Source organism: Cryptomeria japonica, chromosome 6 (genome assembly GCF_030272615.1).
Source record: "Cryptomeria japonica chromosome 6, Sugi_1.0, whole genome shotgun sequence".
Classification (NCBI taxonomy): domain Eukaryota; kingdom Viridiplantae; phylum Streptophyta; class Pinopsida; order Cupressales; family Cupressaceae; genus Cryptomeria; species Cryptomeria japonica.
This window is the reverse complement of record NC_081410.1, coordinates 524,215,730-524,287,818: the sequence shown is the minus strand read 5'-3', so window position 1 is coordinate 524,287,818 and position 72,089 is coordinate 524,215,730. Positions and strand designations below refer to the sequence as shown.

Below are 72,089 nucleotides of genomic sequence, written 5' to 3'. Positions count from 1 at the left end.
AACTGTACCCTTTCATGACAACATTCAATCTGTTAATTTTATGATCAGACTGATAACAGTAAGTTGAAAAACAATAAATGAAACACACATTACACAACAGTACCCTTGGAAAACTTCCCTCTTGGAGGTGAAAAACCCAGCAACAGATCCTTAATTGTATTCACTTAGAAATCAGTATTAGATTTACAATTAGCTTCACACATGAAGCAACAAACTGAACCGAACTTATAACAGACTTATCTGAAGAGTCTACTGTAGACTACATGCAAGATCTGAAGGTGATCTACAGGTTCACTGCGCTTGAGACTGAGTTTGTCAGACCTTAGGTGTAGTTTGCTGTCTTTGTAAGTGAATTCGCCAGCTGTAGATGAATTCGCAAGCTGTAGATGAATTCGCAGACCTTGAAGAGCCCTAGGTGAATTCGCTGTCACAGTAGACAAGTTTGCCAGCCTAAACAAGGTTCGCCAGCCTCATATGATGTTCACCAATCCTAAACAGGAGTTCGCTGATCTTGGAGGATTTTCCAAGTGAATTTGCTGACCCTGAGGCTTGAATATCTGGAGGGGATCGCTGATCAATATGCAGAAGTATTTCGCCGAATGTGAATGATCTTGAATGATTACAAATCAACTCATATATACATGTATCAATGCCTCCCAATAGGCCTCAAGTCGGCCTTATTGTTTTGGTGCCAAGAATAGGATCAGACCTATTAATTACAAGTTACATATAGGTCTCGCCCAATACAATTACAAGTTACATGTAGATAGGTCTTGTCCAATACATTTACAAGTTACATGAGACTCCCAATTAGGGCCAGACCCAAACAAGGGTTTGTATATAAAAAATGAATCAACAATATGGCTAAGGCCAACAGGCCATTTAGCCATCAAGTGTACTACGTCGGCCCTAGAAGGATCCGACCTAGCTACACATCAACACAATCAAAATAATTTAGGTTTGGCTCCTCTAGACTACTTGAATGACGTTCAATCAAAACTCAGAGATGGATTTCAAAACTGTGACAAACATTAAAATGATTCTGAGCCCAACATTCAAATTAATTGACTTTATATAGTTTCATTCCATGGATTTGGGCTTTAAACTCTATTTGCACACTAGCCTAAAGGAAAAATAAACAACTTACCATTCTGACGTGATCATGTTTGTCATTCTGCATTTGCATAGCAAAAGGGAACGCCTTAAATCATACACATTAAGCTTACATTTCTAAGCTTAAAAGTGTTAAACTATCAGAATTGATTAATGTTTTCTGGGCTTAATATGTTGCTTAAGACGTATGATCACACTAAAAATACCTTTCTAGATTTAGAAGTGTTGATCACTAAAAAATGATTAACATTCTCTAGACTTAATATGTTGCTTAATGTATAATTTAAGACTTGCCAAAAGACAAAAGTGGACATCAACGATAAGACCTAAACCTTATGTTATTGTTCCAAATGAGAAAGTACGCAAGAATAGTTATATTACAAAGAAAAAGTGTCACTCTGCCTATAAAGACAGTTGTCAAAGTTACACTCAAGCACCTGCTGCTACTTGTTAAGCTTAAGGCAAATGTAGTCTATATATCAACTCGTCAACATAGGTAAAACCGTAATAACCAACTGTCCAAACCTGTATAGATTTCTGCACCTTTTCACAGGAGCTTCTGACAGTCTGCAACATACCTGTTCTCATGATCTCAAACCTCAATAGTAGTGCCTTCTCGTTTTGTAACACATGCAGAACTTAAGTTGGTCTAGTGGTGGAGAATTTGTGCTCTTGAAAGAGAGGTCACAAGTTCAAATCCTACAAGGGGTAAGGTATGGACCCATACCCAATGGCTGGCATCATAGACTATAAAAGACCCTTCCCTTTTTAAAAATTTACAGATTCAAATCGAAGTTCAATCAGAAAGTGCCACAGTAAAAATATTCAATCAAGTTTCACCTAAAAATGTGCAACTTTAACTGAAACAGTTAACAAACAAAGAACCAATATTAAAAGAAAATTGAATTCCTTAGATTTCAATTGATTGTTTGAGCACAGATTAATCACTAATTAGTTGAGAAGCCTTCGATTTAGTTCCATGCCAGGAACTGATAACTACCCAAAATATTAGTGCATGGGAAGCTAGGTTAATGCATTAAATTATTCGATAGATGTCATATCATGGAGCAAAACGACTGCAAGATATACAATGAAATTTCTGAAATGCTTTCAGAAGCTTTTAATTGAACACAAGAGTAAAGCCAAGACAAAGCACATGAACTGTTTGAAAGACTGATTAACATGTTATGGAATGCAAGGATCACAGGATATGCATAAAATGGATTTATTGAAAAAATGGATTTATTGAACTTTCAAGCAAATGTAATTCACTGCTTAAAGCCACCATCCTCCCTATCAGTGCCAAAGTGAGAACCTTGAATCAACTTATGGACATCCATTTAGACATCCATGTGTAAAATATGGATGCACAAATAGGGTGTATACCATTGAAAAAATACTTCAAAGGGATTTCCTCTCATGGATTGCAATGACTGTAGGGATATACACTGAATGGATTTGTTGAAGAGGATTTAGAAACTTTTAAGCAAATGCAACTGACATGTTCAATGCTAAGTGGGAGCTTTGAAATATCGCATGGACATCCATCAAAGCATGGAGAATACTTGAATTTTTAAAGTAGTTTTAGTTGCAATCACTCAGGAAGACATGCATGCACAAATGTAAATACAGACAAGATGCAACCAAAGCAGGGAAGAAAAAGTTTCGCAGCTTGTGAATTCTCAAGGAGCCGCACGTATGATTGGAAGATATACACAAAATGGATTTGTCGAAAATGCTTGAAAAACTCTCAAGAAAAAGTGTTCGGTAGGCGTAAAAATACAAAATTCCACAACCTTTGCAGTCATCCTCTCTAATTGTATCAAAATTGGAGTCTCTTCTATAATCAATCATGGATGGGTTTGAAGAAATCATCAATACTCTTGATTTTGAAGGTGATTTTGTTCATTAGAGTACAAACTTTCGCAAAGGAAAGCAGATATACATAAATCACTTAGCCCTTTAAAAAAGTGAATGAAGAGTACTTGGATTTATCATTTCCATGGAATGAGAATGAAACCACAAGTGGAGATGTAATTTAAATGTTAGAAATTGTATTGCGAAACTTGACAATTCTTTGTCCCACTTGGAATGAAATAAAACCAATATATGTGCTGAAACATGGTTTTATTCTAAAGTAAGTATTTAAGAGACTATCCTTTATGATAACTTCAAGTGATGGTAGATTACAATCTTAAAGATTGATAGAGATCTTCAACAATCTTCATTTATTGAGTCATTACTACAATGACTTATGCGTATGTTAATTTATAGATTTGACTCAAGGTTTGTGGGAAGTCTTGTTAAGTGAAGTATTTTGTGGACATGTATGAATTGTATATTTTTTCTAGCAAGAAATATAAGTGTATTGATTACAATTATTTGTGAGTAGTGTTTGGAAAATATTGTTAGAGATGCAAATAGAGTAGGTATATTAGAGTAGGTATATTGTTCATACTTGCAGATGAGTGCTTCAAGCTGTTTCAAGCATGCAAGATCAATAAATAGATTCTTTCTTGAATCAGTAATAAAGATTTTGATGGCACAATCCAAGAACACTTAACTTCTCTTTTGCAAAACTGCGAAATTTGACAATCAAACAAAGAAGATTTAATAATAACATTCATTCTTTGACAACATTAAAAAATATTATTATTGCTCAAGTGAACTAGTAAGAGAAGAAAGAAAAGAGTTATAGAAACAATTTCTTTCTCAAAAACAATAAAATGTTAATAGATTCAAAGTAGAATTATAGAATATGGGATATACTTGTATTTATTTGGCATTTTGGTGATAATAAAAATTGTAATACTACCAGGTAGAGTTATTCTAAAATAAACCACGACCTCTTTCAAAGAATAAAACAGGGAGAAATGTCTACTTTGGATACTACTCTTGTTAGGTCTTTCTTTTTTCCTTTCTTTATTTTTTCACTTATAGATATTTAACAATGAAGCATTTTCTCTGGTTCTCCAGCCTTAATTATAATGCCGCAGATAGCTGCGTGCAACATACCCATTGGCTCCATCTAGGTAAAACCCACCAGGCTTCGATTCATTTCCTGTGCTATACAAAACCCTCAAGGTCTGCTGTGGAGTTCTGCTGTAAGACAAAGAATTCACATCTGCAGACAGAATGTTACCACTCACTCTTCCTTCTGCACCAAGTTCTGGAGGAACTATGATTCCTTCATCCACGATTCCTGTCTTTCCCATACAGTTTCTAAGCTTCGATATGAGGGCTGTAAACTCTGCAACAGTGAAGTGATAGGGACAAACCTTGTGCTCTGCTCTCTCATACAGCCAGTAACGTATCACTGCATCCTAGCCAGATTCCACTCCCAGTAGACCTGCTAACAGCTGCACTCACACCAATACAACAACCTAGGTCATGATTTTTTCTTTATTGTAATTTCAGATGAACCATCTAAAATATTGTTTAAGTGAAAATAAATTGGTATACTAAATCATAAGAAAAAGTGGCAAAACTTTATTTTTGTTTGGAGTTTGTAAGATTATAATAAGATTTTCAAGTATGAACCCTCAAGCTAGTTGAAGCTTAGAATGTGTTGTTTTTAAGTCAAAATGAATTGATACAAGAATTTTTTTTTCAAAACTTTACTTGCTTTCCAGCTTGTGAGGTTATATTAAGATTGGCGCCAACATAAGCTGTGAGTCCCATATATGGGACAACGTACATAGCAAGCACATAATTTCCTGAACTAATGTAAGGATTGAAGGGATGATTGAGTGTGAATCCCACAACTTCATTGAAGAACTTCGACCATGTTTCCACTCTCAAATCTAATAGAGGCCGCTGGATGGCTTTCTTAACAGTCTCTCTGATTATTCTGTTAAAATCAAAATCAGTACAACAATTTAGTTCAAGAAAATATAGCAAACAATCGTTTGACTTAAACAACACACTATAAGTTAGAAAATTTAGATTTAGATTCAATTGTCAAAGTTGTTTGCCTTAAACAACACACTCTAAGCTTTGACTTGTTTAGATAATTGATCTGAAATTGCACTAGCTTCTCCAGTAGAGTTCACCTATTAGTGAAATTTTAGATGAACCGCCTGAATAAATCAAAGCTTAGAGGGTGTTGTACGTTATGAAGATTTAAAAACAATTAACAAAATGTAAAGAACCTAATATGACTGATTTTTTGGAAGGCAAATTGCTCGACAATATCTCTAATTTGAGGGTCCAGATTGACTCTCTGAATGCCTAGCAGAGAAGGGTGACCTCTTGTAAAATTAGGTGCGAACTTGTCTAGCCCCACCCCAAATACAACCCCAAGAAAGAATTCACATTCTAAATACTCAATATTCATTGCAAAATTGTTTCTTGTGTTGGTTCAAACCATTATTTAAAAATTGAGAAAATGGCGGGTTCCTGGCGGGTTCATGACGGGTTTGAATCAAGGCTTGGTAGGGGGTCTGGGAGGCCATGGAGCTCATGACGTCTCTCTATTAGAGATCCTCCATCGGCGGTAAAGAAAATAGTGTGTTTTCAAACTCCGCATTCATACCATATGCCCTCGATCACACAAGGAAAGAAGAATCAGACCTTTCAAAGGCAATCTTGGCTGGGCTTTAATGCTGAGGCTGTAAACCCTCAAAATCATTTAAGCTTGGACTCCTGGGCTAAGAAAGTGGCGATGGGCCCTAATAATATCCCCATCTCAGCTAGGGTTCAGAAATGCTCTGCATTCAATGCATCTCTAGCCCGCAACCATGATGGTCACCAAACTAAGCAAACTTTCCCTACAGCTGCTCCTTTCATGCCTTTCAGGAGCATCAATAAATTGGGTCTCAAAAAACCTTCTTTCCAGTGTCCACCTCCTAACTTTGCTTGCCAGGATTAGAAATGGAGTCGGAAAACCATGGGTAGTAAACTTTTTGCCCTACCTTTTGACTCCATCAACCCTATGATTGCCCGATTCAAAGAAAATGCCTTTTTTGGACAATGGTGTGGTATAGGCGGGAATAGCAAAGACATAATCTCCTGGTGGATGTCCTCTTTTCCAGGTTTGATCACTATCAGACCGATGCAGAATGATTTCTTTCTTCTAAAGTGTGTTGACTCTTCCCTAAAGAAAGTAATCATAGAAGGTTGCCCGTTGTTCTTCCAAGGGTCATCTTTCAACTTTATAAACTAGAAACCAGGCTTTGATCCGACGAATCACAGATTCGAGAAATCCCCTATTTGTTTGTCTTTAGTGGGCCTTCCATCTGAGTTTTGGTGCCTGGAGGCTTTGCTGAAAATTGGTGATGCTCTAGGAACCCTAGTGGGTATCAAGGAGGATTTTCTGAAAGGTCTTAAAGGAAATGTAGCAAACATCTATGTGGAGATTAATCTAGGCTTCTACAACATCCTAGAAATCATTTCAGAAATGGGAAGATGGAAGCAAAAAGTGCAAAGGCTGGGTAAGCAAATCCCTGGCAAATGTATTATTCGAAACCAAATAATCAAAAACAACTCAATGGCAGCCTCAATGGGTGCTAATCACCTCACATACTAGCCTCAACAATGAGCTACCCCAGAACAAGAAGGTCAGAAGCTGGTTAGGGATCAAGATAATCTATTGGTTCCACCTGCAATGGAGGCAAACCAACTGGGCAGGATTGCCATTTGCCAGCCTCAAGACAGAGCTCATGTCTCCTCTCTGGTGCCTTTAGCTCCTCTAGAGCCACAAATGCTTCACACTCCTAGATCTAACCTTCGCCCTAAAGAATCTCACGGCCAATTGTTGCACTGTAGTACATGTATGGTCTCCCCATCTTCTCCTCTTTCTCCTCATAGTTGTCCCCCTCTCATTCTCTCCCTGATTCTTAAGTTGCAGTCTCATAAAGCGGTTAGAAGTCTCTTTGGTCAAAAGAAAACTCCTGCCCTCTCCAGAGGAGCTTTCAATATCTTCTGCCAGCCTCCTTCTAAGGTCCCAAAAAAGAAAACCAGTCTAAGGCGCAACAAGCAGAAAGGTTCCCTCCACCTAAAGAAACCTATCAATAAACCTTTGCATACTGCTAAACACCTGCAGGAAGAGGAGGTAATTGAAAATGATCTTATAGCTGATTTAGAAGAGAATCACGAGCCTCTTCTATCTGATGGTGAGATCCACTCTTCCTTGGATTTTCCCTCAGCAGATTAGTATCTTAATCTATCAATGGGTAGCCCAATCCCATCCTTGTTATCTCTGGCTTCGGCCCCTCAAGATCTAGGCTTCTCCTTAGATCAAAATGCTAAGTAACTTCTGCAGGATCTAATAGTCCAGGATGAAGACCCGGACTCAATTCTAGATACCCCCTTAGTAGTCATGTACTCTCAGGTCAAAGAAAAAAGAAAGCTAGGCCTACATCAGATTCAAGAGGGATTGGAAAAACCAGACTTTGGCTCTTCCCCTCCTAAGAAAGGCCGCAAATCTCTTATAGAAATCAGACCTTTAGATGGTGTTGCTGAGAACCAATCAAAACTTCAAGACCTCTGGAAAGTTGGGAAGGGGAATCCCCTTCCTGAACAACAATTAAAATGTTATCATGGAATGTTAGGGGCCTCAATGCCCCTAATAAACAAAGGGTGATCAAAAGGAGGATTCTTTTGGTCAGTGCAGAAATCATTTTTTACAAGAAACAAAGCTGGATAATATGCAAGCAGTTGCATTTGGTAGTGGAATTAGCCCCCGTTTTCTAAATTCCTCACAAGTGATAGTGGATTCAGATGGGGCTTCAGGAGGCCTAATGATAATCTGGAAGCCTTCCCAAGTTAAAGTCGATGACATTGCTTCAAACATAAATTGGATCTTGGCAAAAGTTTCTCATCTCTAGTCCAATTCATCTTTCTTTGTTATAAATACTTATGGCCCAGCCCCCCCCTTAAAAAATGTCTCTTATGGTCTTCCTTAGACGTAGTCCTATCTTCTTTAACTAAGGAACAACTCTTTATAGGAGGTGACTTCAATGCTATCAGAAGAGCTTCTGATAGGGGAGGATTAATCCGCTTAGGTGAAACTCAACAGGACTTCAACGATTGGATTGATAGGAATGGCCTGATGGAAATAGACTCAGGTGATTTGTTCACTTGGACAAATAGAAGGAAAGGATTTAACAATATTGCGGAAAAAATAGATAGATTCTTCTGGCGAGGAGATTTGAGGTGCTTTCCATTCTCCCCTTCCTACTCGGTTATTCCCTGTTCAGGATCAGATCATTATCCCATATTGCTCTCCTTGCTTGGCAACAAGATAAATTGCAAAGCCCCATTCAAGTTTGAGAACATGTGGATGAAGGACCAAAACTTTCTCACCGTGATAGAAAACTGGTGGCAGGAAGCATCGGTGGAAGGATCAAAACTCTTCTGCTTTACTACTAAGTTGAAAATTGTCAAACACAAACTGCTTCAATGGAACTCCCAACACTTCAGAAATTTCTTCTCAACAAAAGTTCAATAGAAGATAGAATGACATCTCTAAATGATAAGATCATCCTGGAAGGTATGGACCTGGAATCCTTCCAACAAGAAAAGATGCTCCTATTGGAATATGAGGTCATCTTATCTAAAGAAGAAATATTTTGGAAGCAGAAATCGAGGGAGTATTGGCTTAGTTTGGGAGATAAAAACACTAAGTTCTTCCACAATGTAACAAAGATTAGAAGGAGCAAGAACTAGATTTCAAAACTGGAGTCCAAGGACAACCAGATCATAGAGGATCCTGATGAAATCAAGAAGGAAATCACCTCTTTCTTCTTCAATCTTCTAAATAATCTTGAAGGTTCTCAACTGTCAGAGAAAAAAAAGATGTTGGAAGTGATCCCCAAGATCATAACAGATGAGCAGAACCAAAATCTTAATGAGAGAATAAAGATGGAAGAAGTACTTCAAGCCCCCAATCAACTACCCTCGGGTAAAGCTCCTGGCCCTGACGGCTTTCCAGTAGATTTCTTTAAGAAGTGTTGGCACATCTCAGGTCAGGATTTGGTGGAAGCTCTGGAATGCTCAAGAAGACCAGGAAGGATTCTTAAGGAAGTAAACAACACATTCATCGTCCTCATCCCAAAGAAGGAGAATGCATTAAAACTAGGAGATTTCAGACCTATCTCACTTTGCAATACAGATTATAAAATCCTTTCAAAAGTCACGATGAATAGAATGAAGCCCCTCATGGAATCAATTATATCAGAAGAACAAACAGGGTTTGTAGCAAGTCGTTCAATTCTTGATGGGGATATAATAGCACAAGAAGCAATCCATACTCTCCAAAGCACAAAAAGACCAGGTATGATGATTAAAGTAGATATATCAAAGGCTTATGATAGTGTAGACTGGCACTTCCTTTGCAAGGTTATGCAAGCCTTTGGTTTTGCAAAACAATGGATTAATTGGGTCTTTGAATGTATCTCCACTCCGAAATTCTCTATCTTGGTAAATGGGAAACCATAAGGATTTTTTTCCTCGACAAGGGGAATTAGACAAGGAGATCCTATCTCTCCTTTTCTCTTCATTATAATGGGGGAGGTGTTGGGTAGGACATAAAAAAGAAGCCATATGAACAATCTTTTAGAGGGAATAAAAGTAATCAGAATCTTTGCAGTCACACACCAGCAGTTTGCAAATGATAATCTCCTCTTGGGGCCAGCTAAAATCAAAGAAGCTTCCCATCTAAAACAAATTATAAACATCTTTGGGAAAGCTTCAGGCCAAATAAGGAACAAGGACAAGTCAAAGGTCTATTTCTTTTCTACCTCGAAACTCTTGCAATCCAAAATACTTTTAATTTTGGATTGTAGTGAAGGATCCCTCCTTTGTATCCATTTGGGTATCCCAATTGATCATGGCATGAGGAATGCTAAATCGTGGGATCCTCTTAAGCTAAAAGTGGACCAGACCTCAAACTCCTGGAAAGGGAAATGGTTGTCTTGGGCAGGTAGACTAGTGATGATTCAAGCAGTAATATCGGCCTTGCCCATTTATCTATTAGCCATTCTTTCTCTCTAAGCAGGTGCAAATGCCTTTATAATTAAAAAAATGAGGAACTTTTTTTGGCAAAATACAGAGGAGAAACATAGAATAGCTCTAATTGCATGGGATACAATAATCAAGCCCAAGGCCCTAGGGGGTTTAGGCATTAAGGACCTCAAATTGCAAAATAAAGCTTTAGGGGCCAAATTAGTATGGAAGTTCATTAAGAATCCCAATACCACATGGGCTAGAATGCTAGCTAGCAAAGATTTACCAGATCAAGAACCTATCAATCTTCTAAGAGCAAACTCTTTCCCCAAAGGATCAAGAACATGGAATTTTTTAATAAATTGCAGAAATCTGATCTCAGAACAGCTCACATGGGACAACCAGGATGGATTTTCAAGCCTTTTTGGGGAGGATTCCTTGGGTGGCTACCCACCTATTGCGAATTTACTTAACATTCCTATAACAGAGAATTGGCTTAAGCATCACTGGGGTGTCAGAGTGAGAGATTATCTAATTAATGATGGCTCATCTAGTTCTCAAAGTTGGAGATGGAAATCATTGGAAGGAGTTCCAACCTATAGGAATGATTTAGATCAACTCATAGAGCTCTTAAAAGCAAGAAATGTCAATCCGAGAAAAGGGAATGATTCTTTAATATGGGCACCTTCCAAAACAAGGCACTACAATCCTAAAGATGGTTACAAAGTACTAGTCAGAAACATTGTTCAGGATCAACTGGATATTCCTAAGAAGTTGTTTTGGAGCTCTAAAGTCATTCCTAAGGCAGGGATCTTTGCATGGCTAGCCTATCAGAGGAAGATCTTAACTGCAGAAAAGTTCACAAAAATGGGGTACGCAGGAGCCTCTAGGTGCATCATGTGCAAAGCTCAATCAGAGTCAGTGGACCATCTACTACTCACTTGTCCCTTTGCGTCCAAATGTTGGTGATGGCTCTGTGCTAAACTTGGGCTAATCACAGCTCTACCAAATGACATTAAATCCCTGTTCCAAAGTTGGCCTATCCCAACTAAGGAGTCCGCCCTGAGCTTAATTATGGAAGTATCCCCATCATGTCTAGTCTGGGAATTTTGGAAGGAGAGGAATCATAGGCTATTTGATAACAAATCCAAAAGATTAGAAACAATCTTGAACTCAATTGAGTCGGTTATAGTGGATTTAGTCAACTGTAAGATAGCCTTTTCTTTGGGACCGCCTAAAGCTTTCTCATCGTGGGATGAAAGCATTAGGAAAAACTGGCATGGAATCAAGATTCCTCCCTCCTTTGGGCAAGAAGACAATATGAGAAAGGCCGCTATCTGGTCTCCTCAAAATCTTGGCTGGTTAAAACTAAATTTTGATGGCGCTTCTAGAGGCAATCCGAGTCCTTCAGGCATAGGATATGTAATCAGAGATCACATAGGAGCAACTCTTGGGAAAATGGCAAAGTTGATCCCCCCAGACACAAACAACATAGCAGAATTCAAAGCATTGCAATTTGGACTGATATATTGCATAAAACATGGTTTGAATAACATCTTAGTGGAGGGCGATTCAGAGATAGCAATAAATGCGATCAAGAGGAAAACTACTCCAAATTGGAGATTGCAGGGAATCTTAGACAATATAATTGCAAGCCTGGATAGGATAGAAAACTATGAAGCAAAGCACATCTACAGAGAAGCAAACTCAGAGGCGGATGCTCTCTTGAAAATAGCTGCTCAAGGAACCTACCTCTACAATTGGGATCAGGGAAATCTGCCTGTTATTCAAGAAGACCATCGCACTTGTTAGGCAAGAGCCTCAGAGGACTTCAATTCAGATGCAAGAGTCTCTTCAGGAGTATGCGAATGCTAATTAAAGCTTCGTTAACAGGGCAAACATTAAATTTAACCTTGACGGCTAAGTGTAATAGTTACTTCAATTTCAAATTTCAAATCTTACCTATTCGGGAAGAGTGGGCCCATATTCAATCATGTCTTCCAAGCTGCAGTTATGACCTAAGCCTTCCCCGATCCACCTTATGAGATCTAGCTGCCAAACTGTCAAATCAACTTATGGTTTGCATGGCCTGAACGAGAGATTTGGCATTGTCAAGGAAAAACATCCCTTGCCACCTTAGCTAGCAAATTTAATGTAAATTCATCCCACATTATTTGGCGTTAAAGAGTGTGCTAGCCTATTTCTTTGCATTGTTTTTCTACAATTTGATTTCATAATGAGTGTTTATCCTAGGCCCATCTCCTGTTTTGGAGCAGATACTCCAATTTCCCTCTCGGCGTGGATGTGCCAAGTTTCATTCCAAAAAATAACATACCTGAGGCTCAAGTGCCTTCTCCTCTACTCGGATTTCCCTCATATTGGTAGTCAAGATGATCTTGGGTAGTGGACACCTGAACAGAGATGAGTATCCATGGGACAACACTAGCATCTCCTCAAGGTTTGTTGCCTCCTTGCTGGACCTAAAACTTGCCAAGCAGGCAGTTTGGACCCTCACGAAGAAGATTTTTCCAAAAGAGGTCACCCAAGAGCTCCAAGAAATCCTAAATAAGGCAATTCATGACTCTGGGGCTCCTCGGCCAAGTGGCAGAATCATATTCAATGCCCATGGAGAACTAATTAAATATCATCCTTTCCTGCTCGACCTGAAAGGAAAGGATTTGGATAGGCATCGGGTTTTCGCTGAAGTTGGCCTTGGCTACCTTAAATGGCGGTTCCTAGGAGAAAATTCAGAAGACCCGGGCATAGAGGATGACCTAATTCAATTTGCAAGACTCAATGGTATGTGTATATGGTGAAAATGGATAATAATAATAACAAGATTGAAAGGCTAAATGAATTCAACCACCAAACCCTAGCCTAACAACAAGAAAGATCCACCATAACATATGAAGATTACCTAAGACAATGCAAATCACATGAAATCACAAAGATTATACCATCAGATGTCCAATAGGGTTTTGATCTCCATTCTTCCTATCTCCATTGATCTTGCTTGATATATTTGCTCTCAGATTTTATGTGCACAAGAGCTCAACAAAGAACAGAATGTGGTTGCAAGTAGGATCGTAGTGTAGTCAAGTTCTCCAAATTGTCGATTAGGGTTTGATAATGAAGGAAGCATCTCCTTATATAGAAGACACTATATGAAATGGAGGGATAAGATTGAGAGGTGAAAAAGGAGGTTGGCTATGATTAGAGGGTAGGTAGAAGAAATAATAAAATAATGAAAGAGGTAGATAGTGTAGGAATTAAGAGATGAGTGACATGTGTCATGTGTAGAAAAGGATAATGAATTAATTAAATAAACATAGATTTATTTAATTAATAGAAGAAGTAGGATAATTAAATAAATAAGATATTTATTTAATTTAGGAAAATGATAATTTAAATAAATAAATGTATTTATTTAAATGAGAAATAAGGCTAGAAGAAGATAAATGAATTAATTAAATAAATAAAGATTTATTTAATTAATAGAAGAATTAGGCTTAGATAATTCAATAAATAAATAAAATATTTATTTAATTAGACATGACAATTTTGGGTGTCTACATTTTGCCCCTCTTTGAGACAATGCGGCTTGTCGCGTTGTTTCAAAGAAGATAATATGAACTGATACAGAGTTGCTCCAGGATGGGAATGATATGCCCCCTCGAGAGATTGGATGAAAATGTCTGAAAAGATTGCAGACAATCTCTCGATAAGAAAGACGGGATAGAATGGACTGACTGGATAAAGTGACAGAGTCATGGGATAATGAAGACTGACTCGGGAAACGAGGGCTAGGGCAGTCTATAAGATAGACCACAGGGGAAAATACATCCTCATTGTCATCTACACCTTCACAAGATCAAAGTGCAGAGCGAGAAAAGAGTAGGAGCAGTCAGCAGTGATGGCTTTTATGCATAGATTCGACCGTGTTCACCGATTTCAGAGGCCAACAGAGGCAGGAGAGCCGGTAAGTACCGCCAAACCTCCTCGTACTTTGACGCATTTAATTTTGTCATTAATGCATGTCGAATAGGGCAATAAATGCGCTTAGAAGTAGAGTTAAAAAATGTCAAAAACCATTGAAACACGTCTGTGTCGGTGCTAGGCGCGTCTGTGTAGGTGCCAGGCGCGTCTGCGTCTGGAACCGCATTTGCGTCGGATGCGGGTGCGTTTATGTCATTCAGGGGCGTTTGCGTCGCCAAGTCATGTTTATGCACGGTATAAGCACGTTTGTGTTATACAGGCGTGTCTGTGTTGTACGGGCGCGTCTGTGCAGTCTGTAGGCGCGTTTGTGTCAGTCAAGCGCGTTTGCGTTGAAAAATGCAAGTTTTGGTCTTCTAGGTCAAATCGACAGTTCTGTGATGAACATACGCTGTCGATTGGATAAGCTGCTGAGAGGATACACTCAAGTAGGTCCTCTAGGAAGACTAGGATAGATCAAGGCACTTTGTGATGCACAGTGAGTACCAAGATAGAGTACTTTGTGATGAACAGGGAGTACCCAAAGTATGAGCAACACTTTGTGATGAACAGGGAGTGCAAATGTGAGTAACACTTTGTGATGAACAGTGAGTGTCACCCACAGAGTACTTTGTGATGAACAGGGAGTACTACTAGGATAGATAGTAACACTTTGTGATGAATAGTGAGTGTCACTAGAATAAATAGCTATGTGCATTTAGATAACGAGTAGCATTTTGTGATAAACAGTGAATGCCACTATGACTGACATGATTGATTTGCTTGACTGCAGGAGTACTTGCTGATGCTGAGTCAAGGGAGAGATTCCCGTCGACGCAGAGGTTGCGACCTGAGTTGTCGTTTCAGGATAGAGCTACCATCGAGGAGATGGGTCTGAGACATATATTGTATGTGCCTGAGTTTCGGGCAAACATGGGTTTGCTGACTGCGCTTGCTGAGAGATGGCACTCTGAGACGTGCACATTCCATTTACCGATGGGTGAGATGACAGTCACCCTTGAGGATGTATATAGGATTCTGCGAGTGCCGATCGATGGAGATTTGATCCCCTACGATCGAGATGGAGACCGGGAGGCATTGAGACGGGTATTTCAGGACCCTGGATTAGAGATGAGGGCAGGACACGTGGCATGGGATACCATGACCGCTACGGGGTTAGCATTGCTAGCCATGATCGGAGGAGCGATAAGTGGATTTCTATGTCCAGACAGGGCGACACGGGGATTGGCTGTGGGCTGGGGGGGAGCACTGGAGACACTGGTGATATAGCACACCAGATATGCCTGGGGACCATGTGTGCTGGCCCATTTATATTACAAGCTTCACCAGTTTGTTTATCACGGGTCAGTGGGATTGGGCTGCGGGGTGACACTATTGCAGGTTTGGGCTTACGAGCATCTGTCAGTGACGAGGCCGATACACTTTAGAGGCAGGGGACATGGACGCAGTTTTGTGCATCTGTACGATATGATCACCTCGCAGTCATGGATTGGCAGGTTGGAGCATTGGCTGCGGGTGCTAGATGATATCGATGTGGTCATATGGAGACCATATCTAGGCTGCGAGGAGTGGGAGGATGACGCAGTGGAGCTGCCCTACACCTTCCGGAGCAGGTACCTGATTGGGCAGACGCCCTATGTGCTAGAGAGGTAGCTTGTGGACAGGGTTTGCAGGCAGTATGGCAGGATTCAGAGGATGCCACGGGGCTCGGGCATGTATGCCCGCACAGTCAGAGATCAGGCACAGTTTGGGCCGCTACTATCATATGATCAGGCGCTTACACAGCTGGCAGAGATGGTGCCCCTACCCTGGGACATGTGGCCTGAGATTGAGGACGCCGGGATGGATGCTGAGTATTCAGCATATTGGGCAAAGCATCCATTCCCACGATTGACAGATCCAGGGGAGCTATTGGATGGAGATGGAGGTGGGGATGATGATGATGATGGTGGAGGTGATGGGGGTAGAGGCCGACGGAGGCGGAGGGGAGTAGTTGGGGAGAGGCGAGTTGCACCTCGGAGGGAGGGTGGGGAGGAGAGACAGGCTCAGGTGGTGAGGGGTCACGGTGGATTTCCCTTACAGGTACCAGTAGCACAGGGTCCCAGGCAGGTACAGAGACAGGGACAGGTACAGGGACAGGTGCCGGGACAGGCATAGGAGTAGGGACAGAGACAGGTACAGGCACAGAGGCATGTACAGAGACAGGTACCCGTACAGGCACCAGTACAGGTATAGGTATAGGGGTGAGCACCCACAGAGGGGGAGCCACAGGTAGAGGCAGAGGGGGCTGACCCAGAGGAGGATGAGCTGATTGAGCTTAGGGAGATCTGCCAGGGCCAGACAGATGAGATACAATAGCTGGAGAGGGAGAGAGATCGGCTTAGGATGAGGCTCAGAGATACTGAGCGGGAGAGAGATCAGGCTATCCAGCGCTATATAGAGGGTGAGACAGCGCTGAGGGTAGGGAGACAGGCAACGGAGGACACAGGGGTAGGATATGCATATGTCCTGCAGGCCAGAGAGGAGATAGGGTACTGGAGGGACCTCTACTACGATGCAGTGCTAGCAGATCAGCAGGCGAGGAGCTTCCATAGACCGTCGCGTACAACGACAGCTACGGGAGGGAGTCGGAGGAGGCAGGCATCTAGTGGTGGGGTCATGGGTCTACCACCACCACCAGATAGAGGAGATAGGCAGGGTGATCCTGGGGCGGGTCCCTCAGGGGCTTAGATTCCATCGAGGCCAAGCGGCTCCGAGGGAGGGAGTTCATCATAGCCATAGAGGGCTCCCATTGTATCAGTGTTGTATCATTCTTTTGTATGATGATGTAGACACCTTCGGGTGATTGTAGCCATATGTATTTTTGACATCATTGTATCATGACACTTATGATTATATATATGAGATGATTCATTTTTGCGGCAGCTATATGCATGTGTACCTATGTGATGAGTTGTTTAATGATGTATGTTTTGTGTGATGCTTATAATATGGATGCAAATATGTATATGATGCAATGCAATATATTTTGTTCTTTTATGTTTTATATGCGTATGCATGATGCAAATGTGAATGTATGTAATGCAGATGAATATGATAATGCAAATGTAAATTGTGCTAACAGGTGTTGTGTGCAGGATGTGATGCAGTTGTGATATCTATATGTATGTATGAAATGCTTATATGTGGTAATGCAGGTGCAACTACATGAAATGCAAATGTTTTTGGTGTGTCATTATACTCAGTCATGTGATAGCAGGCTACACGGACTCAAGAAGGATGATGGAAGTCAATCAAGAAAGGGGGATGAAAGATAGAAGATATGAAAGTGAAAGAGCTTCTTGTGCGTTATCATCATTGAGCTTTATTATGGAAAAATAGGTTATGACAATCGAGGCATTTGTTCAACCCAGAAAGTCATTGTACCTATTTGCATGGAGATAAGACAGTCACAAACAAGGAATGCCCCAATTCATACTAGACTCACAGTCTCCTCATATCCTTGGACAAGTCATAGCATTACTAAGAGAAAATCTACAGACAGCAAATACAAATAGATGACGATACCCCATCCTCGCCTTTCTAGTCAAAGACATCCTGGAGATAGAATCTCTAGTCAGAGACATCCCGGAAAAGCTAAAAGACATGTCACCAAAAGATAAAATCAAAAGAAAACCAAGACTCGACACCAACGTCCACTGTAGTCCTCAAGTTTAGTGTCTCTTGTCACTTGTATAAGTCTTATTCGATTGTGGTCACAATGTTTACTTTCACAAAAAGGATAGATAGCACTGAACCATATGTTGTCTGAGTCTGTTGAAAGATTTGATTTGTTGAAGCTCATTGTTGCTGCTGTCTCATCTGAAACTGACTGAATCCATGAAGATGATACTTTATTGCGGAAAAGATGAAACTTTATTGCGGATCTGTGATGCAAATGCTGCTTTATTGCGGATTGTGCGTGGATAGACTGAAGGAAGCTGGAAGAAACTGTACTCCTCGAAACATGTGATGTTCTTAGTTCCACACCCATCACTAGACATAGGATTTGCCTTAGCCATAGATAGGATCTAATTTATTATGGATGAATTGGTCATGAGTGTGTGCAAAGTGAAAGGATGAAAGTGAATCCTGAAGGAGGGAGGAGCAATGTCTCTACGCATGGCGCTGGTGACCCAGTTTTCACCATGGTACTTGCCCAGGGTGCCACCAAAGTGGTTTTCACCGTTGGACGAAATTATTTCTCTTTACTTTTTTCGATTTTTCAATTTTTTTTGGTGTCACAAGGCGCCTGTTTGCCAGGTTTTCACCAAGTAACAATTTTTTTGTTTTATAATTTTTTTGTATTTTGGAATTAGGATATTCTGAAGAGCTATGTGTAGAACCTGCGAAGGTGCATGCTATTGATAGGATCCTCCAAAGGTTCACCTTCTGTAGTTGAGAGCTGATATGCACCAGATCCATATGCTGCTGTAATAATGTAAGGACCAAGCCAGTTTGGTTCGAACTTGCCCTTCTTCTCTCTGTCTTGCTGATTCTTGGGGTTTTCTCTGAGAACCAAGTCACCTACCTCAAATGTGCGAGGCTTGACCTTGTGATTGTAGCTGTGACTCATTCGTTGTTGGTAAGCCTTGAGATGATTAAAAGCAGTTTGTCTCCGTTCATCCAACAGTTCTAGTTCTTGTAAGCGAGAGACCCTGTAATCTTCATCAGTGATGATGTTTTGCAAAGAGACCCGTAAAGAGGGTAACTCGACCTCAATAGGCAAGATGGCTTCAGCGCCATAAACAAGTGAATAGGGTGTAGCTCCTGTAGGTGTGCGGACACTTGTGCGGTAGGCCCAAAGTGCAGGATTGAGTTGGATATGCCAATTACGGCCAGCGTCGTCGACTGTCTTCTTGACGCCTCAGCTTGACCATTACCTTGGGGGTAATACGGTGTGGAGAAATGATGGGAAATATGGAAGTGGTCACAGAGTTCACGAACATCCTGATTTTTGAAGGGACGCCCGTTATCAGTAATAATGGAAACAGGAATACCATATCGGCATATGATATAGTTAAGGATGAATGTAGCAATCTATTTTCCAGTGACTTGTGTGAGAGGAACGACTTCAATCCATTTTGTGAAATACTCTGTGGCTGTGATAATGAATTTATGACTATTAGAGGAAGGAGGGTGAATCTTGCCTATGAGATCGAGTCCCCACTAACAAAAGGGCCAAGGAGACGCAAGTGGCTGTAGTTCTTGTGCTGGCGCATGTATGAGGTCTCCATGAATTTGACATTTCTTACATTTCTTGACAAATTGATATGAGTCTTTTTCCATATTGGGCCAGTAATATCCAGTCCTGATAAGTTTCTTGGCCAAGGTAGGACCACTAGCATGTGGACCACATATCCCTTCATGCACTTCACGTAACGCAATCTGAGCTTCGTCGCTTTCTAAACATCTAAAAAGAGTGCCATCTAGACGTCACCGGTATAGGATATCAGCTAAAATAACATATCGAGAGGATTGGCGAATGAAGGTACGGTGTTGGTTATTTGATAGATCAGGAGGTAGGATATTGTCGTGAAGGTATGTGAAGATGGAACCATATAACTGGGATTCGGGACCAACAACGCATATCATTTCAGTAGGAGTGATCTCATATGAAGGAACCAACAGGTTGTCCACCAAGAACTCATAGCAGGTCTCATTTTGAGGTAGATCAATCAGTGAAGCAATTGTAGCCATGGCATCTGCAGCATGATTCTGCTCTCTTGGTATCTGCTCAAAATCTATCTTTGTGAAGTGTTGTTTCAAATCATCCACCATTTGCTTGTAAGGCAGTAATTTTCATCTTTTGTTTGGTAATCATCAGTTGCTTGACGGATGACAAGTTGGGAATCCCCAAAAACATGAAGTTCTTGGATCTTCCACTGAACTGCAATTTGTAATCCAGTTGTTAATGCCTCATATTCCGCTATATTGTTAGTGCAAGGAAATGATAAGCGGTATGATTTTGGTATAGAATCTCCTTGAGGAGTTATAAAGAGAATACCAGCTCCTACCCCATGCTGTGTGTATGAGCCGTCAAAATATAGTTGCCATGGCTTTGCATGTGATATTGTTAAAATGGATTCGTCTGGAAATTCTGAATTTAGAGGAACATCATCAATCATGGGGGCATCTGCTAATTGATCCGTGATGGCTTGTCCTTTTATTGCTTTTCTGTCCACATACTCGATGTTGAATTCACTAAGGATCATTACCCATTTGGCCAACCGCCCAGTAAGTGTTGCTTTATTGAGGAGGTATTTCAATGGATCTATCCTTTCAACTAACTTAGTCTTATGAGTAAGCATATAATGTCGTAATTTTTGTGAAGCAAAGACCACGGCAAGACATGCACGCTCGATTGGTGTGTAGTTTAGCTCATATCCCACCAATGTGCGACTGATATAGTATACGACTTTTTCTTTGCCCCCAGCAATTTGTTGTGCTAAGAGTGCCCCCAGTGCTATTGGAGTAGTTGATATGTATAGTAGCAAAGGCTGATTTGGAACTGGTGGCATCAAAACTGGCGGATTCAAAAGATAATCTTTGAGCTTCTGAAAAGCTTGTTGACAGTTATCATCCCATTTGAATTTGATATTTTTATGTAGCAGGTGTTGAAAAGGATTACACTTATCTACAAGTTGTGCTATGAATCTTCGTATAGACTGGAGTCTCCCTTGTAAGGATCGAAGTTGACTAATATTTCTGGGTGGCGGCATGTCCAAGATAGCCTTGACTTTTGCTGGATCGGCTTCGATTCCTCTTTTGGACATAATGAATCCTAGGAGCTTCCCGGAGGTTACTCCAAAGACACATTTCTTGGGGTTTAATCTTACTTTGTATTTTTCCAACCGATCAAAGACGACTGAAAGTATGTCCAAATGTGTATTTCTGTCTACTGATTTACCCAAGAGATCATCAACATAATCTTCCACAGTTATGTGCATGAGATCATGAAAGATAGTGGTCATTGCTCTTTGATATGTAGCACCTACATTTTTTAGCCCAAAGGGCATGACATTCCAACAGAAAGTTCCCCAAGGACAAGTGAATAATGTTTTGTGTTGATCTTTGGGTGTGATCCTTATTTGATTATAACCAGAAAATCCATCCATTAATGATAACATTTCGTGACCTGCTGTGAGATCAACGATCAAGTCAATATTTGGTAATGGGAAGTCATCTTTTGGACAAGCTTTGTTGATGTCTCTGAAATCTGTACATATTCTGATACTGCGATTTGGTTTACTGACAGGTACTAAATTGGAGATCCATTCAGGATAATCAATTGGGCGTATGAATCCGACATCCAATAACTTCTCCAGCTCTGCTTTGACTAGTAATGCCACTTGTGGATGCATTTTTCTTAATTTTTGTTTCACTGGCTTTGCCCCCGGTTTGACTGTCAAATGATGCATTACCAAATCCGGATCTAGTCCAGGCATATTAGCGTATGACCATGCAAAGTTGATTTGTCGTTCCTTGAAGAAACTTATGAACTGTGACCTTTCGGACTCTGTCAATGATTTAGCCAGGAATATGTTGTGTGGAACCTCTTCCATACCAATGTTTGTTTTGATAGTCTCCTCTACCAGCATGGATGACTTTTCCTCATACGAGGCTGGGAGAATGTCAAGCCTTCCATCTTCGGGTGCCTCAGAGAGGTTTTCGCCCTTAGATACGTCCTTTCTTTTTACTTTTTTGGGATCAGATAGAGCCACAGTGTGGTTTTCGCCATAAGACCCTTGATTTGTTCTTATTTTCACATTTTTGCGACTGGAAGGTCCGACACCCTCACCAAAATATGCCATGTTGTTGAGTTCTATAGTGTATCCTGCTTTATGGTCCCCAAGGGGAAGATCATCTCGTATGCCAAGATAGTTAATAACAGCTTCATCATTTTGGAATGTGTCAAACTGTGTTGCTCCTTCATAATCCCAGTCAATGAGTTGGTGGTGAACAAGGGGAAGGCCTTTAATGTTTTCGGAGTTTGCGGGGTCAAGAGTGAAGATGTGGTTATATTCAGGTATGTCAAGGTAATTATCGAGGTCATCGATGGCACTCTCCTCATCAGTCTCGATCGCGAACAAATCCAAATTATCATCACTAGTAGCGCATTCCGGAACAGGTGTTCTCATCCTATGTGATTTCAACCTAGAACCTTGAGACAAGGACTGTGTAGACTCCTCATGGGTTGTTTCTTGACCAACTCTGAATTTGTTATAAAACTCCTCCTCTTCTGTGGGTTCATCTGGCTCTTTGAATGTCTCGGTGAGCTCATAGTCACTGGAGGATTTGTCTGAACCCCATTCCCATTCGTTGGAGTCTGTGGAATAGCGATCCTCTTGTTGAATTTTGGCAATTTTGATTCGTGATGCCTCTTCTGTCCTTTTAGTGTGGATCTTGGAAGTTAGAAAACCAAGTCCCTTCGAGCGTTCCCTTTTTACAGTCAATTCAGGTTGTAAGGGCTCCATAACGCCTTCTTTTCATAACCCAAGAGGGCTTTTTCCATCATACCCAAGTTTTTGTAGAATCTTGAAGCCTTTGCCATATTTCTCACGGGGTATATTGATCTGATCTTGTGTGTCATCTTCAATGTCTTTGTAGAGCATTTTGTATAAACCTTCCTCTTCCAGTTCGCCCCATCTTTGAAAGGTAGTAGGATCCCATTTGAATACTATGATGTATATTTGCTTGTTAGGATGTGGCCTTCCATATTCTTTTGGAGAGCTCATGACTTGTCATAAATACATGGTCTGATTTAAAGTGTATTCTCCCATACCTTTGTCCTGAAATCTGCCTTTAAGTTCACCCTATTTTGATGTCGAAGGTTTCAATGACTCAGGGTCAATGTATGCCGAAGAAGGGATAGCTTCACGATTACTGGGAATGATGATCTCAGTATGTGATCTCAAGTTATTGCAATATATGAACGGATTAGGATCGCCGTTAACTGTTACCTCAACTCCATTGTGAGGAAACTTAATGCATTGGTGATATGTCGATGGGACTGCCCTCATTTCATGAATCCAAGGACATCCTAGCAATATATTATAAGTGAGATCTAAATCCAGGACTTGACAAACCACATCCTTTGTAACTGGCCCAATTCTTAGAGATAAGGTGACCGTGCCCTTGGATGAGCGTTCTTCATCATCATATGCCTTGATGGTGATTTGATTTTTTGAATTCACAGCTTTATCGGAATATCCCAATTGTTTAATGGTGCTCAATGTACAAATGTTTAGACCAGCTCCTCCATCTATTAGGACTCGCTTTATTCGATGTTTGTGTATGAAGGCTTCAATATGTAATGGTGCATTATGTGGCTGACTTATGGAGGCGTCATCGGCTTCTGTGAATGTAAGGGAATGTGGAATGGAAAGGTATCCCACCATGGCTTGAAACTAGTCCACGTTCAGATCAGTAGGAACGGCGGTGTCTCTCAAGATTTTGTCAAGAATAGCTTTATGAGCAGGGGATATGCGTAAGAGCTCAAGGATGGAGATGAGCGCGGGTGTCTTCCCTAACTGTTCTACAAGGTCATACTCAGGTTTGGTAGATGAAGAAGCGGTGTTTTTAGTTGAAGCACCTAGCAAAGTAATTTTACCTCGACGAGTTGTAACATGACATTCAGAAGTAGGTTCGGAAGAAGATCCAACACCTCTTAGGACAATCTTGGGTCGCTGAGGAGGATTCTCAGGGTTTTTGTTCTTGATGGTAATAGTAGAGATATGATTGTCCATCGAGATATGATTGATAGTTGAATCATAGTTGTAAGGTGCTCTAGTATAGTTGGCTTGATCATCTGTGACTTTAGCTTTTCCCTTGTCATGCTTTGGGAATGGTTCCTTAAACATCTCATGTTCTTGATTGGATGAGTGTCCCTCAATCTCAATGTCACCTCTATCAATGAGATCTTGCAGAATATTCTTCAGTCGATGACAATTACCTGTTTTATGACCCTTGCTTTTATGAAATTCACAATACTCATCATCATTCCACCAATTTGGTTTAACCTTTGGTTCATATGGAGGAAAATCTAGAACTGTGATTACCTTGTTTGCCACTAGCTTCTTGAAAACTAACTCAAGTGGTTCTCCCAATGGAGTGTACTTCCTTCGTGATCTAGAAGTTGTTTGAGTATTCACTTGATTGTTTGTAGAACTTGATCCTGAAAAGATGAATTTGGGTCGCACCGTGTTGGCATCAACAACACCATCACTGACTGTGTTCTTGTTTTTATTCCAAAATCTTGGCTTGTCTTTTCCTTTAAAGTCATCTTTGTTTTCCTTGAATATCTTAATGACTCCTTGTTCAATTAGAACCTTTTCTGTTGCTAAACCCTTTTCAATGACATCCTTGAAGGTGGACAAACAAGCTTTTCTTAGATCATAACCAATGTCTTTGTTAACATTCTGGGTGAACATTTCTACCATTTGTTTTTTCTGGAATTTCACAAGAGCATCTGCTGGCTAGATTTCTCCATCTTTGTAAAAATGATGCAAAAGATTCTCCCTCTTTTTGCTTAGTATTGCACAAAGTAGTGACTGATATGTCTGTCTCTATGTTGTAGGAGAAATGTTGAATAAATGCCTCTGCTAAGTCACCCCATGACTTAATACCAGGTGGGAGTTGGGAGAACCATTCCATAGCTTGATCGCCTAAGCTTTGTGGGAATAATCTCATCAAATATGTCTCTTCTGAAGCTACTTCAATGCAATCTATGAAAAACTGTCTTATGTGTGCCTTAGGATCCCCTTTTCCTCTATACTTGTCAAATTTAGGCGTCACAAAATGTGTAGGAAATGGAGGCATTGGAATGCTCTTGTCAAATGGATAAGGACATATGTCTCTCATTGTGTATGTTGGCTTTGGTGTATTTATGTCCTCCATTTTCTTTTGTAAGTCCCTAATTTGTTGCTCCAAATTGCTCTTAGGTGGAGATCGACTTCTTGAACCATACCCCATGTTTGAGACACCAATTTGAGGAGGAGCTTGTTGCATATATGGATGATATTGATCATACACATGTTCATATGGAGGAGGTCTATATTGATGCGGCATATATGTAGCACTTGGTATAGATTCATGTTGAGGAACACCATATTTATTTTGTGCATGTATGTCATACTCTACAGGTATGTCTTGTTCTAATGTGTTGCCCCCAAATTTGACATGAGGTTTCCTTGTGTCCAAATTTTGAGCATGCCTTGGAATATCCCATTGCTTTGGTGGCTGATCCTTAGCTTGAGTATATGATTGAGCATATCTGTCTGCGTAAGACCTCCATAATGGTCTGCAAAGGTGAGTATCATATACTTGACCATGTGTATGTGGGACCTCTAGTTTTTGAAGCAAAAATGATGGTGATTCAGGTACCATATGTGGTCCTCTATTTCCTCCACTATTAGGTCTCCTTTGATCCATATTGGAGTGAGGTTGTTGCAAAGGTCTATGTTCCATTATTTGAGACATGTCAAAATCATGAGGTATCTTGGCTCCACTTTGTGCCATCATTTGTAAGAAATATTGTCTATCCCTTCTCATTATTTCCTCAACCAATCGATTGAAATGGGGATTCATAATGGATTCTTCCACATTTGCTGAATGTATTGAAAAATTGTCCATATTGTCATTGTGTGTAGCATTGTTATTTGTAGTGTCTGCGTTCTCCACATTTGGAATGTTTCTATAGACATCCATGTCCGACAATGTAGTGTGATCAGTATTGAAAAATAAATCATTGTCATACTCATAAGAACTCATGTTTGCGAACTCTTGAGCCTCTTTAGTTTCTCTCCTAGATTTTTGAAGATGGGTTTCAACCATGAACTAGGTATTGACCAAGATGTGTAAGACTAGATGAAAATGGAAAAATTATGGAAGACCAAGAGTTGGATGGAATGTAAATGAATCTGAGGTGTACTTGCAAATGTCCAAAGTGTAAGACCAAGTATGTATGTGGTAGAGTAGGTGTGACTTCCAAAGAGAGGATAGTTTCTCTTGATGAGGTAAGCTGACCTTGACCCTAAGTAAGACCAAATGAGACCCAAAGGTAAGAAACCTTGATGAGGGACCACTTAGCAAAGTGTTGTTGTATGTAGTGTGTTGACAAAGTATGATGAGGACAAGCAAGTGACCTTTTGACCCAAGTTTAGACAAGTATGAATGTAAAATGAGATGTGAAGCAATGATGGACTATGTGAGACCCAAAGACAGGTTGAATGCTAGATGAAACCTGAAGAAACAACCTAGGAAGCTCAAGTATTCCGAAACTGATTTCTTTTGTTTGCTGGACTGTGAAATTTTCTTGCAATTTTGAACACAGACGCGCCTGTATACTTTACAGATGCGGTTATCCGACGCAGACGTGTTTCTATTCAACACAGACGTTGTTACAAACACAGGCGCTATTCTGCCCTTCACAGACGTGTTTAGACAACACAGACGCGATTAAAACAGACATAGACATGTTTATGTAAAATTTGTGGAATTTTTTCCAATCTGTGAAGTCATTTTGTTGTGACCAAATCTGACTGTTTGACTATTTTTCATGACAAGAGGACACAATGTTGATGAGGACTCAATGTTTGCAAGTGTTTAGACTCCAAAATGACTCCAAGAAAAGTGTGTTGTTTGATGTAAAATTGTTTTGCATACACTTGAAGACACAAAAGACACAATGTTTTGCTGTTTGGTCTTGAATGTTTGAATGTTTAAAATAAGTCAAGCACAATTCTTATGGCTGGCCAAGACAATAGTTGTTGATCCCACATGAGGTTTTACCCTCGAGGCTATGCTATTCAGAGCGGATACTTAGATGCTTGACCTCACTGGCTCCACCCTCGGCACTCACTTCTCGGGTCAGCCAAGCATCAGTCCCCATGAAAACTCCCCATGGTGAACTTTGTATCTCTACTAAGAACCGTATGTGTGTGGGCCGCTACCAGAGGTCCGACCTCCTGCCCCAACAACTAGGAGGATTTGGGCCTCTAAAACAACATGGTGCTAGTAAGGGCATCCGCTCGTGTGGCCATACATGCGACACTTTCAGCTCTGTAAATACAGAAGACTCCCAACCAGTAGGGGTTACACCCTACAACTGATCAAATAAATTTGATCAAACGGGTTTATGGGGAGACATAGTGTCGGTATGAACTAATCAGCACACATTATTCATAGTTTTCACCATGAATACATTTGATTATAGTGGTTCGGATGAGGTGGGTTTTCCTCGCTACCACTTGGGTCGTTCTCTTCTCACTAGTAGTCCTAATGACCACACGGGAAGATAGGCCCTCTAAAGATTAAACAAAAAGAGCCTATTGCTCAAGACAAAAAAGACAATGATTCAATTTTAGTGCACCAATGGAAGTGTTTGCTAGTCTATGAAAACAAGGCACACAATAAAAATCAAAAACTCTTGCCAAGGACCTGCAACAAAGAGTTGTTAGTAGTTTGGGTTGTTTGAAATAATCACCCATTCCTGCAAACACACAAGTTAGGTAAATTTTAAAACCCAAAAGACTTTGTGAAAATAGGAGCCTTCAACCAAACGATTTAGCTTCCAAGGCAAGCTGCACCAATTGTGTTAGCTAGATCTGAAAATGTTAGTCCAAAAATAAACTAGATCTGAAACCCTAAATCTAAAATCCGAAAACCGAATCAATAAAATTTCCAAAATTTTGAAACAAGCAATACATAGACATGATTACCGCCTACGCAGACGCGACTCCGCAACAGAAGCGCAGTTCTGTGAGACACAGACGTGATTAAAAACCACAGACGCGCTTTCTATACGTAGACGCGGGTGAAAACGACACAGACGCGTTTCAGTAACACAGACGCACCTCCCTGGAACCTGCAAAATGAAATATGACCAAAACACAGACGCGGATCCAGCTGTCTCAAACGCACCAGAAAATCAAAAACGCGATCCGAAAGTGCGCAGACGTGAAAATACCAAAAATGCTGCCGAAAATGTCTGATCTGCAACTTCAAAAACACAAGACCTACAACAAGGGGGTCAAATGCAAAGGGACAAGGGTCCCACCGGGTGTGCCAAAATGTATATGGTGAAAATGGATAATAATAATAACAAGATTGAAAGGCTAAATGAATTCAACCACCAAACCCTAGCCTAACAACAAGAAAGATCCACCATAACATATGAAGATTACCTAAGACAATGCAAATCACATGAAATCACAAAGATTATACCATCAGATGTCCAATAGGGTTTTGATCTCCATTCTTCCTATCTCCATTGATCTTGCTTGATATATTTGCTCTCAGATTTTATGTGCACAAGAGCTCAACAAAGAACAGAATGTGGTTGCAAGTAGGATCGTAGTGTAGTCAAGTTCTCCAAATTGTCGATTAGGGTTTGATAATGAAGGAAACATCTCCTTATATAGAAGACACTATATGAAATGGAGGGATAAGATTGAGAGGTGAAAAAGGAGGTCGGCTATGATTAGAGGGTAGGTAGAAGAAATAATAAAATAATGAAAGAGGTAGATAGTGTAGGAATTAAGAGATGAGTGACATGTGTCATGTGTAGAAAAGGATAATGAATTAATTAAATAAACACAAATTTATTTAATTAATAGAAGAAGTAGGATAATTAAATAAATAAGATATTTATTTAATTTAGGAAAAGGATAATTTAAATAAATAAATGTATTTATTTAAATGAGAAATAAGGCTAGAAGAAGATAAATGAATTAATTAAATAAATAAAGATTTATTTAATTAATAGAAGAATTAGGCTTAGATAATTAAATAAATAAATAAAATATTTATTTAATTAGACATGACAATTTTGGGTGTCTACAGTATGATGCCTCTGAAAGCAAAAGACGAGAACCCTCAAATGGAATAGGCATGCAGGGGTGGCACTAGTAGGGATCGTCACGGGTTCAGACTAGGCCGTGGCAGGGGTCGCCCTCCGAGTAGAGGCCATGGGAGGGCGATGAATGAGCACCTGCAATCTGAAGCCCACAAGGAAATTGCAAGCTAGGTACCCCTTTAGCTCGGTTAAAGCTTTCTGTTTAGTCTCTTGACCGAGTATCTTGCTTTAATCAGTATAATTTCTATTAATGGGGCAACAAAGCTTCTACCATTAGACTTTAAGCTTTTTAAAGAAATCTTTATACTTATATGCTAAATTCGGAAGGACACCTTATGCCTTCCATGGACTGCCTGGTTGCATTCCTTCTTCACTTATAAGAAGGCATACAAATGCTTCCATTTTGAATTCTGTTTAAAATCTATTAGCTATCTTAGCTCTATAAATTCTGCATAATCAATATAATTATGGCTTTACCTTTACTGACCAAAAAAAAATATTCATTGCAAAATTAGATAGTTCAACATCTAATTCATTCGCTGGCCCTCTTTGGTATGTTCCAGAGCTCCAGTTGGAACAAGGACAAAAATGCTCAGCTACCAAAGACCTAAACATGATAAACATCATCATCACCATCACCATCACCATCACCATTGCTAGTTTCTCCATTTTGCTTCAACTTTCAAATACTGAAAATCTTGAAGGATAGATGGGAATGTTATATTGTTTCTATGAGTTCTCCAATCATCAAAGTTTAGTTAATTGAAAAAGACGGGTGTCAACATTATTCCAACTAACCTACGTGGCCACCCTTTTCCTCAATCATTTTGTTTAGGAAAACTGATTATCAAACTGTTAGTGACCATTTTTCTATAGTGATTTTCCATATACAGCTGTGAATTGAAAGTGAAATCCATGAATTTTTGATTTTCTACTAAACACGTTAAGTATAGTTGGAAACATGACTACTTCAATATCTAATTGTCCATCCAACATTTTGATGTACATTTGATTGTTTTTATTAATTTATTGAAATGCAAAATATATTATTTTTGTGAATTGAATTTAATTGTGTTTTGAAAGTTAGATAGATATTTGATTATTAAGATGAATAAGCAGAGTTTTAGACATATGCCAGGCAAGGCAATTAACATAGAAATTGAAACAAAAACATAGGCTTCCGCCGCAAAAATAATTGGTAAGTTAATGTAATTAATTGAAATTCATAATATAATATGATTTAATATTTTAATTAATAAATAAATACTATCAAATGTACATTTAAAATGTTAGATAAATATTCAAAATATATATTTGACTATTAAACTGAAAAACATATAATAATAGCAAATATTTATTATTAAACTGAATAATTGTTAAGAATAGTAATTTGAAACAAGAATTTTAGAGAAGTAATAAGATTTGATCAAATTTGGTTGTGTATAATTTCTCTAAATTGAAATTTTAAAATAAACAACTAATAATCCAAGACTACTTCAGGAGAGAAACGTAATTTCCATTCAATATTCTTTTTACTCTAAAATTTAAAAACCACTAAAAAATAGTTGTTAAGCTAATGCAATTTATTATAATAGTAAAGTAACGTGTAAAAGCTCTAAAAAAAAATTATATTTAAAATCATATTATAGTAAATTGTTTCTTTTAGTAAGTTATTGTGCTACAAGTTTTATGAAAATTTAAATATAATATTAATTTTATATTTTACAAAAATAAATTATATTTGACATCTTTATTTATTATCATCTTAATAAAAATATCTCATTTTTTGTTTCCTATTTATTAAAGAATTGAATGGATTTGCTTTTATTTTTATTTTGCATGTATGTTTTTGTGTACTCATTTACTTTGAAATACATGCTCATGTTGGGATTCACATAAACCATAAAGCTAGCACAAAATGTGATGGTGAAATTTGCATGCCCATGGCAATTCTTATTTAATTTTGGACTCATTTTCCACTCCTTCACAAATATCCATCTCTCCACATTCCTACATATTCAATATTATCTTACACATTTTTATGCATTCGATATTTATTACACCTCCTACTTCCAAACATTTGTTCTCTACCTTAATATTAATCTTTCACTTCTGGATCAATCATGCAACACAATATTAGTCTTGCATTATATGAAACCACTCATTAATCTTGAAATACAAAAATTGAAATTGTATACACTCATTTCCACTTCATTTCTACCATGAGCCACCTTTTGTAGATGTTTTATATGACTTACTGTTATCATTTTTCAAAAAGATTTCAATGTTTATTCATTTATCATAATTCATAATTTCATTAAAAATCTTATGTATTACAAGGAGCATTATTCTAGCACCATATGGATTTTGAGCAAGAAAAGGAATTTAATTCATACCATTTACATATGATTGATATGAAAAAATGAAAAAGGGAAAACAAATTGAAAAACACAAAAATGAAGAAAATAGACTGAAAGCTTTAGAAATAAGTTATTTTAACATATTATCGTAAGCATTCTATTTTTTTGTCTAAATTTTTTTAAATTTATTTAGCTCATGTCAATATACAATAATCTTGTAATGTTTGGTTTTATTGGGATTATTTGATTCAAATATATTACATCTATATGGTTATGTCATAATTGATTACATGTTTATCACTGTCAATTATTTTTATATATCATTATTTACTATGCCACTGGAATTTGCAGATTTAAGGTGGCAAAACTAAATTACTTTCAATAAATTAATTTTGTGTTGCATAGCATGGGTTACAATTCAACAAAAAAATATTTTAAGACATAGGACCATTACTGTTGATCACATGTTTGAACATAATGATCTTCAAATGATCCATAATGTAGAAAGAACTGCCTTTTTGTCTTCCAAAATATTCCTACAAGAGAGAGGCTTAATTACTTATCGGCCAGTAGCTCTTAGAAATTCCAATCAGTTCTACAGAGATCCTAAAATCACAAAATTAATCAATTGTGAAAATTGTGATCCAACAGAAGTACAATTTGTTCCAGGAGAGGTTTGGTTTGAGTTGCCTCCAATGACACCTGAAATCGATTATCAAACTATATTCCAAGAAAATGGGCCGCTGTATTTAACAACAATGCTTAGAGGACCAAACATGAGTACTATTGGCCTATCAAACCTACACTATCATGGGCAACTATTTCGTATGCAATTTGCATCTCAATCAGACAGTATATGGAATCGACAACTCATAGATAGATGGGGCCCACAAGGAGTTTTTTTAAATATACCATATTATGAACGCATATCTAAGATTGTCAGAGAACAAATTCCAACATGGACACAAACAATTTGCAAATTCTATCCAAAAAAAATGAAGACACTGGCACTTGGCATTTCCACCGATGGACCTTTGAGCACGTATATTAGTTTAACATCATCGATCCTACAACTGAAGATTTGATTTCGATAAATGCTATCTAGACTACAAATGTTAGTGACTTTAAATAGAATAAAGTACCAAAAGAGGGATTTAAGTTCTCATTACTTTTAGTTGAATTTTTCAAAAAATTGACTTCTTCAATTTTTCTTATTCAATACTTATCTCAACTTAAAATTAAAACACTATTTATTTCAATGATCTATTTGAGAGGTATTATTTTTAACTTTTGATAGTATTCAAGAACTAAAGTTTAAAGGTTACAATAAATTGGGATTTAATATCATAAAAGAATGTAAATATGCTAGCCATTATCTAATGCATGCAACAATATTTTTTCACTTTTTATTTTCAAAAATAGAATACAATTTCAAAATTTCATTGTATGAGTCCTTACTAAGAGGTTGTGATTTATAAAGTGCCTCATCAATATTTTCTTCCACTCTGTATGTTTGTTTCCTCAATATGTAAATTCATATTAAGAGCATTACATAAAAAATAATACTAATTAGTGAAAAATAAAAAGTTGAAGTAAAAAAACTACAACATTTAGAAGCAACTTCATTTACTATATTTCCATAAATATTTTATAATTTTTATAAAATATTTACATACTTTGATCCATAAATTATTATTCAAACCCACAAATATAGTAATCATATAACATTACAAACTATACCTATAATTGAACATTGAAAGTACCACCAATGTAACTTTAAAAGCTTAAACATTAAAATTACCACTAATCTAACTTTAAACTTAATTTTTATATCATCTATTATAATTGAAGTTCTCTAACCATCATGTTTTCTATATTTTTGAGAAAAATGTTGTACAATATTTGAATATGTTAACATGTTGCAGGTTTGATGGAAGATAAAAAACCCAAAAGCATGTGGGAAGACCTACCATAACAGTTGTTGTTAATGATTATAAGAAAATTGTCTACCAAAACCATCCTTTCAAAACCTGATACTTTGGGAAACATATTTTCAGAAAATTCTCCTCCAAAAAGTAATTTCTTATTGCACTTTTTTTCCATTTGAATCAACAAGGATAAAATCATGGGTCATGGAAGGTGATGCAGATTTTCTATAGGGTACTTGCAACAAAATTCCCAAAGTATTGCAAATGCATAGAGATGGTATCCAATAATATGTATTGTTGCTCAAAATGGGTAAAATATTTTGATTTTGATTTCTACATAAATGACAAATCAAATGCAAGTACTCCATCTTGGATTGAAATTTCTTCTATAAGAGATATCACAACAACAATACATACTGATTTTATGGCGACAAGTTATGTCTTCTCCACTAATCAACTAATAATCTTGCTTGTACAATACTATAAGAACTGCAATGGTCGATGCTATATTGAAATTTATGAGTAAAAATCAGATTCATGGAATCAAAAATATGTTGAAGTGGACCCCTCGCGATCCAAGCATAAGGCTTCTTGCTCCTGCATGTGGAGGAGGTCTTAGACCTCCTCCATAGTGGTAAGCATTTCTTCTTCTATCATTCTTGTTTATGACCTATTGTCGAGGCTCTCGGTGTGCTATGGGTTATTTATTGCAGGTACGAGGGAGGACAGGAGCAGTTAATGCTCGATGGAGGCGGGGGTTAATGGGTTGGACATGACCCATGTGCCCTTTTCTAAAGCCGTCAAGGAAGAAATCCTTGGTAAATCTTTCTGAGACACCACCGTTGGTGACACTGTGCAGGTCTCACAAGAGGCCAAGTTCTCTCTAGTAAGTGCTTCATCTGCAGGCTTCAATGGTGGAGATGGAGGATGAGGTAAGGACCCTGCCTTGGCTCCTTGTACTTTCTCTATCTCTCTTAATGATGCCATGATCGATGCCCTTGAGCTTGAAAATAAAAGACTCCTAGACATTACTATTTTCTTTGCAGTAACTAATGTGGATAAATGTCCGACTAGGAAATTTCTTGACGATTGGATGAAAAATGTATGGGTTAAAAGGCTAGGGTTCAATTTCTCTTTCTGTAGAATGATTTAGAAAGGTTTATTTGCTATTTTATTTAAAGACAATAAATCTCAGTTAGAGGTTTTGCATAAACAATTCTGGGCCATTGGCCAAACCACCTTTAGGGCCCTAAAATGGTCCTTTGATGCGATTAATTAAGAAATTATGGCTATTTCTTACTCTCTGTGGCTTCTAATTAAGAATTTACCTCCCATTTTTTGGAATTTTATTCCGCAAGTGCTTGATCCGATAGGAAAAGTGGGTAGAGTTGATCACTCTATGAATCTTGTCCCCAATATGGATGCCAAAGTCTTGGTCTCTATCAATCTGGGAGTTGACATACCCAAATTTTTTGATATCAAATTGCGGGATGAATCCTTCACCTGCATTCTGAAAACCCTAGGTGGCCTGAACTCGTGCTTCCTATGTAGAAGGGAAGGAGACGTTAGGTGGTCTTTCCCTATTCTCTCTAATAGGTCGAAGTCTAATGTTAACCCGCATGAAACCGACGTGAATATAGATGGCCCTGCTCCACCCAATTCATCATCTAAGCCTTCAAAAGAACTATCTGTTAGAGATAAATTGGACTTACTCAGCAAGGCTATCAATAATACAGTGGCTAGTTTCCCTAAGGCTCAACCTGGTGATCCCCCTAACTTTGAAGGCAATCCGACTTCGACCCCTTTAATGCAAACCCCCCCCACCCCCCCACTCGACGGTTTCTGTAGCCGTCTCCCAGATGGAAGAAATCGATGACTTTGGCTTCCAGGTGGTTTCAAGGAAAAATAAAAGGTCTAAAAAGAAGAATGCTCAACAACTGGCCCTGGAAAAAATTAGGGCCAGAGGGAAACAAAATTCTCATTCTGCCAAACCAGGCTTTGTGCAAGAAGGGTCTAGAACCCCTTCGAAGAATCTGGCAATGACCAGCCCTAGCAAGTACTCTCATGTCAAGTCAATAGTTAGGAATTTTGAAGGAATTGATCATGGGGGTGATGTTAGTAGGAGTAGGGCTGCAACCCCCCTACCCTCAACGATCCTCAATCTTTTCTCACAACTAGTCAATACCAAGCTGGGAATAATCCATCTGACCCGACATTAGTGCAGAATGATTCGTTGGACCCTCCAGGGCATGAGGATTGATCCCCTCATTCTACTCTCATTACGTCCCCGACCCTTGCTCCTGTGAAAGCTAATCCCTTGATTGATGATGATAATGTCCTTTATGAGATTATCTCAACAGCTCAAACGGTTAACAATACTAGAACCCTTTTCTCTCCTGAGATAGGAATGTTTGAGGGGGATTCCCAGGAAGATGCTTCCTCAGTGGACATTCATGAGTCTAAGGTGGAAACTAAATTGAGGCCCAACTTGTCGACCATTAATGGTGAGGAATTAAAGGATACATATATCCCAAATGAGGAAATATCTGAGGGTGAAGCACTCACCAGAAGGAAAAGAGGGAGGCCGTTAGGTTCTAAAAACAAACTCTCTCCCATGCATAAAAAATCTAACCGAAAGGAGAGTATCCCTAAATGCTTTGACAGCTTAAAGGCTAACAAGAATGATAAATAATTGATTGTTCTCCATGAAATGTCTATCCTGGAATATCCAAGGGCTACAATCCCCTGACATGAAATACATGGTGAGAAGAGTGCTTAATACTCATAAGGATTTGGACTTTGTCCTATTTCAGGAAGTTAAAGCAATTAACTTTACTTTGGAGATCAATCTAAACTTCATTTGGAAGGACTCCCTCAAATTCTTCACTAAACATGAGAAAGGAAAAGGAGGGGCTGCCATTCTTATTAACCCTAATTGGCGAAACTCTATACTTTTCTCTGGAGTCTCCCCTTGCAATAGAGCTGCTTGGGTTACTTTCTAACATGGAGATTCTTCATTCGGGCTATGCAATATATACACCCCCAATGACTACATAGATAGATCTGAGCTCTGGAAATGACTTGCTTCTCTTCCTGATATTCCATGAATCCTGGGGGGTGATTTCAATATGGTCAAACACATGGATGACAAATCAGGAGGTGCTGCTATTGAGTGGAAAGGAGGGGAAAAGTCTCACTGGGACAGAATGAAAAACATGAAGAGATTGTTTGACCCATTAGAAGGATTAAAACATGTTCATAAGGGCATTTGGTTTACTTGGTGCAATTTCCAGAAAGCTGGTAACATAATCTACTCTAGACTGGATAGATTCTATACCAATAAAGACTTCTTCTCCTTTATCCCAGATCACCAAGGCTGCTCGGTGGTGGTCAAACCCTCCTCCCTCTCTGACCATCAACCCATCTTTTTTGAAACTGTCACTAGAAGCGCGAACAAACCCCATAGTAAGGCTAGTGGTAAGTTCATTCTTAACAACAATCTTCTCAAAGACCAGGACATTCTTGTGGCTATCCATATAGTAAGGATGTTTAATAAGTGGAATCCCTCTAGTGGTTCCTATATCAACAAATGGGATACCTTGGTCAAATGGTAAGGAAATTTTAGTTGACAAGGAAATCGTGAGTGAGTTCCTCAACTTCTACAAGCAGTTGTTCTCCTCTAAGGATTCTCCTGCTTCCAGGACTGCTAGGATCCAATGTGGGGCTCTTATCACTAAGCTTGTATCTCCCAATGAGGTTAACTCTCTTACTAAACCCTTCTCATCAGAGGAAATTATTAAAGCCATTAATTCCGTTCATAATGACAAATCCCCAGGGCTGGATGGGCTTACCATTGAGTTCTATAGGGCTGATAAAGCATGGGTTGCTGATGATCTTCTTGAGGTCTATAATGAAGCCATCAGGATTAGGTCTCTGTGAATTAACATCAATTGAAGTTTGATCAATCTTACTCCCAAAGAAGGGGACAAGGCTCTAATCAAGAATTGGCGCCCTATTACTCTACTCAATGTCTCTTATAAGATTCTTGGTAAGATGATTTCCTTAAGGATAAAAAATATCCTACCTAAGTTTATCTGCTCCACCCAAACCGGTTTCATTAAAGGGAGATACATTTTGGAAAATCTTATTACAAGCTGGGAGGCCATGGAATGGGCTAGAGTTTCGGATCAAAAGGTGGCCATGTTCTTGTTGGACTTTGAAAAGGCCTATGATAGGATTAAATGGGGTTTCATCTCCCTTATGCTCCAAGCCTTTGGGTTTCCCGAGATCTTTTGCCAGTTTGTTAAGGTCCTTTTTAGGGATGTTCATGCCTAGGTAGAAGTAAATGGTTTGATTTCTCAGCCCTTCGATCTCAGTAGATCTATTCATCAGGGGTGCCCTCTTGCCCTTGCTCTCTTTGTGGTAGCCTTCGATGCTCTTTTTTATTTGCTCAGGGATAACTCTCTCTCCCCTAAGGTTAGGGGAATCTCCCTGCCAAATGACTCAGAGTTGATCAACATCCAATTTGCAAATGATACTACTCTATTTTTTGAATTATCAAAAGAGAATTTGGATGCTCTATCATCCAAGCTCTCTCTGTTTTGTAACGCCGCAAAGGCTAAGATCTCATAGTCCAAATCTACCCTGCTCGGATGGACTGAGAAACCTCCAGACCGGCTCTCTACCTATGGGTATTAGTGGGGAGGGTTGAACACAATTGTCAAATATCTGGGGATCCCTTTTGCGATCTCTCCCTGCCTTAAGGATATATGGTCATGGATTAAGGGGAAGATTGAATCCAAACTTTCCAAACGGAATAAGCACTATCTATCGTTGGCAGGAAGAATGCAAGTGTGCCAAAAGATCCTTTCCTCCTATAGTATTTACTATGCGTTTATATGGATGTTCAATAACTATCAGATCAATGAGATGCAAAAAACCATCCAGGATTTTCTGTGGTCAGATGGAAGAGGTCAAAGAAAAACTCACTCCTTCAAGTGGGAATTGTGCTGCATGAATAAATCTATTGGAGGTCTAGGTCTTAAGGATTTAAAAAATCCAAGGGACTGCATTGGCTACCAAATGGATCTTTCATGCACTGGAAGGTAATGAATAGTGGAAAGTGCTTATATGTAATAATATTAGGCTGGGGGTTCCTAAGAAAGCTAAATCTTGGAAGCTCCTCCCCATTAGTGATCTGCTAGCTGGATCCTTTCCAGTTTCTACTGCTGGCTCTGTTATTTTTAAAACCACCTGGAAAGCGTGGGAAGTTATTAGGGCTAGTGTTGGCAATGGTTGGAGCAACTGCGTTAATCAAGTCTTTGGGGAAAGGTCAATCTGGTGGAACTTAACCCATAACGGTAAGCCTCTCGCCCTTACTCAAGGGTATTTAGCCAAAGAATGGGATAGCAAAGGTATTTGTTGTTTGAAAGATATCATAGCTAACATAATTATGATCCCATGGGACGAGCTCTCCAGTAAATTTAATCTGCCTTTATCTAATAAGAGGACGTATAACATCTTGTGCAATGCTTGTATTTTCCTCTAGCCTCCCATAACTTGTACTATTGATGATAACTGCTTTCTCTCCTTCATTTGGTCTGATGGAAGCCCGACTGGGAACCTTAAACCTCTCTCTATCTATAAAACCCTCTCCTCTGACTTCAACATCCTTAACCATCTCAACTCTATTTGGTACTCTGACCTATCGCATGCTCAATGGAGCAATATTCTTAAGGCTCTCTGGGGGTCTCCACTGGCTCCAAGGAAAAGAACCTTCAGATGGCTTTTACTTCTTGATAAGCTCCCTGTCAGATCAGACTTTATAAAAGAGGACCTGTGCTCTATTTGTAAAGTCAAGGAGTCCAATAGACACATATTTTTTGACTGCATTATTGCTAAGGGAATTTGGCTTATGTTTGGATTTACTCTTGCATTGCATAGTTGTATTCTTGATGTTGTTACAGGGTGCATTAAAGGCCTTAAGAAAGATACTAATATGTTCTGGAATCTACTTTCCAGTGATATCCTTTGGTATTTATGGAAAGCTAGGAATTTAGAAAAACATCAAGGGCAAGTAAGAGCCCTTACTCAATCTTTTCGAAGTCTCACCCTCCACTCTGTCTACTCGCAGGTTACCATGGTTTTCAGACTTAGAAGTTCCAGAGACTCCTATCAGATGGGCATGACACAATAATCATCTTCAAGCTATCTCATGGCTACACGTGGGGAAGAACTAATGATGAGAGAACTCCATTTGTGAACTCCCTCGATGCTCTCATGGAAGAAATCAAGGGCAATGGCCACCAGGTAAGACATCAGATGATCCAATCTGCCAGGATGCTAGATGCTCACAGACTCGTTTGGAGGGGTTAATTCTCCTCCACCCGATTTGAATTTCCTATCTACTACTCTTTTTTCTGTTTTTCTTCCTTTTGTTTGCAAAATTAATGTTGGGCTTCAATTAATTCGGAGCACCCCCAACCTAGCTGGTCACTCGTGTGACTTAAACCTTGGCCTCCTATGGATCCAGAGTCAGATGGTGGTACCATTAATGGCCCTAAATCCACAGATCAAGATAAGTCTCCTCCGAAAAAATCCTTCGCCGAAACCGTCTCCGCGCCTGCAAATGGAGTCAACCCTAACATGCGATTTTTTAAGGTTCCTGCCAAAGAATGATCCGGTGAGGAAGGTAAGTGCCCTAGCACTATCTCGGATTCCTTCTGCATTTTGCCAAATATGGAAATGTTGAATGAAATTTCTTCGGAAAAGACTAGGTTAAGTAATATGACCATTTTCTTTTGCGTGTGTTGATGTTGAGAAATGTCCACCTAGGAAATTCTTAGATGATTGGTTTCATAACCTCTGGAATTTAAAATTAGGGCTTAAAATATCATTTTGTAGACAAATTCAAAAGGGTCTCTACCTTATTTTCTTTAACACTAACGAGGCTCAAAGGAAGGCACTAAAGCGTCAATACTGGACAGTTGGGAATACTTCCTTCCGTGCCCTAGCTTGGTCTCTAGAGGCGGTTGGTGAAGAGGTTTTCGCACTGTCCTCCCCTAGGTGGGTCATCCTCAAGGATGTTCCCCCTTCCTTTGGCATTTTCTTCCACAGTTAATGGAACCTTTTGGAAAAATAATCTGTATTGATGAAATGACCCACCTCATCCCTAACCTAGATGCCAGAATGCTTGTATCAATTAAGCTAGGGATTGATATCCCACCATCTTTAACCCTAAATGTCAATGAAGAAACTTTTGTTTGCCCTATTGAAATGCTTGGAGGATTAAATGCATGCTTTCTCTGCAAAAAAGAAGGGCATCTTTGGAAAAATTTCTCAATCATTAATTGCAGAAAACAAAAACCCAACATTAATTTTACTGATGCATCCTCAAACCCTAGAACCAAGATTTATCAAGATTCATCCACCCCGCTCCCTATTAACAAAGAAGATGCTATTCCCGTCACCAATTCAACAGAATCAAAACCCATGCACATTGAACACATGCCCTTTGTCTTTGAACACCTCGGTCTGGCCTCTGACCCAACAAATGGTCCTGCAGAATCGCCCTCCGAGTGTTTTTAGTTGGTCACTTCTAGGAAATGAAGGAGGAAAATTAGCAACCTGAACACCCCAAATCAAAGCTGTCCTACTATCCCAACTATCAACCAATTAACAGGCATTTGTGATTACCCCCTCCCTACAAATAATAGCTCACCCACTTCCGCTCAAACCCCAGTGAACTCTGTGGTCAAAAAAATGGTTAAAAAACTTGAGAACCCTAGTCGAAGTGCTGATGTTGCTAGCACTAGTGATAACCCTGCAAGTTTGATGATCAGATCTGAAACTCCCAAGAATTCGGACTCTTCATCACTTGCATGGCTTACCCCTGAAGTTAACATCACCAACCCTTCAACAACTTCTATGCTCAAAGAGTTAGAGGATAATCATGTTATTGAAGTAATCTATGCCAATAAGGGTCTTTAGAAAATTAGGTCTAGCACAATGCTCATTGGCTTTCCAGACTCCCAGATGTTTGGGTCCAACATAGGAGGAAATGCAGCTACTAGGAATGAACCATTTGAAGTTAGTGAAGATGAGGATGACCTTATGAAAGGATCCGCCTTGGCTAAGAAGAAAAGTAGGCCTATGGGCTCCAAGAATAAGAAGAAATCTGGAGATCCTTGCAGTCTTCCTAGTTGAACCTCTTAACCCTCCTCTCTAATGAAATACATCTCTTGGAATATTAGAGGCCTTGAGTCGCCTGATAGGAAGTTTTTCATCAAAATCTCTCTGAGCCATCACAAGAACTTAGATTTCTTGATGAAGCAAGAACTTAAATCCATGAAATTCCATCTTGATAGCTCACTTGACTTTATCTAGAGAGATGCAATCAAAATCTGCACCAACCACCCCAAAGGAAAGAGAGGAGTTGGCCTTCTTATCTCCACTAAGTGGGCAAGCAACATTAGGGATAAAGGGATCTCCCCATGTAATAGAGCAGCCTAGGCTACCCTAGATATTAGGGGCTCCAGCTTTGGCGTATGCTCTATATATGCACCTGATGACTACAAGGAAAGAGTGTCCCTTTGGATCTGGTTGACTTCCCTCCCAAGTATCCCTTGGATAGTGGCTCGAGACTTCAATATGACTGAGAATTAATATGAAAAGGCCGGGGGACTTCCTTTTGAATGGAAGAATGCAAAAAAACCTCACTGGGACAAACTTAAACAAAAACTCCAGTTATTTGACCCCCTTGAGGGCACTAAAACTGTTGCTTCTAACCTATGGTACACCTAGTACAACTTTCAACAAGGTCCCAATCACATTTACTCCAGATTGGATAGATTTTATGTTAATAACAACTTCTTCTCTTTCTCCGCTAACCACTTGGGGAGTGCGGTTGTTGTCCTGCCAGTTACCCTTTTTGACCATTTTCCTATCCTAGCTGTCATTAACACTAGAAACACTATCCCTATCAACAACTCCTGTAGTAAGAAATTTATTCTCAACACCTCCCTCCTCAAAGACCAAGATGTTCTAGGTGCCATTAAGGTGGTCAGGCTCTTCAACCTTGAGCCTCAGCTTCCCCAATCCTGCACCCTCAGGTGGACAAGGAATGTCTCCTCCTGGCATAAATTACTCCAAACTACTGGCCAAAAGAAAGCCAAGGACTCTAGAGCCATGGAAAAAACTCTCACCCATCGCCTCCATTCCTTAGAACAAGATATTCAGGCTAATCCATCCTCCCCTACCTTGGCCAAGCATGTCTCTAAAGCCAGAGATATCCTCAGGAAGCACCAGCAGGTCAAAATCAGGGGAGTCTTCATTAGAGCTCGCAACCATTGGCTCCAATTTGGAGATAAAGGCCCCAAAATCTTCTTTAACCTCCTTAAGCAGAAGCAAAATAGAGAAAAAATTGATAGAATAACTGTAGACAACAAAGAACTCCTGGATCTCAATAATATCAAAGAGGCCTTTGAGATGTTCTATAGAACTCTCTTTACCTTAGAAGATAATGAAGCCTCGAAAGAGGCTGGACACAAATGTAGTACCATCATCCCTAAAAGAATCTCTGAGGATGATGCTCTCCTCCTCAGAGCCAGGATCTATATACAAAAAATTATCGATGCCATTAAGGCCCTCAAGGATAATAAGGCCCTAGGCCTCGATGGTCTCCCTGCGGAGTTCTACAAAGCCAATCTTGAATGGGTCACACATGACCTCTATGACATATACACTGAAGCTCTTGACAATGGCACCCTGGGGGAATTCATAAATAAGGGTATTGTTAAACTCATCCCTAAAGAAGGAGACAGAGCACTCATTAAGAATTGGAGGCCAATCACCCTCCTTAACATCTCCTATAAAAATTCTTGCCAAAGCCTTAGCTACCCGCCTTGAAAAGATTCTTCAAAAATTCATTTGCTCTACCCAAACTGGATTCATTAAAGGTAGGTACATATTGGAAAACCTTGTCACTAGTTGGGAATCCATCGACTGGGCCAGAACTTCTAACCAGGATGCTGCCATGTTCCTTGTGGACTTTGAAAAAGCCTACGATAGAGTCGAGTGGGATTTCATCCTCATGATGCTCTGAGATTTTGGCTTCCCTAATGAGTTCTGTGACTATGTCTGAATTCTCCTCAAAGATGAAGTTTTTGGAACCCTATCCCAACCTATTCCTCTCTCTAGATCCATTAGGCAAGGCTGCCCTCTTGCCCCTGCTCTATTTGTTATTGCCTCAGATGCCCTCTTCTATCTCCTTAGAGATGATACTTTATCTCCTAGAGTCCATGGCATCGTGTTGTCGGATGACTCTGAATTGCTCAATATCCAGTTCGCTGATGATACCTCTCTTTTCCTCGAGCTCTCTAGGCAAAACATCGATTCCTTCAACCTAAAAATTGACACCTTTGGTAAAGCCTCTGGAGCCAGGATCTCCAGCTCCAAATCTATTCTGCTTGGCTGGAAAGATGAACCTCCAGACTGGCTATAGCAAGTCGGGTACTCATGGGGAGGACCCAACATGATAGTCAAGTATCTCGGTATCCCCTTCTCTATATCTCCCTCTCTTCAAGACATGTGGACCTGGGTTAAGGGGAAAATTGATAGGAAGCTCAACAAGTGGGATAATAGGATCCTCTCCCTAGCAGGTAGGGTTCAAGTATGTCAAAAAATCCTCTCCTCATACAATATCTACTACTCTTCGGTTTGGATGTTAAACAATTATCAAATTTATGAAATCCAAAAGGCTATCAGATGCTTCCTTTGGTTTGATGGTAAGGGCAAAAGAAAGGCCCATGCGGTGAAATGGGCCTGGTGCCACTTAGACAAAAAACTTGGAGGCTTGGGCCTTAAGGATCTTAAGCTGCAAGGAATCTCCCTTGCCGCCAAGTGGATATTTCATGCACTAGATGGGCAAGAACCTTGGAAGATTCTTATCAGAAACAACATTCAAAATGGATTACCCAAGGCTTCCAAATCATGGAAAGCCCTCCCACTCAATAATTTACTTGCTGGAAGTTTCTTGGTTTTTATCCAAGGCACCTGGGTCTTTAAGTCCATTTGGAAATCCTAGGAGCATGTGCACAGACTTATTGACAACTCTAGCATTGACTGTGATAACACTATACATGGTGAAATGTCGATATGGTGGAACCTCTACCATAACTCTAAGCCACCAACCTTAACCCAAGGCTGTTCTGCTAGACTCTGGCATAACAAGGGGATCAAGTATCTTATGGATATCCTGGAAAATGACAACCTCATCACTTGGGAGGAACTTTGTAGTAAATATAATCTCCCTGCTTCGCATAAGCAGACCTACAATATGATTAGGAATGCCTGTAAGATCCTCAATCTTCCTAAGAACACTCATGTTGATGCCCACAGGTACCTCTCATTCCTATGGAAGGATGGTTCCCCCCTCCCCGACATTAAATCCAAAGTTATCTACAACTTGCTTAACCAGGACACCTCTGTGATCGACCATGTCAACACCCTATGGAATGTTCACCACAGCCCCACTGCTTGGTATAAAACCTTTGAGAACCTTTGGAACCTCCCATCCCCCCTAAGATTAAGCGTTTTAGATGGCAACTCTTACTGGATAGATTGCCTATTAGGAATAACGTAGCTGCATATGATCTTTGTTCTGTCTGCAATAAACCTGAATCTGCTCGACACATCTTCCTTGACTGCCCTTTTGCTAGGGAGATCTGTTTAATGTTTGGAATATCTATTACTAAGCATGTCTTTAATTATGATATGGTTACTAGTTTCGTCCATAATCTTAAAAAGGATGCTAACTTAATTTGGCAAATTTTGTCTTCTTTTATCCTTTGGTTTATTTGGAAAGTCAGAAATGAGGATAAGTTCCAAGGTAATGCTAGGGAACTTACTGGTTTTTTTAAAAAACTCACACATTATAAAATTGATGTACAGGTCTTCTTCCTAATGAATGTTGAACGAAACAAACTGCTGCAGTTCCTCAAAGAAGGCCGAGCCACCATGTTTATATATGAGATGCAAGATGGGTATGAATGGGCAAGGATCGTAGAAAATCAAACCGCCTTTGAGAGTGCAGTAAAGAAACTGATTAAAGAGCTGCAAGATACCAGAGCTCCCCCCTTCAATAGGGTTCACATGTGCATACAAATCATTGAAAGGAAGAAGGTGGTTTGGATGGAAGGACCATAGGGGTGGACCACATGGCTGGAAGACCAGGATAAAATCCTCCTCTAGTACCTTATGGCAACGAACACAACTTTATCTTGGAGTTTTTTTTGTTTAGCCCATTGTATATGACACTCGTCTAGATCTTTTTGGTTTCATTGTTTAACAGTTGAGGCCCTGCCTCCCCTGAACTAATCTGTATAAACCCCTTTTTTGGACTCTCCATTTATAATAAAAATAAAAATAAAAATAAAAACTCTTAAACATTATGATGAGAGTGCGTGAATATAATCAAAACAACAACATTACAATCAATTATATTATAACTTTAGTTTTAATTAATTATTTTTTTAAATTTATTCTCATTTGATAATTTTAACTAAATAATTATAATAAAGATTATTATAATCTTAATAGTGAACTATAATCTTAATTTTCTATAACAATTAAATTATAATAATGTGATGGTGAAATTTGCATGCCCACGACAATACTAATATCTGATTAGTACTATTGTAATGAGTTTTTTGTTTTTCTACTTAACTAGTTATTAAAAAAAGTGATTTGAAGCTGTTATAAGCGGATTTTTAGGAAATCCAAAATAATTAGTTCTAGTGGCAACTATAACTATATAGAAAAAATATATGTAAATTCATAAAATATTCATTTTGACACAAAATATTCATTATTTGATTTTTGAATAATTAATTAATTTATAATGATTATCTAATACAAACAAAATAAAATATTCATTTTGAAACAAGTATCAATCATAATTAAAGAGTAAAAGTTAAATATACAAGCAATATTTTATATATATATATTCGAACCAATTAAAAAATACAAATAAAATAAAATATTCATTTTAAAACAAGTATCAATCATAGTTTTAAATTAAAGAATAAAATTTAAATATACAAGCAACCTTATTATTATTATTTTTATTTTGGAATGCAAATTAGTTCATCTTCTTTTATATATATAAGAAACCACATTAATTCAAACAATTGATATGTAAACAATAAAAAGTAATTTTTTTTTTTTTTTAATTTAGTCATCTTCAAAGTAACATTCCTCAACATCTTCATTCCACTCATCCAGGTCTTCTGATTGAAATGTTTTTCCAATCACATTTAAGGACATTCCATCCATTGAAAATTCTATTAACTCATCAAGGGATTTAGTTTTTTCCTATTCTAGTTGTTCTATTCATAACTATTACTATTTTTATTTAATTAATTTGACTTAATAAAATTATTATCTATCAAGACTATTGTTATTTATTATTAATTTTAAATTTTCTTAATATTTAATTTTTTATATAGTTTTGTTTACACATTTTTGTTTATTATATTTTAGTTTTTAAAGTAGATTTAAATCTAAAACTATTTCAATTATTTAACTTTATTTTGTAAAATTAAAAATTTATTAAGATTTCTTTAATTTATATTATTTTTTCTAATAAAATTTTAATTATTATGAAATAATTATGTTTAATTTTTTATCTTAATTATTATAATTTTTAAAATATAATTATTATTAAAATTAAATCATAATTATTATTAAAACTATACTAAAACCAAGGCAAGGCAAGTACTAGCCACTGTGTGACACTTGTTTAATTTTGGACTCATTTACTACTCCTCCACAAATCTCCATCTCTCCACATTCCTACATATTCAATATTATCTCACACATTTTTATGCATACCATATTTATTACACCTCCTACATCCAAACATTTGTTCTCTACCTTAATATTAATCTTTCACTTCTGCATCAATCATGCAACACAATATTAATGTTGCACTATATGAAACCACTCATTAATCTTGAAATACAAAAAAATGGGTATTGCCGTTTTCATAGGATCCAACTACAAAATCTAATTGGTCTAGATTAAGTTTAAGAGAGAAAAGATAACTCAAAAAGGCTATTGCCCTTATCATAGGATGCAACGCTATCCACGAGCCCTTTCATTTCATACAACGGCTAGAAATCTGTGAAGCAGAAGCCATACAATTCTCATTTCATACAACGGCTAGAAATCTGTGAAGCAGAAGCCATACAATTCTCATTTCATACAACGGCTAGAAATCTGTGAAGCATAATCCATACAATTCTTAAACATACTTTCTTCAAAAAAATCACAATCAATCAGGTTTCTTGACAGCCAGTCCAGTCATGGAGAGCACACTGGTTAACAAAATAAACTTTTCCCTAAATCTATTAAAGCAAACATCATTCTACACAAAAATGGCGGAACAACTTGAGAAAAATGAATTCAAGGCCCAAATTCAAAGGTTGAAAAGCATGCAGGAAAACGGCGGAATAGAAATGGTGATCTATGAGATTGGAAGCATGGAAAGCAGCGAGGAATCCTGCTTGCAATTCGCTCTTGCCCTTGTCCTAAAAAACGAATTACACCTGGTACAAGACATAACAATCTACGATCAAAATCTCTCTGCATCTGAACTTGAAGTCATAAACCATTTCCAATGCCAATGCCATTCAAACACCACAGTAAACAAAGTGGAAAGACCCACTCTGTTCTTCATAAATGGCTGCAAATTTTATCTCTGGAATAACATTCTGGAGGCCAATTTTATGCCACAGGAATTGAACAAGATTGTTATTTTAGGCAGGCCACTTAAACAATGGGTCAAATCTTTGCCAGAAAACTTTGGGGAAATCAAATATGCTTCAACAATCATGAAAAAAAAGCCACAAATAATTAAAGAATTCCCAATATTAATGAGAACGGGGGAGGATTTGAACCTGAGTCACCCACAGTGGTGGAGCTTTCATATTGATGGCGCCACCATAGACCCTCATCAAATTGCTCTTCGCCAAGTGTTCTACAATCTGTCGTTGCATTTCTTTGACGTCTTTGTTAATCCATTCAAAATTACATCAATTCACCCTCACCCGTGGAAGGTCCTAAATTCGACTCCTCCCCCTCCTCCCCCTAATATTAACAGAAAACCCTGTTCATCGCAGGCCCTAGATCTGACAGACCCCACGGCTGACGAGATCAAAATCCGCGAAGCCATCGAGGCCTCCATAATTCGGCTGGAGGCCTCGTCGTTTTACAAGAAATTCACAGAAACAATAAAATGCCCCGAATTCGTTCAACATTTTGAACGGCTGAAGCTTACACAGCAACAATTGACGGGAAATTCGGAAAATTTTAAGTTGCGGTTAGTTTTATACGGGGTGGGCAAAATCGAGAAGTCGGAACGTTCCAGGCTGCAATTCTCACTTGTGATTTTGCTGCAGCGGGATTTTGATTGGGTGGGGGAATTGACTGCTTTCGAGCCCGAGGCAAGCCATACAGAGATCAAAGTTATGCAGGGGTTTGGATGCGATTGGATCACTAATAATGAAAAAGGGCGGAGATTTGTGCACAAGCCAACACTTTTTTACATGCCTGCGGTTCCAGTGTTTGTGCACAACGATCTTATTTCTTCAAATTGGGGTTTTTCTGGATTGAATAAGATGATTATTTTGGGTATAAGTTTTAAGACGACAGCCTCCATGGTTCCTCAGATGACTTACATTTTTCAGGTGCTGCAACGCGATGGGATTGTGTTTGAAGTGCCTGTTAATGGACAGGGATGTGGCCCTCCAGATGATTGCTCCCATGCTTTCGAGTTTTATGGTTGGCATTTTTTCAACTCCTCTGCAAATTCTTGTGATCAGGACAAGATTTCAGTTCCAAATTGTTTACCTTTGAAGATGAGTGCAGAATGAATCTGTTTTTTTTGCAGGAATCATTTTCAATTGGATTTCGCATGGTCTAGTTTGCCTTGCTTTTATATATATAATTTTGCATGGTCTGGCTTGTATTTTGTGAGAATTGTCAATTATAGTTTGCCTTGCTTTTATATATATATATATAAAGTATTTTGCATGGTCTGGTTTGACTTGCTAATAATGATAATAATGATAATTGATGTTTTTGTATTTGTGGGAATTGTCATTTTACATAATAAATATTTTATTTGAGAAGTTTATATATATAATATTTTGCATGGTCTGGTTTGTCTTGTTAATAATCATTATTGATGTTTTTGTATTTTGTGAAAATTGTCATTTCGCTATATATACACACACATATATACAATTAAAAATTAAATTTCAACAAATATTTTAAAAATAATTTATCTAAATGATGCAAAGAGATATATTCAATTTTCAATTAATTTTTTAATTAAAGCTGTATAAGTTTTTTAGAGAAAAACATCTCCTACATCTTTTACATATTTTTTTGAAAAAATAGATATGTTATTAAATTTATTGTAGAATCAAAAAACTAAAATAATCATCAAATTCATGAAGTTTGCATAGTCTATAATGATCAATATGCTTTATTTTGGATTGGCAACAAAAAATCTACATGATCTAATCCAAAAGGAAAGATTCTTTAATAATTTACGATTGTATAATAATTTTTTTTTAATTTGTTGTTATTGAAAAAATTATCTTATTATGTAATTGGTAAATAAGATAGTAAATAATTATGTACTTGGTTAAATAAAAATATAATAAAATTGATATTTATTAATATACTTGTATCACTTAAACAATTAAAAATAATTTTAAAAACAACAATCCTCCAAAATTTTATTTAATTAGTTTAAAAATAATTTTTACTTTAAAAATTATTTCATTTTTCTATATGAATGTTATTTTTAATGTTTATATAAATAATGTTGACTTACATTCACTTTTGTCAAATTAGTTTTTTAATTTTGGGATCCATTTTGATAAACCTCTTTAAATGAAATTGGTGTCAAAACTGAAAAGGAAAAACATTGAGCCTACTTTACATTCTCTTTTCCTTTTTTTTATATGCAATCTTATGGTTATACCCAACATCTTAATGACCTAATTTTGTTGTTCTAAGGAAGATATTTATGGTTCATCATCTTCTTTATATAGGTAAGTTTAGCTGAATTCTTCCATATCAATTTCTTGCTAGTGAAAGCTAGTGGTTGCTCATTATGAATATTTCCATAAAATTTAATATTATTAGAATAAGAGTTATATTTAGAGTTAAATGGTAATTTATTTGAATTATTTTTATTGAAATTTAATTTTTTAGTTTATAAAAAACATCCTCTACCTAGTTCTATAGAAAAATAAATTGAGTTAGAACAAGTTAATAAAAAAGACTAATATCCATTAAACTCTCTCATACTTCCTACACAACCTAAGTTAGAAATATAAGAAAACTTGAGACAAATATAAAATGATAAACCTAAGCTTTAACTATTCATAGAAACCCTAATGCCACAAATGTCCATCATTAATGACTCGACAAAAAATGACAAAAATGATCTATGTTCCCTCTTTTTAAATAAAAAACCAACACCCCTTAAAACTAATTGAAAAATATTCCCAACACATTGGTGCAACCATCACTAGAACAAGAAACAAATTTAGGATAAATGGTGGATGGTGTTTAATGAGGATCCTTGTAATAGCAATGAGGTATTATATATTTATTAAGAAGACTCTATTATGAGTTTTTCCTTAATGATATGTTCAAATTGACTAATGAGATCTTTTGGTCAACCATTTATTCATCATGTGATTATCCCTTCAACAATGAAAGAAAATATGGAAGTTCAAACACTCTAGGTCACTAATTTTCTAACATGTTATCTCTAATTTGAACCTAGGAAAAATTGGGGTAACCCTATACAAATTTTTGGCTCATTTGAAGTTTAAATGCTTTATGCACGTTTTTCAAGATGTTTTTGTATCTCATGCGTGATTGTCATTTTGAAATTCTTATAAATTCCTTCCCTTTTTAGTTTTAGGTGTCTATCAGGTCTATCAACCTGATTTACACCATTTTGGTATTTAGTTGCAAATCGGGTTCATAGACCTGATTTACACCTTTCCCTTTGTGTTCTTCCCTTTGCACACTTAGGTAAAAAATCTGTTTTGTAAACCCGAAATGCACCTTAGCTTGCCTTTTCAAGTGCAAATCAGGTTTATGAACTTGCTTTGCACCTCTTAATTGCACTCCTTGTTGAAGTAAATGTCTCCTTTATAGATTTGTTTTAGGATTCTTTTAATTCATTTTTAATCTCTTCATCCCACATTATCTCTTGTTGATCTACCATTTTCCTTGAAGGCAAATTCGTGGGACTCTCTTCTCCTCTGAAATTGCAGGGTTTCCTAGTTTTTTTCCCTGGTAAGTTTCATTTTCCATGACTTTTACTATTAGTTTGAAGTTCTATCATTTTTCCTTTCATTCCCTAGCTAGGGTGCCTTTTTTTGTTTCGAATCTCACTCTTTTTCTTGGTGTGGTCAAAATTTACAAACTTGAGCCACATTTTTACCACCTCCTTTATTGTTTTGCCCTATTCTTTGTTAGAGTAATCGAGTTTTTACTTGATTAATTAAACAATATTTTTTTGATTCTTTAAGTTCCCTATTATCTCTTTTTACACTTAAGCTAACATTAGGTGCATAATTATTATAGCCTAGGTTTTCCCTTTTGGGGTTTCTTGACCTATTAGAGGTTAATTTTATTTTCCCTGTATCATTATCACATTACACATTTTTGTGAATATTGAGCTCTCATCTTTTGAGCATATTTTTTTCTGTGTTTTGCTTTTAGTTATTTTGCTTCCTTGCTTCTCCTTGTAACAAATTATTCAGCTTGCAGAAGATCTTAAGGCTACTGTGGTGTTGTGTTTCTCAACTCTCACATGGTATCAAAGCTTCAGATCTGTAGCTATCTGTTCTTGTTTTCTTTTCACCTTTTTTGATTTTTTAAAATAAATTTGTTGGTTTTTTTTTTAAATAAAAAATCAGCCTGCATGTCATAAAAAGGCAAAAAATATTTTTTTGAATTTGTTTCTCGAACTACGTTTAGAGTCGTACGGTCTGGTACTGAAGAAAAATTACCCCTAGATGCTTAGTAGTCAAAACTAGGCAAGTTTTATATGACTATAGCAGTTTTCGGGCCTTCTGAGCATAATAGTGAGGTCCATTTAGGCCCAAAGTGCTTAGAAAAAGACCTATCCCTAAGTACGAAAGAAAAACTTTCTGAAACCCTAGATTTGCTTCCAATGCAAAAATTCTCAAAAGAAGAACAAATAGCTGCAGATCTGAAGCTCTGATAGCATGTGACTACTAGGAGTGTTGATATTGCATCTCATCTGTACATATTTGATGGATTTGAGCCCTCTGCAGGTGCAGGTTTGTCTCTTATAGCACATGCGAATTTAGTGAGTAAGCTTTGGCATGAGCGCTTGGGCCATGTCAATTACAGATATCTTCAACAGATGAGTACACAGGCACTTGTTCTTGGGATCCCACAGATTTCCTGCACTGATGGTGTTTGTCATAGTTGTGTGCTTGGCAAGCATCACAGAGATCCCTTTCCGAAGGGAAGAGCCACTCGTGCTTTGGCACCCTTGGAGTTGATTCACAATGATCTCATGTCATTTCCCACTCCTTTTTTGGGGGCCAAGTATGTACTCACTTTTATTGATGACTTCTGAGTAAGTGCACAAAGATGGTGGTAAAAAAGGGGGGGTATAAGTGGACACTTTTTTTTTTTCTGAGTTCAGGTGAACCTGAACTTGGAGGAAAAATTTGAAAGTCATCCACTCAAGATATTAAGATAATCAAAGAACAAATATTGTAGTACTTTGAATCTAGTTTCCAAAATACTAAAAATTTTCAAAATTGGATAAGATTAAAGCGGTCAAATCGTTCACGCACGAAAAACTGACCCTGATTTTTCTAAAAAACATAACATAGTGTCTGATGTGCGCATCAAAAAAGTCATAGTTAGATTTAGTATTTTGACAAATCCTTTGGTAGAAAGATAGTTAAGAGTTAGCACTAGAAGATGTGTATTTTTTTGTAAACTTTTGTTGTGTATTTTTTTTTAATGATTTTCCAATTGAGCACATCCTGAAAATTAGGTACCTGTTCATGTGCGAAGCATAAGTTGCACTAAACAAATCGAAAATACAATTTTTTTTTTTAATTGTAAAGAATCAAGTGCACTACAATAATATATAAAGTTTTTTAAATTTGGATAAGTATATCAAAATTTATTCAAAAAATGGTGCACCTATGTCTGTGAGAACTATGGCGACACTGGTAAAAGAAATTCAATAATAATATGTTATTATTGTTCAAATTGAAAAAAAATTATATGGTTAGAAAGCTCAGAAGATGGGTGAAAATATGGTGGCAATTTTAGAAATACCCACTTTATGAAGTGTAAACCTGATGATGACAAAGTCGATAAACCAAGTTGATAAAATAAAATACATCAAAAATGAGAGAAATGAAGGGAAATCAAACTTCCAAACTGCAGCTTTGTCATCCAGGCCTATTTCCAAGCCTAAACAGTCAAAAGCGCATACGAGGTACTTATGGTTTAAAAAGTGTGTACAGGGTACTTATAGTGTAAGCATGCGTACGCGCTTGTTTCCCTATAAACAACGCGTACACGTTATTGTATAATATGATATTCTATATATAATATGTGTATATACATATAATAAATGTAATCTATAATATGTGCATAATATGATATTGTATATATAATATGTTTTTATACATATAATATATGTATATATATAATATATTAAACATATATATACATGTATGTAAGTGTATTGTCTCCCCCTCTCAAACACATACAAGGTCTCTCTCTCTCTCTCTCTCTCTCTCTCTCTCTCTCTCTCTCTCTCTCTCTCTCCATATCCCATCCCTCTTTCTCTTCTTCTCTCCCTCCCTCCCTCCATACCCCACTGCAACTGTGTCTGCACTTCTATAGAAGTAAGTGAATTTATTTCTTGTCTGCAACTTCCTCTTTGATTTTAATCATGTATCCTCTCCTAAAAAAATTGACTGATGGATTTGTGTGTGTATATTGAATAGGAGGAATAGGGTTTGAAATTGAACCACGTGTGTATTACCATGACAAACAAGGAAACCTATAGCAATATTCTTCTCGAATGTGTTTTTAATGAGCAGAGCAGATGTGGAAAATAGTGTCAACAAAGCAACATGATGAGTTAGAGTACCTGTAATATGTTTTTCAGAAGGAAACAACGAGTAGGAAGAGGAAGATGGAGAGTAAAATAGATGATGTCATGTAGAATGATAGTGGTGGGTATGCGAGAGTTCCCATGTTGTTACACAACGCCTATCACCTAAAGAAATTAAAGTTTTTTGTATGCATGGTAGTGGTAGTATATGATGATCATCACTTGTCAAAGAGCTTGGAACGGTACATACCCATGAAAGAAATCAAGTGTGTAATTCCTATAGTCACAATCAAGAACAATCTTATAACCTTGCAAATTTAATAGCATCATATGTTTATAACTTAGGTAGTACTCTTAGGGTTAGGTCAAGCTCTTACACTTTCTTTTTAGGGAAGCCTCGTTGTTTGTTCGCTTGGAGTCTCGATGAATGACGGATTTATGTGTGTATATTGAATAGGAGGAATAGGGTTTGAAATTGAACCACGGGTGTATTACCATGACAAACAAGGAAACTTGTAGCAATATTCTTCTCGAATGTGTTTTTAATGAACAGAGCAGATGTGGAAAATAGTGTCAACAAAGCAACATGATGAGTTAGAGTACCTACAATATGTTTTTTAGAAGGAAACAATAGAGGAAGAGAAAGAGGGAGAGTAACACAGACGATGCCCTGTAGAATGATAGTGGTGGGTATGTGAGAGTTCCCATGTTGTTACATAATGCCTGTCACCTAAAGAAATTAAAGTTTGTTGTATGCATGGCAGTGGTAGTATATGATGATCATCACTTGTCAAATAGCTTGGAACAGTACACCCATGAAATAAATCAAGTGTGTAATTCCTATAGTCACAATCGAGATCATTCTTATAACCTTGCAAATTTAATAGCATCATATGTTTTAGAACTTAGGCAGTACTCTTAGGGTTAGGTCAAGTTCTTACACTTTCTTTTTAGTGAAGGCTTGTTGTTTGTTCACTTGGAGTCTTGTTGTATGATGTTCTATTCATAACGTTAAATTTAATATATCATTTTATTAGCCCACCATATGAACCCTTAGGTGTCATTAGAGGTCGTATTGTTTCCTAAGAGGTCATATGGTATCCCGTGACCCCTTAAGACCCCTCCTCTTTCCCTCCCCCCCTACTCTCCCCCCTCTCCCTCTCTCCCTCTCTCCCTTTCTACCTCCCTCCCTCTCTCTACCTTCCCTCTCTCTCTCTCTCTCTCTCTCTCTCTCTCTCTCTCTCTCTCTCTCTCTCTCTCTCTCTCTCTCTCTCTCTCTCTCTCTCTCTCTCTCTCTCTCTCTCTCTCTCCTCTCCCTTCCTCTATACCCCTTCTTCTCTCCCACCCCCTCTTCTCTCTCTCTCTCTCTCTCTCTCTCTCTCTCTCTCTCTCTCTCTCTCTCTCTCTCTCTCTCTCTCTCTCTCTCTCTCTACCTTCCTTCCCCCCTCTTCTCTCCCTCTCTCCCTCCCTCTACCTCTCCCTTCCCCCCTCTTCTCTCCCTCTCTCCCTCTCTCTCCCTCTCCCCTCTCCTCTCCCTCCCTCTCCCTACCCCCCTCTCCCCCTCTCCCTCTCCTCTCTCCTCTCCCTCCCTCCCCCCTACTCTCCCTCTCCCTTCCTCCATACCCCTTCTTCTCTCTCTCTCTCTCTCTCTCTCTCTCTCTCTACCTACCCTCCCCCCTCTTCTCTCCCTCCCTCTCCCTCCCTCTACCTCTCCCTTACCCCCCTCTTCTCCCCCCTCTCTCCCTCTCTCTCCCTCTCCCTCCTTCCCTCTCTCCCTCTCTCTCCCTCTCCCTCCTTCCCTCTCTCCCTCTCTCTTCCGCCTCTCTCTCTCTCTCTCTCATCTTCCCTCCCCCCTCTCTCTCTCTCCCTCTCCCTCCTTCCCTCTCTCTCTCCCTCTCCCTCTCCCCTCTTCCTTCCTCCATACCCCTTCTTCTCTCCCACCGTCCCCCCTCCTATTCCCCCCCTCGCTCTCTCTCTCTCTCTCTCTCTCTCTCTCTCTCTCTCTCTCTCTCTCTCTCTCTCTCTCTCTCTCTCTCTCCCTTTTCATTCACATCTTTTCTACTACCAATAGCGCATACAGGGTACTGAAACTATTAGTTCACTGCCCTGCCATAACATTTTTAAGGAAAAGGAGCATGTGCGCGGTACTTATTACTCATAAGCACATATAGGTTACTATTCCCATTATTTGTTACCCTGCGATAACATTTTTTAGGCTTAGTAGCGCGCACGCGCTACTTATCAGTCCATAATGGGAAAAAAGAATATCCTTGGGCTTGTCAACATTTTATGGTCTAATAGTGCGTACGTGGTTTATAGACATAGTTTTAGTTGCCCAAGAGCCTCAACGACCTCAAAAGAAGTTTTTGAGGTCGTTGAAGGCCCCACTGGAACTGTGTTTGCACTTCTATCACTGTTGTATACATAAAACTAAGTGAATTTTTTGTTTTTGCATGATTTCACATGATTGAATTGTTGTTTTTATTAGTTTTTTGTTTTTACATGGTTTCAAATGATTGAATTGTGATTGTTTAATAGTTTGATTCCAAAAAATAGTGATAAGATGCATATTTATGGTTATTTGTTTATTTATGAACTTTTCTTTACATATATATGTAATATGATTCTATTTAGGTCAACCGATGTCAACCATGGGAAAGAAAAAGCAAGGAACGATGGAACAACGAGAGGCTCAAAAGGAAAGACAAAGGCAGCATATGAAGAAATTGTGTGACATAATAACAATGGGAGAAGAAGGTATGTCATCCTCAACATCTCAATTCGATTTACCAAATGAATATAATGCACCTAATGCAATTGAAGAAGAAACATTTGATAATTTACCATTTGATCCTAATGCAATTGAAGAAGATACCACATTGAATAATAAATTTAATGATGAACATATTACACCTTCTCTACTTGATGAATTGAATGTACATAATGCACCAATGTTCACACCTCCTAGAATCATTCGTAGGAAACTACAGTATCTAATTGACATTGATGAGAATATATTGAAGTCAATGCCCAATAAAATGAATGAACAAACTTGTAGGAGAATGGTTAAAAGAATATGGAAAAACTATTTTATAAACTTAAATCAAACTGCACGATGTCAATTAATTGTTCAAATGATTAAAAATTTAAATTTTAGAGAAACAATGAAAATTCTAGGCCTAAGATCATCTGAAAGTAACAGCGAAAGAACTATTGTCAAAAATCTATTTGATACATATCAATCTATTGGTTCAAAATCACGTAGTAAAGATTCTAATGCTACTCGACGTGTCATTACATCAACCATAATGAGCAAGAAAATAAAAAAAGATCATTTGATAAGCAAAATAAGTAAGTCATTAAATGTTAGTAGAACAACATTAAGTAAAGTATTAAAGAGGCAGGAACAAATAGAGGAACCTAACAATAATTCTCTTTGGGCATTCTCGGGTAGACTACCACACAAAGACAAGGTTGTTGATGCACTAAAAATATTAATTGAATTTTTTTGGCATGACAACAGAAGAGTATCGCCCAACCAAAGAGATGTTGATAGAAGGCGAATTGGGTCTAAAAATTATGAGCCACATGTGAAACACTATTTGGATAATATGACTCAAACTAAATTTTATGAAAGATTCCTTCAAAAGTTTCCTCAAATAAGAATTTCTCAAAGATTTTTTGAAATGGTAAAACCTTTTTATATTAAGATTAATCATGTATGCACCACGTGTTGTTGTAGGATGCATATTGAATTTTTCATGCATTATGAAATTTTTTATCATATTTGTTCTACTTTGCACACTAACGATGTTTTATGAGAATGTAATATACAAGCACCTCCTAAGTCGGTAAGAGAATTTATTTCAAGTGTGCTATGTAATAGACATGATGGTTGCATTTATTATAAGATGCCTTGTTTGGAAGGTTCTTGTGCTATATGTGGTGGTTTGCAATGTTTACCAAGATGTGTACATTTGGAGAGAACACATGAAATTGGTACGAAACTAGTTTCTTTCAGAAAATACAAGACAGTCACATATGGAGTTTGCAACGTTGTCCTGGATTTGAAGAAATAGTCCGTCAAATTTTGACAATTTTTTGGACTCAAGGCACTTGAGAGCTCGCACCAATACGGAATGACTCTCGACGTTCTGGCACTTTGGGATGCATGAAAGGGGCATGCCTAGGGGTTTGTGCACATGACGAACTGAATCAATTCTAGCCAATCTTGCAACTTTTCACTGCATGCAATTGACCATTTTTAGAGCAGGCAAAAAAATGCTACTAATTGAAAATGGCTCTAAGTCATCAAAAATCGAGATAGGCCATTATAGAGGAGCCTCACGTGACCCCATGGGATTAAACAGATCGACCATATATGTCCTATATTTGAAGAAACAGTCCATTAGATTTTGACAATTTTTTGGACTCAAGGCACTTGAGAGATCGCACTAGTACAGAATGACTCGACATTCTGGCACTTTGGGATGCATGATAAGGGCATGCCTAGCATAAAAATTCCCACCCAAACACGCTTGCGACATTAGTTTGTGCACATGACGAACCAAATCAATTCTAGCCAATCTTGCAACTTTTCATTGCATGCAACTGACGATTTTTGGAGCAGGCGAAAAAATGCTACTAATTGAAAATGGCTTCGAGTCGTCAAAAACTGAGATAGGCCATTGTAGAGGAGGCTCATGCGACCCAATGGGATCAAACAGATTGACCATATGTGTCTTGTATTTGAAGAAACAGTCTGTCAAATTTTAATAATTTTTTGGACTCAAGGCACTTGAGAGATCGCACCGGTACGAAATGACTCTTGACATTCTGGTGCTTTGGGATGCATGATAGGGGCATGCCTAGCATAAATATTCCCACCCGGACATGCTCACAACATCGGTTTGTGCACACAATGAACCGAATTAATTCTAGCCAATCTTGCAACTTTTCATTGCATGCAATTGACGATTTTTGGAGCAGGCGTAAAAATGCTACTAATTAAAAATGGCTTCGAGTTGTCAAAAAATGAGATAGGCCATTATAGAGGAGCCTCACGCGACCCCATGAGATCAAATGGATCAACCATATGTGTCCTGGATTTGAAGAAACAGTCCGTCAAATTTTGATAATTTTTTGGACTCAAGGCACTTGAGAGATCGCACTGGTACAGATTGACTCTCAACGTTCTAGCGCTTTGGGATGCACGATAAGGGCATGCCTAGCGTAAACCTGCCCACCCAGACATTCTTGCAACATTGGTTTGTGCACACGATGAACCAAATAAATTCTAGCCAATCTTGTAACTTTTCATTGCATGCAACTAACAGTTTTTGGAGAAGGCAAAAAAATGCTAATAATTGAAAATGGCTCTGATTCGTCAAAAACCGAGATAGGCCATTGTAGAGGAGCCTCATGTGACCCCATAGGATCAAATATATTGACCATATGTGTCCTGGATTTGAATAAATAGTCCGTCAAATTTTGACATTTTTTTGGACTCATTACAATTGAGAGATCGCACCTGTACGGTATGACTCTCGATGTTTTGGTGCTTTGGGATGCACAATAGGGGCATGCCTAGCATAAAATTTCCCACCCAGATGCACTCGCGATGTCGTTTTGTGCACACGATGAACAAAATTTGACCATTGTGAGCATGAGGGTTCTCTCACACCAAACACATTGTTGTTTATATTCATATTGTCAATTTTTGTTGTTTATATTCATATTGTTGATTACATATGCAAATATTCATTTAAATTTATAAAAGGGCAGCCACCAACTACAACGAATACATAGTAATGAACCGAATACAAGGAGTTTTGTAGGGTTAATTCAACATTTTAGAAATTTTATCAAATCATATTCCACGATTGCAATGTTTTATATCATATATTTTTGTTGTTTATATTCATATTGTTGATTACATATGCAAATATTCATTTAAATTTATAAAAGGGCAACCACAAAATACAACGAATATAAAATAATGAACTCATTACACATTTATTGGATCGAATATCGATATTTATATATATAAAAAAAGGCATGTCTGCCAAGTCAATACAAGTATTACAAAAATGTGGCATATGCCATGTCCAAATCAATATACAATAAAAATGTAAAATATATCTACACGTATTGGTCATTCTATGACCAAAACTAACACTATATGATCCTAAACTTGTGGTGGATCATCAAAATCAAGCCTCTTCGATGCAGTACGTGGCTTTGTAGATGGCTGCAAAACCACAATTCAAAAGCCAAGTTAGAATTCTTTTGTAGAAAATAGTTCACAATTAACAACATAACTATGCATTTAACTTTAATTCCTTTGAAATTGAAATGTAGATTACCTCATCGGCTGATCTTTGCTCTCCTCTCCTTGTCACTCTTAGGAGTTTTCTTGAAGACATACTTAAATGGATCCACGATATTGCCATACCGCGAAGGGGTCTATTGTAGATTAAATGTACAATTAATACAATGTACTAACATAAATATATCAAAAACACTTAAAATCTATAATATAGAGAACAATGACGTACCTATACCTGAGATGCTTCTCCAATGGATTGAGGATGGCTCACCATCGATGTAGAAATTGTCGCTATTACCTATACAAAAATATTCAAAGATTAAATACAATTAATATAATGATAAGTATTGAAGGTTAAAAACAATTAATTTTACATATCAAACAAAAGTGTACTGGATCCTAAGATGCTTCTCCAGTGCAAGGAGGAGGGTTCTCCATTGATGAAATAGGTATTGGATATTTTCTATATGAAAAAATTATAAGATTATAATATATCATAAGTTCACATGTATGTGTGCATATAATCATGAAATCAAGAAAATAAAGTAGAGATACATACCTCTACCCTCTCCCGATCCACGAGCGAATCAGGTGCATTCAACAAATCCACAAAGCTCAATGGTCATTGTACATGTAAAATAGACAAAAAACACTAATCAATCTACAAACCCCAACTAATACTTGATTTTGACATTTTCAAACAATTGTACAACTAAAAATGTGTTCAATTACCTTCTTCCCACGTTTTGGCATCTTTGAGGAATTCTTTTTCTTAGGACGAGCCCTAGATGTGGAGGGGGTACCCTAAAAAACAAAATTAACATGAGATATTAGTACAGATAATAAATTTAACATAATTTTAAGAAATCTAAAATGAAATGAATTGCATATTCCATCAAAACAATACATAAAAAGAGTTGTACAAAATATGATACCGTATAGCCTTGTAGGCCAAAATCGATCGTTGAGAGTGTGATGTCATCAATTTGGGACATTTCGTCCCCTGTCAACACCTACAAACCAGAAATTGGACCAAGCATTAAAGATAGTTAATATATCTTGTATTTTTTTGAATTCAAAGTGTACTATTCTATTTTAACATGTTACAAAATTTATACCTCAAGCATCGAAGTTGCAGCTATAGTAACTGGGGGAGGGGTATGGGATACCACTGCTGCATCCTGAAATGCATATTATTTATCTCAATTTAAATCGATGTATAAATAAAAATTCATTTATGTAATTACAAATTTAAAGTGACTGATAAATAAAATGTTATGAATTCAAATCAACACACATGTGTCTGTGGCTCATGGGCAAACACCATGTCCATCAACTTATCTGTCAACACGACATCCTCAACCATGTGAGACTAACATCTGCAACCATAAATCATGCACAGATGATATGGGGATCCATCTGCACCAGCTGCATCATCTCTCCCTAAGCATATCCCCGCGCAACTAACACACATATGTTGGATGGTCTCTTTGTCGCCCTCTAATGGCTCATCATCGAATACAATAGGGTGTGCTAATGACATCCCATGCTGGATGATGGCACCAGTCAATGTTGTGGCCACCTGAAGAGTTTGTAGCTCCATCGACTCTTTCAGCTCTAATGGGACAACCTGATGCACCTTGGGTTTGGGTGCTAGGGGGCAGTGACTCTCTACGAGTAATCGCCTACGGGCTCCAGGTCTATCTTGGGTAGAGCCACCACCTCTACCATGAAACTCTCTCATGTCAAAATAGTTTGGTCGTACATTGAGCACAAACTCGCAATATATTTTTCTCAAAAAATATAATGGCACCTCATAATTATTACAAGGTGGATCATCAAAGACCATCAACCACCTCTGCCAAAAAAGATTCTTCATTTGCACATTGGTACACCAATGTATGGGAAACCTCTTTGCATGAAGAGGTAATGACTGATCAGTTTTGGGATCAACAAAAAGGGCACATATTTGTTTTTTAGTAATATTTTTGTTTTTTACTCCATCGTATGATAGCCCATTGGCATAGAATTGACGACACCTATCCCTAAAGGTTCCCCATTTGGTAATTTCTGTGGAAATAGCTATGGCACCACTAGCTAATGTTTCTAGTCTAGTGGTGAGGGATTGATGATTGTCAAGTTCAAAAGTTTTCAATTTAACAATCAGTTTATTGATTTTAGACGTATTTTGTCCTAACTGATTAATTAGTTCTTCCCATGTTTCAGGTTTGCGGTCAAAAGGAGGAATTGGGGGTTGTTCTTGTGTGTTTTCAGGAGGTGCATTTGGTTGTTCTTGTGGGTTTTCAGGAGGTGCATTTGGTTGTTCTTGTTCTAGATTAGAAGAATCTAGTTTTTGAAACAAAAAATGAAAAAACCTATTCAAAATTAATGAAATTAAATTCAAAATGTAAAACAAATTGCATAAACCAGAAAGAAAGACAAAAATAAATAAAAACTAACCTTGATCCATAGCTTGGAAGACAAATCTATCACCTTGTTCGTAGTTTAGGAGAGGAAATGGGGAAAAATGAAGTTAAAAACGCGCTATTCACGGTTAAATGAGACCTAGTTTTTTTTTAAACTTTTTTTACCAGGCACTGCGTACACGGTTTTATTTGGATTATTAGCGCATACACACTTATTTTCCTATGATCAGCGCGTATGCGCTCATTTTCCTAGGCGTAGTGCATACGCACTCATTTTCCTAAAAGCAATGCATATGCGCTACCTTTTCTAGGCTCGAGAAGAACAAACCTAAGCGCATATGCGGGAATTTCAAATTTTAAAATCGTGTACGCGTTGCTTGTCTTTCCATTTTTTTTTGGGTGGTGTCCACTTTTCTGACCACCATCTTTGTGCACATGCCCTTCTCCAAATGCACATGGGTGTAGTTTCTTAAGTACAAGTCTGATGTCTTTGATTCATTTCGAATCTTCAAGACATTTGTAGAGAAGCAGTCTGGCTGTTCTATTCAGCGGATACATACTGATAATGGGGGGGAGCATGTGAATCGGGATCTAAGAGATATTTGCACTAAGCATGGTTTGCAGCATCTGTTTACTATTTCCTACACCCCTCAGTAGATTGGTGTCACTAAGTGCAAGAACAAAACTTTATGGGAGATGGTGAATTGTATGATTCAGTCCAGGTCCATGGATTTGTCTTTTTGGGTTGAGGCAGCCAATTGTGCCAACTATATTCATAATCGGATGCCTCACAAGGTGATTTGACATATGACTCCTGAGGAGGCTTGGTCTCATGACAAGCCTGATGTTTCTTTTTTTCGAGTGTTTGGCAGTGAGGCATGGGCTTTTATTCCTGATGCTCATGTAATCATGAAAGCACACACATACATACACAAAGAACACCAGATATTGTTGGCAAGAGACACTATACTAGTAGAGATTTGTGCATGAGGAATGTTTTTGGGTTGTCATTGATGGCAACTCAGATCAAATATCACATCTGATATATGCAGATTTGTTCTACCGAAAGTTTGATATTCATTTCGCTTAAGTCTGGAAGGTGGAATACAATATGCAACAGAGTATGAATACATTGAGAAGATCTCATTTTTTGTTTCATAGTTTTGGTTGCAATGTAAGAGTTAGATGGTTAGATGCTTGAGACAGCTTAATTAACAATCCTAGCCTTCGGTATCGATTCTCATGCAATATTGAAGATCCGGTATCCAGTAATTTAGGAAGAATAGAGTTAGTTTGGTGTAACGTGTTATGTGAAATCTTTGGGATGATTTTGGTGATTTGTTTTGATTTCGAGGTGGTTGAGCTGACATGTGTGAAGCATTTTATCAGTTTGTTTGGGTCTGCATATGGATTGGTAATCAGATTGAGCCGACTTTTGGTTACATGTTTCCTATTGTGTGTTGCGGTTTTTGGGGCCGATATGGAATTGATTAATTTTGATGGTGCATATATATAAGACCGATTCATTTGAGCATTTTGGTATGAGATGTGAGTGTGCAAATATTGTATGAGAGATTGTACAAAGTTTTTTGTGTGTGATTGAAAGCTTTTGTGCTTCAGTATGTGACTGAGTAGCAGAACACAACAGAGAGACAAAATAGTGTAAGAAGACCTTTTGTGCTAAACCAAAACTACTTGTTGGCATTTGTAGATGCTACTCTTCAATTCATTCAATCAGTTGTCATTTTAAATCACTTGTAAGCTAGCGAGCCTTCCTCTGGGGTGTAGCCCTCTTTTTTAATTGAGCAGTGAGTTCTAAGCAGTGTGCCTGAATGCATGTGTGTTCCCCTCTTGTAATATTATTATACTCCTTGTAAAGTGGAAAAAATCGAACCCTAGTTGTTCTCCCCTCCCCAACTCCAAGGAGAGAGAAGGGAGATTCACTAGGGTTGATGGTTTTCACTTAGGAGGGACTTTACATTCAAAAGAGGGGTTGAAACCCACAAGATCCAATCCCACACAAGGCAAGATTGGATTCTAAATGAGTTTAAAGGGTTGTGATAGCAAGGCTACCCTCTTTTGTAAAGAATGTAGATAGAATGATTAAGCTAGGAATACATAGAAAGTGAGAAAGATTCACTTATAAAATGAGATAGGGATATAGGATGAAGCTGTGGACCTGGAATTAGCAGTAAAATGTCGAGACGGCGCTGTCCTGCAAATTTGAGCAAAAGTTGACGGGACGATGGCGCCCGACGTGCACACGGTCCTCCGAAAAATCCGTGAAACGAAGGGGGATCTGTTCGTCTCTGCACAAGGATTCCAGATCTTCAATTTCAGCTGCGTACCTGCAACCTACACACAGAAAAGCGAAGACGATTGGGGGGTTAGGGATTAGGGGTTTTCCCTTAGGTCAAACCCCTGTTTTGGAATTAACCAAGAAATGAGAAATGTTGTAAATGTAATGTAAAACAAGTTCTAATACCTTGTTGTAAGGATGTTTGTATCCTTATATGTGAAGGTATAGATGTTGTTGTATGTTGTATGTTGTATGTTGTATGTTGTAGTATGTGATCTCCTCTTCAATGGTTGAATCCTTGTCTTGAATGCAACACTTAGCCTTGAATGGAGACTTAGAATGATCAATTGCTTGAAGGAATGTTTGAATGCTTGAATGCTTGAATGTTTGAATGTTTGAGTATCGTTTCCACCTTTTTTGCCTCCTCCCAAATGAGAGAGGAAAATGTAGTTTATATACTTGCCAATTAGGGTTGATAGACTGATTTTCCCGACCTTAAGCCGACCAGGAAATGTTATTTTCCAATTTGCAAACAAAAAGACCTGAAGTCCCATGGGAGACTGGGCCCAAAATAGGGCCAGGGACCAGGGCGCCGGGCGCCATGGTCCTGGGGGACCAAGGCGCTAGGCGCCCTAGTCCTGAAGGACTAGGGTGTTGGGCGCTCTGGTCCCACCTCCCGAGACAGTAGGGTGCAAGGAGGGATCAGGCAGGGTGCTGGAAAAATGCAGCTTTTGATGTTGTGGACAAGTTTCGGGGTCTCCATTCAGGTTCAGTGTTGCATCGCCATCGTGAAGACCCAAATGCGGTCGAAATTGCAAGTGTCACAATTTTAGGACGCTACATTTAGCCCCCACTTTAGCGGGAGTATAAGCGTACGCTCATACTTCCGGTAAAGTACAAGGAAACAACATTGAAAAACTTTCACCACGTCAAGGAGGCAAGATACACCAAGCCCCCAATGGACTAAGGATCTTACGACTTCGATTGACAAAGTAAAAGGGAAGATCATGAGGGAGAACCATGACTATCAGTAGTAAGGTTCCCTCACTGTGAGTCATGCAAGAAAGATATCAAAAATTTTCAAGGCAAAGCTAAATTTGCTAAGAAATTTTCAAGTATTTTGAAAAGATATGAACTGGATGTATGCCCCCCTACGTTAAAGTGATCGCACACACCTCACCGGGGGTGATTGCTTTAAGGTAGTGATACATATAAGAAATGAGAAAGGAGCACGTTATCACAAGGATTTAGCCCCCAAGTGTGAGATAAGCCCAAGGATAATAGACACAAAACACAAAGCACAAGGTGACTTCGCTTTCCTCGAGGTCAGTATGCTGTATGATAATTCATGTATATCATATGTATGTATGCATAATTGTTCTTCATTCCCCAATCAAGGAAGGTCACCTAGAAGAAGGGAACACATGTGTCTTTTGAGTCAACATGAGAGAGACCAAAGAGATCTCAATGCTTTGCATCGTCCTCAAGTAGACAACACTAAGGACAACAAATAGAAGAATGAGAATAACATATAGAAGAAGTAACAAAAGAGAGGAGGAGAGAATCTGCTATGCTAATGAACTAGTCTAGCACGTCATCTACCCCCCGATCTTGCTAATCAACGTTTCGGGAAGGTAGGGAACACGCTAGAGGAGGAACATTCAACACAGTAGATGGAGCTATCACAAGATCCAAACAAGGGCTATGTTCATGTTCCTAGCCACGTTGTTCTTGTCTAGGAGCTAGGATAAGTGCTTTAAAAAATTCATTAGATAAATGGTTATCAATATCAACAAGTTCATATTCACTATCAGAAGCAAGAGAAGTAACATTTTCATCTATATCATCATCAAGATTTATAAAAATAGGGTCTTTAACTCGCACAGGATCAAGACCATCATGCATCTTATGTTTAGGAGATTTTGGCTCAATTTCCGGCTGAGGAGAAAATGGAATAATGCTTGTTGAAGGTGTTTTTGGGGATTGCAAAGTTTGAGAGGCAGCTGCCTGAGCTCTAAGATGACGCTTTCGTCAGTGTTCACGTGCAGAACGATTTCGTCTAGTCTTAGTAGGAAGTTGAGAAGATTGAGGAGGAGGAATGTTCTCATCCTTATGACTTGGGTGTTTAGGTTGTGGTCTCTTAGGCTGAAAAATAGGAGAAGAGGAAGGTCTCTTCTCTCCATAAGAGGAAGGAGGAGGAACTGCTCCATATAAGGGAGGAATATTTGGTTTAGGAAGGAGACCAAGTCCATCATGACGAGGAGGGATAGGTCTACTTTTGGGAAGTTTATTAGATATAGGCATAGTCACTCCATAGGGATGGGTTGGGAATCTTCTTGAGGAAAGACATTAGTTTTATCTTTCAAAGGAAGAAATTCCTTCTCAAGAACGATAGGAATGTCAAGTTTGGGTGTTCTAGGTTCACTTAGAGATAGGATCATATCTTTTTTCCACTTTTGATAAGAGTTGAAAAGATGATCACTTCGCGGAGGAAGGGGTTGGAATTGTTTAGGCCAAAAATAATCAAGAGGAACGCTAGAAGTTCTTTTGGTTGGTTTAAAGAGACTATGATTGATAGTAACAACTTCACCATTATGGGGAAATTTCAAACACTTGTGAATAGGAGAAGCAATAGCTTTCATGGAAGATAGCCAAGGATAGCCTAGCTTCACACAAAATTGTTCGGATGATGGAATAATAGCAAAGTCCACATCAAGGGATTTATTATGGACCTCAATAGGTAATGTAATAGAACCAATTGCAGGAGAAGAAAATGCATCAAATAGTTTCACAACCACATTTGTTTCGTCATAGATCACTTGATTCAATTGCAAAGTAAAAAGAAATTCTTCAGTAATGACATTAACCATACAAGAAGGATCAATAAGCACTCCATGACAAGGTGTATTCTTGACTTTTGCAACTATGTATAAAGGACCATCAGGTGCCCTAATAGTTTCACTAGAATCAAATGTGATGGAAGGTTCTTTAGGGATTTCTTGCTGCTCTACAAAGTTAATCACATTCGGAGTCATAGACACAAGACCATCAGATGAGAAAGAGGAATCATTAGTCTCAATCGCATTAGAGGTATGAGAAGGTAATGGATCAGTAGAAATCTGAAGATTTTGATTAGGAGGAGCTACAGATGTATTGCCTTTATCATTCACTCCAGAAACAGAAATAGTATTATTATCAATCAAATCTTGAATTTTACCTTTTAAAGCAAAACATTTTTCAGTATCATGCCTAGGTTGACGATGAAATTGACAAAAAGATTTGTTATCAAAATAGGGTGAATTAATCTTTGTAGGATCTATTTGCCTTATAGGAGGAAGAGTAAGCACATTTTGTTCCAATAACTTATTCATAATACTATGCAATGATTCATTCAAAGGAGTAAACTTTCTTTCTTTCTTGAAAAACTTAGAAATAGGAGGCACACCTGATGCCGCATTCACATTGTTGTTGATGATGTTTTCATTGAATTTAATGGACTCTCTGTTCAGTTTAAACTTCCCAAATGGTTGTTGACTACTATCACCCTTATCACTTGGAGCCATAGGATTTGCTTGTTCCATTTGACTCACAGTCAGTTGATAATTGTGAAGAGTTGCGCACAACTGTTGGAAAGAAGTAAACTTAGAAAACATGAGTTTTTCTCTAATGTCTTTTTATAAATTAGAAATAAAGATTCTTTGAATATCATTGTCAGCACTGGAAAAGAAATTTGAGCATACAAATGCTTATATCTACCAATGAAATCAGTCACTTTTTCTTTAACACCTTGTTTACAATGCATTAAATCGATCAAAGTAACTTTAGGACTTATATTGTTTTGAAATTGTTGAATGAAAGCATTTGCAAGTTGTTCGAAAGAAGTAATAGAATAAGAAGGCAATGAGCAATACCATTGTAGGGCTTTATCTCTTAATGTTCTAGTAAACAGTTTTGCAAGCAACCTTTGGTCATAAGCAAAATCGGTACATATTGTTTGAAAGGTCTTAACATGTGTTAGAGGATCACCCTTACCATTATAAAGCTCCAAATGCGGAATTTCAACATGTTTAGGGGGAATAGCTCGAACAATGTCAAAAGAAAGTGGGCTCGCAACATCAAATGTGGGCACACTAAACTTAGATTGATTCATAGAGGCAATTTGTTGCTGCAAAGAAGAGACAGTTTGTGCAAGATTGTTAATGGTCGCTTCAGTCAAAGAGTTCATATTAGATGTGTTAGATTGTGATGGAGGTGTTATGTTATTGAAAGAAGGTAGAGAGTAAGGTGGTGGGACACTATGATAGTTAGTCATAGAAGATGATTGGACAGGAGGAACACTACAAGGAGGAATGGAAAACGAATTGCCCCCTTGTGTCATGTTCATTTGTGGTGATATAATAGGAACACTTATTGAAGGAATGAATGAAGAAGTCGGATTGAATGAAGGAAGAGGGTTGATTGAAGAAGAGGGATTGCCCCCATGACTAGTGATCATAGGAGGAATGTCTTGTATTGAAGTAGTCATTATGTTTGATGTAAAAGTAGGTATACTAGCAATAGAAGTCATCAAAGGAATAGAATGACTGTCTTGAGTAGGAGGTTGTGTATAACCCAAAGTTTTAGCACAACTCTTCAGAGGCATCACATTTGAATCCACAATGTGTGCAATACCACGCAAAATATCAATTCCATTCTTATCACTTTGAAGCATATGTTTTAGACCCTCAATTAAAGGAAGAGCTTGACTATCAGGGTATTCTTGAGACATCCATTGTCGAAAATCGTCAAATTGGTTATCCAATTTTGAAAGTTGTTCTTTAGAAACCTCATGGAGAGCTTCTTCATCATTAAGAGGATTAGAGGAATTACCCATGTCCTCATTAAAAAGGCCATTCAAATTAGGTTCCATCTCCTCAGTAATTAAACCTTGGAAAGACTTAATTCTAAGGCTTCGTCTAACGGGAATAGTGTAAGTAGGGCTTATTGTTGTAAAACTCATGCACTAGGGAGAGAGAGAAGATTTTGAATTTTAGAGGTAGCAAATTTCAGTAAAATCAGCCAATCTCCTAGATTTAAGCTGTTAAATACAATCAGGACAATCTCCCGAAATTTCGGAAAAAATGTTCGGGACCGTGGCGAACGGAGTGCACACGGTCCTCGCAACTTTTTCCGAAATTTTCAGGGATGAAAGTTATGATGATTTTAAAGCTAACCTGAAAAAACTGAGTAATTTTACGATTTGTAGATAGGCCAAATTAAAGTTGCAATCTCAAAATTGAACCCTACCAAGATTGTCGAAAAATGCAAAATTTGAATTTTGAAAAAGAGAGGGAAACTGAAATTTTGAATTTTATGATTTTAGAGGGAATACCAAAAGCAATGCAAGTTTTGAAATTTGAAAATTGACTCAATTTCACGCAAAATTCAATTTTGAAAGTGGAAATCAAGGTTGTTGTAATTAAACATTTAATTTCAAAAGTCACAAATTGCAAAAAAAGCACTAAAATTTTGAATGAATGCCAACACACTTTTCAGATTTAGGACAGTAAGAAACACAATTTTGACATGAATTTCAGTTTCAACAATTTTTGAATGATTAGAAGCCTTAATCCAAGCAATCCTTGGACCAACTTTGACTGTAATTTTGAAAGTGTTAGAATTGATGAAATTAGCCAAAATTCTGGATTTTAGCAGAAAAATACAGTAAGATCTAACTCCCGAAATTTCAGAAAAATTGTCGGGGACAATGGCGCCCGGGGTGCACACGGTCCTCGCAACTTTTTTCCAAATTTTCAGGGATGAGAGATATTATGATTTTGTTGCGGAATCCAAAGTTACAGCCGATTTGGAAGTGTTTTGATCAGTGAAATCATCAGTCAAAGGCTGAATCAAGAGGGTTTTAAAAATTAGGGTTTTGACACTTAACCACTTAATTTTCAAAATTAAAGCACAGATATGATTTGACAATTTGCAGTAGAAGGGTAGATCTGAAACAAGCATTAACCATTAAACATTTTGCAAGCTCAATTATTAAAAAGAAAATTTTAGGTTTTTTATGCAATTAACCTCTAAAATTTGCAAAAGATCAAACATGAAAATGTAACTAAGGAAGTAAATTTTCAGATCTAACCATGAATAATCAGAAAGGATGTTCATATCGGGTTCACCAAAATGTAAAGCGGAAAAAATCGAACCCTAGTTGTTCTCCCCTCCCCAACTCCAAGGAGAGAGAAGGGAGATTCACTAGGGTTGATGGTTTTCACTTAGGAGGGACTTTACATTCAAAAGAGGGGTTGAAACCCACAAGATCCAATCCCACACAAGGCAAGATTGGATTCTAAATGAGTTTCAAAGGTTGTGATAGCAAGGCTACCCTCTTTTGTAAAGAATGTAGATAGAATGATTAAGCTAGGAATACATAGAAAGTGAGAAAGATTCGCTTATAAACTGAGATAGGGATACAGGATGAAGCTGCGGACCTGGAATTAGCAGTAAAATGTCGAGACGGTGTTGTCCTGCAAATTTGAGCAAAAGTTGATGGGACGATGGTGCCCGACGTGCACACGGTCCTCCGAAAAATCCGCGA

At 38.0% G+C, this 72,089-nt stretch overlaps 2 protein-coding genes and 1 pseudogene across 2 annotated transcripts; 2 read left to right on the top strand and 1 right to left on the bottom strand.

Moving 5' to 3' along the window:
* Positions 1-3,879: 3,879 nt before the first annotated feature.
* On the bottom strand, positions 3,880-6,775 carry LOC131067900 (ferritin-like catalase Nec2; annotated as a pseudogene).
* Positions 6,776-11,379: 4,604 nt separating this feature from the next.
* Positions 11,380-11,871, top strand: LOC131876678 (uncharacterized). Its single transcript, XM_059222132.1, has one exon. It carries the CDS (start codon positions 11,380-11,382, stop codon positions 11,869-11,871), a length of 492 nt encoding a protein of 163 aa, XP_059078115.1.
* A 35,538-nt stretch (positions 11,872-47,409) lies between these two features.
* Positions 47,410-49,248, top strand: LOC131876464 (uncharacterized). Its single transcript, XM_059221874.1, has one exon. It carries the CDS (start codon positions 47,600-47,602, stop codon positions 49,166-49,168), a length of 1,569 nt encoding a protein of 522 aa, XP_059077857.1. The 5' UTR covers positions 47,410-47,599; the 3' UTR covers positions 49,169-49,248.
* Positions 49,249-72,089: the final 22,841 nt, after the last annotated feature.

Coding starts and splice junctions, on each gene's coding strand:
- LOC131876678 (XM_059222132.1), top strand. CDS start 11,380: ATGAGAAAGGCCGCTATCTGGTCTCCTCAAAATCTTGGCTGGTTAAAA.
- LOC131876464 (XM_059221874.1), top strand. CDS start 47,600: ATGGAGAGCACACTGGTTAACAAAATAAACTTTTCCCTAAATCTATTA.